Here is a 60,948-nt window from a genome sequence, read left to right on the forward strand (position 1 = left end):
TCCCCAAAAAAAACCTATTTCACTTTTTATTTAAGTTATAAATTTCCTTAACAATGAACTTCTTAAATATTGATTCAAATAAAACAATTTGAATATGAATATAAAGCAATAACAAATAAAGGAGTTTAAGGGAAGAGAAAGTGCAAACTCAGATTTATACTGGTTCGGCCACACCCTTGTGCCTACGTCCAGTCCCCAAGCAACCCGCTTGAGAGTTCCACTATCTTGTAAATTCCTTTTACAAGTTCTAAACACACAAGGGCAATCCTTCCTTTGTGTTTAGAATTCTTTTACAACAAGAGACCCTCGGTCTCTTAATCCCTTAGAGAATTAGAATGAGAAGAAGAATGAATCTCTCTAGAAAGAGATAGATTTTATAGATTGAGCACTCAAATAATTCCTTAATGAATTGCAATTGAATTGGCCAAGGAATTCTTAAGAGGATAAAATGATTTTGCTCTTTGAGAGGATAAACACTTGTTGTTCTGAAAAACTCTTAGCAAATTCGTGTTATAAGTCACATATATATAGACCATTGGTGGTCATGAAAAAACCCTTTGAGAAGTTGTGACTCTTAGAAAGATTTTTCTGAAAATCTTGTCTGGTAATCGATTACAAGTTTTGAGTAATCGATTACAGCTTCTTAAAATTTGAATTAAAATGTTTATTAACTGCTGGTAATCGATTACCAAAATTGTGTAATCGATTACACAGCCTAAAATTTAAATTCAAATTTTTAGTAGCTGTTGTAAAGCATATTTGGCCACTGGTAATCGATTACATCCTCTGGTAATCGATTACCAAAGAGTAAATTCTTTGAAAAACACTTTTTAATTTAAATTACTTGGCCAAACCTTTTGCTAATTCAATTAGGAATTCCCTTCCTAATATACTAGTGATCATCTTGATGTTGTGACTTGTATTCTTGAAGTACTGTCTTTAAGTTAAACTTGAAAAGCCCATTTGCATCAATTGCATCATATCATCATGATCATCATCAAAACACCAAAGGCATTTGCATCTACACCAACATCATCAACATCTCACCTCAATATCATTATCTACATCAACATTTCCTCATCTCATCTCAATGACATTATCAACAACAGCAACATCATATCATATTAACATAATCATCAATAATAGCATCAACTTATATCAACGTAATCATCAATGACAACATCATCTCACATCAACTAATATCCTCAATAATATTATCATTAGTAAGTCGCATTCTGCATATACATACATGTATAGTTCATGCCTGAGATTCACACTCCCCGGGTCTTCAGACCATACAAGTTTAATAGAAACAATAATGTTATTCATCAATAATAGATATATCGCATCCCATTAGTAAAAAAACATTGCTTTCTTGAAAACCAACATGCAACAGGGATAGGCATACATCCTCATAGTTAGGTTCCCTGACCCCCAACTATGGTATCAAAACTATAAATGATAATAAACTCCCTTCACCTATCGTGAGTTCTCCGCCAATTCCTCTTTGCGTTGCTCAGAGGTCTCTCTCGTTCACGCTCGTCAGTCCAAACGCAAGGTACTATATATCAAATTGAAGGCAATTTAGTATAGATTTCAAAAGCAAGGTTAATAACCATATTCGAAGTTAAATACCCCTGTCAAAACATAAAGGGTTGAGGGGTGTTTCGGATTCTAGTAAAAGAAGACGTCATTTTGAAATTCCACTCACGCCAATGTGATCGAGGTTCAGTGAAGGTCACGAAAACAACATCAATGTTATAAAAGGATAACTTTACAATGTCTCATTCTCAAGGGTTTTTCAAAGGAAGTGTAAAAACACCCTATTACAGTACCCAAAACACAAAAGACACTAAGACAAACTCAAACTAACTAAGAGAAAGGCTTAGAAGTCAAGATTACCTCAAAGAAGCAACAAAAGGAAGGATTGAGGGAGTTTTCTTCATCGAATCATTAAGGAGGATTCTGAGGATTTTGCTCCGATTACAATGTTCTTCTTGGTGTAGAGGTTCGACGGCAAGCAACAGTGGCTCGTGGTGGCCACCGATAATCGTGGGTGGTGGAGAAGGAGGTGTTAGGGTATGGGTGGCATTTGGAAAGGAGGAAAGGGGGGAAATCGTGCTTTTCATGCATAATGATGTATTCATAATCATTAGTCTTCATTTACGACTAACTTTTGTATAGAAAAGTTTTACAAAATGTATATATTTTCCCCAATTTATGGTTCTTTTTGTAGGATTATAAATATTGCTTGTTTAGTTCTTATCTTTGCTCAGTAGAGGCTCTCCGCATGGAATTAATGTAAATTTCACTTCATTTTTAGGTAAAAAGGAGAAAAAATTATGAAGGCTAGCTATTGGTGTCTCGCTAACCAAGGCTTATGCGCTTAGCGAGACACTCAGCCGCTTAGCGAGTAAGAAGAATTTGGAGGAGAATCTGAGAAGCATATGCGTGCTCAGCGCGTCCTGTCTCTTCCTGCGCTAAGCGTGCCTAGCTCGCTCAGTGAATATCCACTTACTCACGCTAAGCACACCTTCGAGGTCAAGGGAGAATTCAGAGTCTTAGCCTGAGAGAAGAGTGTGCTTACGTGAAAAAGGCAAGGGAGCACCAAAGACCCAAGCTTTTAGGAGAATTCTAGGTTTTAGGGTATTTTGTAGGTTCATAGAGGTGGAGGAGACATCCCTACAGCTTTGTAATCTGTATTGTGTTTTCTAAAACCTTTTTGTAGCTGAAAGGTGATATCTTGCCATGGAAGGCTAAGCCCCCACAGTTGGGGAATCCTGCTGAGAACTTGATGTAAATTCTTATCCTATCTATTTGAAGTTGTTTGTATGTGCTCAATGTTTCTATCTGTGCTTAATCTATGCATGCTTGTGGCTTGATCACCCATTTGAATGTAAAGTTAGGAGCCTTAGCATTGGAAAATGTATTGCATCCTTAGAACTTGATAGAACGGGCTAGGTTATCATATTTCTGGACATGAAGTGCAGTAATTTAGTTTTATTATGCTGTGACCTTAATGTTGTTCGGTTAAGCTAAGTTCGACGAGACATCCGAGAACGAAGTTTAATTAGAATTACCCCTTGCATACGAGACATTGATGTTTGGGAATGTTGTCCTTATCATAGAACACATGAACATCTTTAAATAGAGAAAAACCCATAATTACAGCAAGTAGCTCAGTAGGAGGACCCAATGCTTTTAATTATCTGTTTGAACACCCACTTGCTCACATTCTCTGTAATTAATCATTAGAATAGAATACTCCTTACTTTGATTCATGATTATTGATCTTTGTACAATTGTCTGCTTATTGAATGATATTTCACCAAATGAAACAAGTTCCCTGAGTTTGATACTCGGTTCTTACCATTTTATTATTACTTACACGACTCGGTACACTTGTCGGTTAGATTTACGCATCCATAATAACAAGTAACACCGGGGAGTAAACAAGTTTTTGGTGTCGTTGTCGGGGAACTTCTTTCCATTTGGGAAGTTGAGTTCAGTTTGTAGGCATTTAATTCTTTATTCTTGATTCATTGTTTTGTTTTTGTGAAAATTTAGTTGTGCATAATTTATTTTCCTCTTGGATTGGTTAATTCTTGCTAGTGTTGTGTATGCATGGAAAGTCCTCTGCAGGTAATTTGATTCCAATAGACTTGGAAATTGAAGCAACTTGTAGACAGAACAACACAGAGAGGAGAAGAAAATTTTTGCAGGACAGGACAGCAACATCAATTCTTGAAGAACCTCAATCTTCTGAGTCGTCTTCCAGTTTTCCAGAAACAAGGGAATCTGAAATTGCAGTGCCTGAAGCCGACATAATGGCTGAAAAGCAACCAAAAAGAGTAACCCTTGAAGACTACTCAAGTTTTACTGTGCCATAATTTTTCACTAGCATTGCGTGGCCAGAGGTTCAGGTACAGAACATTACCTATCCACACTCTCTAATTCAACTAATACAGGGCAACTTATTCCATGGTCTGCCCAATGAAGACCCGTATGCACATCTAGCCACTTATATTGAAATATGCAATACAGTCAGAATAGTTGGTGTGTTGGAGGATGTTGTTAGATTGAGTTTGTTTTCATTCTCATTGGCTGGAGAGGCAAAAAGATGGCTTCATTCATTTAAAGGCAACAGTCTGAAGACCTGGGACGAAGTTGTTGAAAAATTCTTGAAGAAATATTTCCCGGAGTCCAAGACTGCAGAAGGAAAGGCTGCCATCTCTTCCTTCCACCAATTTCCAGATGAATGGAAAGATTTCGTAGTCTGCTTCGGAAGACGCCTACTCATGGGTTCTCAGAACCGATTTAGCTCAACATATTCATTGACGGGTTGAGGCCATAATCAAAGCAGCTTTTAAATGCTTCTGCAGGGGGCAAAATAAAATTGAAAACCCCTAAAGAAGCCATGGAATTAATAGAGAACATGGCTGCTAGTGATCATGCTATTTTGTGTGATAGAACACATTATCCCACCAAGAAAAGTTTGCTAGAGCTGTCATCACAAGATGCTTTGTTGGCACAAAACAAGCTGGTGTCCAAGCAACTTGAGGCATTAACAGAGACATTAAGTTGCCAACTCAACTAAATGCTAGTCAACCTTCACCTTCTTCTGTTTTGCAGGTTGCGAATTTCACTATTTGTGGTAGAGCTCACGAGTCAGGCCGCTGTATTCCCATTGATGATTCTACTCAAGAAGTAAACTACATGGGAGGGAATTAGCCAAGGCAAGGATATAATGCAAACAGATATTCAAGGTTTTAGCACAGTTCAAATTTTAATCAGTAGCAAGGGCAATGGAGATCCCATCCTGGCAATCAATTTAACAAGGAGCAGGGTGGACCTTCTAATAGGCCTCAGCAACAGGGGCATAGCCTATATGAGAGAATCACAAAGTTGGAGGAGACACTGGCTCATTTTATGCAGGTTTCAATGTCCAATCCCAAAAGCACGAAGTCAACCATTAAAAATATGGAGATCCAGGTGGGGCAGTTAGCTAAGCAAATAGCTGACAATTCTTCCAACAAATTTAGAGCAAACACAGAAAATAATCCAAAGGAAGAATGTAAAGTTATTGTGACCCGTTGATGCAATCCTACCCCGCAAGGACATTAGATAGAAGACTCCAAGAAGATTGGGCCAGAGATGCAATTAGATTGGGCTTCTCCCAACTCAATTAAATTTATTTCCAACCACACACATCAAATATTCACTTAATGCATGTGAAATTACAAAACTACCCCTAATACAAAAAACTAGTCTAGGTTCCCTAAAATACAAGGACTGAAAAATCCTACATTTCTAGGGCACCTTACCTATATTATGGAGCCCTAAATACAAGGCCCAAAAATAATGAAACCTTAATCTAATATGTACAAAGATAAGCGGGCTCATACTTAGCCCATGGGCCCGAAATCTATCCTAAGGCTCATGAGAATCCTAGGGCCTTCTCTTGCATCTTTGGCCCAATCTTCTTGGAGTCTTCTATCCAATGCCCTTGCAGGATAGGATTGCATCACCCGTGGTAGGATGGCAACCATGAAAGAGGATGAGAAGAGGGTAGGTGAAGAAAAATAACAGCTGGTGATTGAGCCAGCAATTGAACCAGTAGTTGAACCTTTGTGTAAATTTGAGGAGGAAGAAGAAGTAGAGAATGACCAGAGGAAAGAGACACCAATAAGTGTGAATGAGAAAGAAATAAATAAAGAAGAAGAAAATTAAAATGAAAATGAAAAAAATGAAAAAGGAAAAGAGAGTGAGAGAGAAGAGAAGAGAAAAACCTATAGTGAGCTGGCTAGGGAGAAGAAAAAAGAGGCAACTCCAGCTGAAGGGAGAGAGGTGCCATATCCATTGGCACCTTCTAAGAAGGATAAGGAAAGACATCTTGCTCGGTTTCTTGACATTTTCAAGAAATTGGAGATCACTATGCCCTTCGGAGAAGCTTTACAATAGATGCCGCTCTACTCTAAATTTCTGAAGGATATGCTAACACGAAAGAGCAAGTACATACATAGTGACACCATTGTTATGGAAGGGAACTGTATTGTGGTGATTCAACGCATCCTTCCACCCCAAGCATAAAGATTCAAGAAGTGTCACTATTCCTTGCTCGATCGGTGCAGTTTCAGTTGGTAGGGCTCTTATTGACTTAAGAGCCAGCACTAATCTGATGCCACTCTCCATATGTCGGAGGATAGGAGAGCTGGAGATAATGCCAACACGAATGACTCTGCAATTAGTTGACCGCTCCATCACCAGGCCGTATGGAGTGATAGAAGATGTTTTGGTTCGAGTAAAGCACTTCACTTTCCTAGCAGACTTCCTTGTCATGGACATCGAAGAAGATGCAGAGATCCCCTTGATCTTAGGACTCCCATCCATACCGACAGCAAGCTGCGTCGTGGACATGGGAAAGAGGAAGTTAGAAATGGGAATAGAGGATCAAAAGATCAGCTTTGATCTATTTGATGAAGAGAAACATCTGCTTGATCAAAATGTGTGCTTGAAGGCAAATGAATGAAAGGCAGAAGTTCTGGAAGATGGAACAAAGTTTGATCCAGATCCACAACAATTGCTAAACCAGAATGTTTGTTTAAAGGTGAAGGAGTTTGCGGAAGAGGTTCTGAAGGTGGGAACCAAGTTTGATCCAGACCCATGAGGTACTATGCGTCAAGCTAATGACGTTAAACAAGCACTTCCTGGGAGGCAACCCAATTCTTTTTAATTTTCTTTTCATTGCAGTTAGCTATAGCTTGCTTGATTATGGTTGTATTAAGCAATTATCAGTTTGTTTTGCATTGCATAAAGGGTTTGAATAAGCTTCTTTGAAGCTGTGGACGAAAAATAACTTAGAAAATTTTTTTTTGTGGTCCACTCGCTAAGTGTGCCTTCCGTGCTAAACGAATCTTCCTTCATGCACTGAGCGAGTCTTCGCTTGCACTAAGTGCATCAACCCCTGTTTATTGGCTGATATGGGTCGCTAAGCGCGCGCCCTGTACGCTAAGCCCAAAAACACTCTATGATTTCAAATTCTAAAATTGGGCTAAGCGAGTCATCTCGCTAAATGCACAGCCTCATCTCGCTAAGCGCATTGATGCACTAAGCACTATTCCTTCTCTATTGGATCATTTATGAGAATTGGGCCTAGCGGGTCAGACCACTAAGCCCAAATAACTCTCGGGTTTGGAATTGCGCTCAGCGAAAGGGACACGCTAAGCGCGACCCACTACTGCATCAGGGAGCATGTTTATTCACTAAGCTAGTCATGCCCGCTAAGCGTGAGTTGCAGACCAATCAAAGCTGCTGAACTCGCTAAGCCCGATTCTTTGCGCTAAGCCCAATTCCTTCTCTGGAAATTTGAATTTTTTGCATTGGGCTAAGCGAGTCTGCCCGCTAAGCGCGTGAGTGTGAAAACTCAAACGTCATTATATCCTCGCTTAGTGAGTTGACGCATTAAGCGCGGTAGTCAAAACTGCCAAAAATAAGGCTTAACTGCCTTAGGCAATTACGTTTTGTGCTTTTAAAATCCATGTTGCATTTTGTTCTCGTACCATTTTCTGCACTGCGCTTTCAACTTTTCCTGCCTGTTCTCCTTGTTTCCCTCTTTTCTTTCATCTTCAGCAACCCAAGTAAGTTTGTTCTACCTTTTTCTATTTTCAAAGTTTTAAACTTTAGGTTAGATGACTTACTTTACTGTTTAAAGTTTTGATTTTTGTGTTGATGATTGACTGTTGTAGGTTAGTTTTTAGTAAGTATGTTGTTAGGGGTTTTGATTCGAATGTAATGTACATTGTTTTGGCATGATTTGGTTAGGATCTGAGGCCTAATAGGGGCCTATGTTGAGGGGCTGAAAAGCCCCAATTTTTTTTGGAAATCTCAATGATCTCGTTAAGCACACCTATGCGCTAAGCGAGTTCATCAGTTTTGTTAAATATCTGGATTTCCAGATGAACTCACTAAGTTGGCCCTCTCCCGCTAAGCGAGTTCATCATTTCTACTTGAATGTTTGAATGCTTGCATGAACTCGCTTAGCCATTGCACATAGGCTTAGCGAGTATTTAAATTTCCAGTTCTTATATGAGTTTGCATGAACTCACTAAGCCAGTATGTTTTGCTTAGCGAGTAAGTATGTTTAGTTTAGACTCAGAATATATTTTTTTTGTCTTCTGTTGGTGGCTAAGCGAGTGACTCTTGCTAAGCCACTCAGCCCTATTGGTTGAATAAGCCTGGGCTAAGCGAGCCTGTCTCACTAAGCCCAAGGCACTTGTGTTTTTATGAATGTTTTGTCATGGGCTAAGCGAGCCCTGCGCGCTAAGCGCAATTTCTTCTCTGTTTTTCTAATTTTTGGAATTGGGCTTAGCAAGCCTGCTTGCTAAGCCAATTATGTTCCAATAGTGTTGTTGTGCTAAGCGTGCCCTGCGCACTAAGCGCAATTATTTCTCTATTTTAATTAAGGCTTAGCGAACCCTGCTCGCTTAGCCACTGTGGTTTGTTAGGCTTTGCAAGGGGGTCTCGCTTAGCCAGAGTAATGTTTTTATGTTGATGCGCTAAGCGTGCACCTATCACGCTAAGCGCATGAGTTATTTTTCATAAGACGCGCTAAGCGACCTGTCTCGCTAAGCGCACAGTCTGTTTTTCAGTTTTATTTTTTTGCTTGAATAAACACATGTCTAACTTATTTTGTGGTTTCTATTGATGCATATGGCTTCTAGAAAGAGAAAGGCCTCAGCTTCCAAACCTCGGGAACCTTATGATACATCCAGATTTGTATCTGAGGCTACATGGGACAGGTATGCACAGAATGTTCACTCCCGGAACATCCTTCTGGAGAGCAACGTGAACTTATTTGTGACGGAGTTTGACGAGTTCCGGAGGGGGTTGATTAGGAGGAACTGGCATAAGGCCCTGACCCAGTACGAGGACGATCACATTGATGTGGCCTTGGTCAAGGAGTTCTATGCTAACCTCTATGACCCAGAAGACAAATCCCCTCGTCATGTTCGAGTTCGAGGGAAGCTGATAAGATTTGATGGGGAGACGCTCAATGCTTTCCTGGAGACACCACCAGTCATCCTGTCGAGAGAGCGGTATACTTCTTACTCCTTGTTTTGCAGGTCACGTCCTGATCCACAGGAGTTTGTAGCCCGATTGTGCATTCCAGGGTGAGGATTTATGCTAAACACTGAAGGAGCGCCCTAGAAGCTCCTAAGGAAGGATCTGACGACACTGGCTCAGGCCTGGAGCGTCCTCTCCTACTCCAACCTTGCCCCTACTTCTCATACCTATGATCTTAACATAGATCGGGCGAGGTTGGTGTATGGTTTGGTGATGAAGATGGACATGGATGTGGGCTCACTCATCTCAGGCCAGATTTCACAGATGGCCCAGTCCAACTCCTCGCAGCTTGGATTCCTAGCTCTTATCACAGCTCTATGCATCAACCGAGGAGTAGTCTCAGATTCCCTGACCTTCGAGTCGCTGAGCCTAGCCATTAACTTGGCTTATATAAAGAAGAATTTTTGGAATCTGGATGACCCTTCGGTCACTTTCCCAAGGACCCGCAAGGCCAGGGCCTGAGGATCTGAGGGACCATCTTCATTAGCTCCCCCTGCTTCTATTGCACCAGCTTCCTTACCCCTGTCAGCACTAGCTTATATCGGCACCTCCGCTCAGAGCCCAGACATCATTGTGCCAGTGCTGCAGAGCCTTTACCATGGGTTGTACCTGGTGATGCAGAGCATCCATGCTTTGGCTCAACATCGGCCCATCATGAGCATGGAGGAGTTTACTACTCAGGTGGCCAGGCCAGGAGTCCGGCCTTCTTCTTTTGGGGGAGGTGAGGCCTCCACAGCCCAGGAGCCTTAGCCAGAGCAAGAGGCTGCTCAGGAGGCTGATACAGATGCGGATCCAGAGGCTGACCTAGAGATTCCAGCGCTAGACATCCCAGAAACTGACCCGGCTACTCTAGAGACAACTCCACAGCCATCACCAGTGACCACACCAGTGCTAGAGTTGTCTTCTCTGTAGGCATCACCAGCAGGTACACCTATGCTAGAGCTCTCTAAGGATGAGGATGATGTCACAGCCATGGATTTTGCCCCTTCTGCACCACAGGACCCATGATAGGACTTCTAATTTCCTGTCTTTTGAACACTTTTATTATTATTATGCTTTTAGTACATTTTATAATTTAGGTTTATAGTTATGTTTCAGTTTTTAGTTTTTTATTTCAGTTTCTAGTTTGCATGTTAGCTTGTCCAAAGCTTGTTGAACAGTTTATATTTCCATCTTTTATGCAGTGGTTTGGTTGTTTGATTTTAAAAATCCTGTGTTTGTTGAATGGTTTGAAATGATCGATTGCATGATTTGAGTGAAGTGTAGTGAGTAAATCTTATGCTTTGAATGTGCATGCAGAGATTAGAAGAGAAAGAACATGGATTAGGATCATGACTGAAAATGTTAGTTAGTTTGACAGATTGATTTTGAAGGTACTCATTAGCCACAACCCGGTGAGTGTGTGATCTTTAATTGTGAGAGAACGACTAGCATTGAGTAATGATTTTTGTATGAATCTCTAATTATGGAATGAATGCATGAGTTTGAAGATGATGAAGGTCATGCTTGATTGAAACAGTCACTTAGCACAAAAGCTTACCTTATGAATGAATGATTTATCCTTTGCACACATGTTGAGCTGAAATTGATTGCTTGATTTGAACCTTGACCCTGTAAGATTATATCTCCATCTACCTTGCCGTAGGTTGTAGGAGAACATTGGTTCAAAGAAAATTTGTCCCAAATTTGGGGGATTTTATTGGGTGACAGTAATTGTGGTAAGAAAATGACAGCACACACAGAAAAATTCAATAAGTAGCAAGTAAAAAGCTGCTAAAATAAATATAAAAAAAGGAGAAAATCTCAAAATAAAAGCTAAGTGTGTGTTGTTATCTAAGAAAAAGAGAAGCTAAGTTCAAAAAGGAAAGTAATTGAATCTGGAAATAAGAATGAAAAGAGATGATCTATGGTTGAATGCTCTCCTAGAACTTAAGCTTTTGAATCATAGAAAAACCATGATTTTTTTGTAGCCCAGCCTTATTACAAGCCTAGAAAAGTCCTTCGGATTCAATTTGTATGTTTATGACTGTATGGCATGAGATGAATTGCAGAGATTGAGACTTGTGTTGGTTGTTGATTGATGAATAACGTAAACACTCGTGCTTGAGTGAAACGGTGACTGTGAGGCTTTGGTTGATGATCCTTCCTTGATATCTGTCTTGCTTACTAGCTTATTTCAGTTGTATTGCTTAATAGTCATGTTCATATCTTTGAAAAGTTGCATGTCTTGTGAGAAGCTGTTGATTGAAACATTGTATGTCACTCAAGTTATGTAATTGAACCCTTTGGAACAAACACCTTTGTGAATTACCACTATGCTTTTATCACTTGAGGACAAGTGAACTGTTCTTTCTTTACTTGAGGACGAGCAAAACTATAAATTTGGGGGAGTTTGTTAGTCGTCATTTACGACTAACTTTTATATAGAAAAGTTGTACAAAATGTATATATTTTCCCCAATTTATGGTTCTTTCTGTAGGATCGTAAATATTTCTTGTTTAGTTCTTATCTTTGCTCAGTAGAGGCTCTCTGCATGGAATTAATGTAAATTTCACTTCATTTTCAGGTAAAAAGGAGAAAAAATTATGAAGGCTAGCTGTTGGTGTCCCGCTAAGCGAGACTTTTGCGCTTAGTGAGGATCACACGCTAAGTGAGACACTCAGTCGCTAAGCAAGTAAGAAGAATCTGGAGGAGAATCTGAGAAGCATATGTGTGTTCAGCGCATCATCAGCTTGCTCAGCGAGTCACCTGTCTCTTCCTGCGCTAAGCGCACCTAGCTCGCTCAGCGGATATCCACTTACTCGTGCTAAGCGTGCCTTCGAAGTCAGAAAGCCCTTTTTAAGCCTGAAATGGAAAATCAAAAGAGAGCTTTTGGGGAGAATTTAGAGTCTTAGCTTGAGAGAAGAGTGAGCTTACATGAAAAAGGCAAGGGAGAACCAAAGACCCCATCTTTCAGGAGAATTCTAGGTTTTAGGATATTTTCTAGGTTCATAGAGGTGGAGGAGACATATCCATTGCTTTGTAATCTGTATTGTGCTTTCTAAAACCCTTTTGTAACTAAAAGATGATATCTTGCCATGGAAGGCTAAGCCCCCTCAGTTGGGGAATCCTGTTGAAAACTTGATGTAAATTCTTATCCTATCTATTTGAAGTTGTTTTTATGTGCCCAGTGTTTCTATCTGTGCTTAATTTATGCATGTTTGTGGCTTGATCACCGATTTGTATGTAAAGTTAGGAGCTTTAGCATTGGAAAATGTACTGCATCCTTAGAACTTGATAGAACGAACTAGGTTATCGTATGTTTGGATAGAAAGAGCAGTAATTTAGTTTTATTATATTGTGACCTTAATGTTTTTCGGTTAAGCTAAGTTCGACGAGACATCTGAGAACGAAGTTTAATTAGAATTACCCCTTGCATACGAGACATCGATGTTTGGGAATGTTGTCCTTTACATAGAACACATGAACATCTTTAAATAGAGAAAAACCCTTAATTACAGCAAGTAGCTCAGTAGGAGGACCAAACACTTTTAATTATCTATTTGGACACCCACTTGCTCACATTCTCTGTAATTTATCATTAGAATTGAATGCACCTTGCTTTGATTCATGATTATTGATTCTTTGTACAATTGTCCACTTATTGAATGATATTTCACCAAATGAAACAACTTCCCTAAGTTCGATACTCGGTTCTTACCGTTTTATTATTACTTGCACGACTCGGTACACTTGCCGGTTAGATTTACGCATCCATAATAACAAGTAACACCAGGGCATAAACAATAATCTGCAGATCTCACTTAGCGAGCTCGTCTCGCTAAGCGGGAGTCCACTTTTCGTGCTTAGCGTGACAATTCGTGCTTAATGCAACTCCCTCTGCACTAAGTCTCGCTTAGTGCGCTAATTCTCACTCAGCACAATTCCCTCTCGAGTTCGAATTGTGCTTAGCGCACCCTTTCTCACTCAGCGCAATTCCCTCTTTGGTTGGAACTATGCTTAGTGCACTTTTTGCGCTTAGTGAGACATCAAAAGTTTTTATTTTCAAAATTCCAATGGTGAGAGTGTGGGAATTTTATTAGAAACCTCCAGTCAAAATTTGAAGACGATCCAACGGTTGAAGAATCAAGAATCGCAATTTTGCTTAAATAGGTTTAGGTAAAATTTGAAATCTCATAATTTCAACTTAGTTCAACAAAACTCCACATAATTCAACATCCACATCAAGAAATTCACACATGTCTAATTCAAGTCATATCTCAACTCATTCAAGTCAACCATATAGTCAAATAACACGATAAATACAATTAAACATTAATTTATAATTAGTAATATTTCAGGGTGTTATACTGGATGACTAATGCTTCTACTTGGTTCATCACTACATTCGTCATCCTTAACTTTGTACCGTGATACCCCATTTGTGGGGTACTTACTCATTTCTGCAAATTCATTTTTGTACAAAAGGCAATCATTAGGACATGTGCTTGTCAGTAACTCAAGCAATTCGGTGAAGCTCTTGTCACTCCACCCAAATCGTGCCTCAAGTTGACCAAAGCTAACGCCGATGACAACCTTGTGAAACCTGTGCACCCCGAATACAAAGGCGCATGTGCTTGTTGAAAACTGTGTTGCCCAAGATCGCGAATCATGTCTTCTATACCATGTCCCATGTCTACATTAATCGGAGAACAAACTAAAATGCAATATACCAAAATTTTGTCAAATTTTATAAAAGACAATTAACCAATATGTAGGAATCAACAATAAAAAATAAGTTTTCCCAAACTGTCCAAACAGACAATTCAAGATTCAGTACATCAATTAATGCAAATTGTCAGTATTAATCATTGTATTGAATATCAAGCAAGAAACTAAGGTTCACTAGCAATGCACCATGATAACTAGTTAAATAAACAATAGTCATATATCAAGAAGCATGTATTAATGACAAGTGTCAGACAACGAAATGCATACCTGGAAAGATATTGACAAATGACAACAAATAGTGTAATTAGGGCAATATTCTTTGTACAAAAAACTATCCACTGCAGTACACTGGTTTTTAATGAAGACTTAACTTCCTAAGTCTAACTTTGAAAACTTCGACCTACAACCAAAACTAATTGTTAACAATTGAATACTAGAAATAAGGAAAAAAAAAAGTGTAAACATCAAAGTCTGTGGCAGTGTGGTTTGTAGAATAATATGGTGTCTTATAACAGAGCATTTAATCCTTTACAAAATATGCATATATAAATAAATTATCAAGTGCAGTCAAAACTAGTGATGTAATGGGCAATACAAAAGTCATAATGATAGACAAGTTAAGATTTTAGGATTTCAAGATTTCAACTAACAAACTTGAGATTTTACCACTAAGACTCAACAGATTTAAACTAAGTACATGAATTAAAGCACTATACATGAATCTAAAAAAAACATGAAGCTAAGCATCAAATTTTACAGCAAGTTCCAATAGGTTTTTTGCAGTTTCCAACACTTCCCCCAAGTTGTAGCATCTTTGAATGTTTAGAAGAAATACATTGAAATTGAGGTCCCCAAAGATTTTCAACATGCCTACAAGTTGATCATTACAATTAACAGATTCAATAATTATTTCGATCTTCACACAAAATTGAACACAATAACCTAAAATTTTCATGCAGTATCATGCTTTGGTCTATGTACATTTAACATCATCCACAACACGGGCACAACAATAGTGAGTCTCACAAAGTCATGAATAAAATGACATTAACATTGTCAGCTTAGTGACTGAATCTAAACAATTACTGATCATTGCCTAAAATTAAGATCATATAACTACTTACACAAGTCAACCATATCCATAAGCATTGCCTAAATAATGACAAATCTATAGGAAGTATAAATTCAAATTATTTTGTTGCACGATTTCCATTTTATCTTTCATTGAACCTAACATCAATTGCTTAGTCAAATGTGTGTATATGTCTCTTGTTTAATCATGCAACTAATCCAAAGGATGCACCTCTATTACTATGTCTATTAGAACACACACTGAACCATAGAGCATGGCAACATATAAACTACTAGACAAACACATTTACAAGGGAGATGTAACGAAATAAAAGATTCAATTATATGCTTCATAGTGTTTTAGTCCAACATTTTGAACAACGCAATTGAATGCTAGAGCCAACAAATAACTAAGACTACTTAATAGAGTATAAATGAAGTCTTAGTGAAGCACTATTATACTCCAACAAGAACAACAACACAGTGCTATCCAAATTCATAATGTTACCTGTCCAGCGAATGAATAGTAAGAGCTCCACTTTGAGAATGAATAGAGTATACACTGCAACACCAACTACACGTTTTGCAGACCTAGGGTTCAAATACCATCAATTAGTTCAAATTAAATATAAAATGGGAGTACATTAAACAAGCCCATTCAAATGGTGTATTCAACCCCCATCATTTCATAACCCATAGAACCCCATAAAGCTTTTAACTTAGACTCGATAAAAAGAGTACAAAAACAAACCTTCAATAGTCACGCTGAACCAAATGGCGGCACAAGATGTTGTTCGACAGCCTAATTTTGGAAGAAAGGTATATGACACAGAGTGAGTGATGCTAGAGACATATGGTAAGTTTCAGGAAGGAAGTTTTTGAATGTGTGTGTTACGGCGCGGCGATAAGGATGTTGTCTGATTGACTTAAGCTAGAGCTAGGCATATGCGCCATTCCATTAATTTAATTGGCTTTGAATTCCACGATGGTGTTAGTAGAAAACATCGTGGATTTATCATTTCTACGACGGTGCTAATAAGCGTTGTCATTGTATGTTCTATTTCACGACGGGTTTTGTTCCACCGTTGTTGTTTACAAAATAATAATTCATTACAAAAATGTCATGCCACCACCTATCATTTCTACGATGGTGCTAGTAAACATCGTCGTTGTATGTTCTATTTCATGATGGGTTTTGTTCCACTGTCATTTTTTACAAGACAATAATTACAAAAATGTCACTGTCTATCATTCTAAGGAGGTTTATAGCAACTAACATCATATATGCGTCATAGAAGCCTATTTTTCTAGTAGAGGATTTTACTGCATGATTTCGGGACGTGGAAATGGAGTTGGCATGGGAGGCATGGTCGATATGGGGTCGACTGGTGGCGGTGACTGCAGAAGGGAGGAAAATGGAAAGTGAGGAGTGGGATGGTGAAGGCTCAATCGCTGAATAAGGTCATCGATTGTGGTGGCCATGGTGTCTGTAGCAGCGACAAGTATGAGTTGATTGGGGGTGAGTTTCGCGATGGCTGCTTCGATGCGGTCAATAGCGGACTCCGCAACATCTATGTGGATATTACTTTCCATTTTCGGGGGTAAGATGGGAGATGATGGTGGAACAATTCCCTCGATACCAAACAAGCCTAACAAATGTTTGTGGGTGCTCTCAAAATCAAACCCAAGGGATTAAGCAGGATGTATAAAAGGATAAGGGGTGTACGGAAATAAAGGGGATGGGTCCTGCAAAAATGGTTGTTGGTGGGTGACTGTGTGGAAAGGATGTCATGGGAAAAGATGGTTTGGGCTGGCATGGAAGCCATGGAAGGCAGCCATTAGAGCTCAATGAAAGCACCAAATTGTTATGAGCAAAACTAGAAACAGTCACAGAGGCACTAGCATTCGAGGCCTAGTGCTACCTCCATAAGCAAGAAGGAAAAGAAGGTACATATTTCATAAACTTGTATGCCTTATTACAATACTTGGTAGTTATATATAGGGATGATTGAGGCACTCTGATCCTCAATTCCTAGCAACAGAATTATAACAAAATACTAACAAATAAAAGAATTGCAATGACAAGGGAAACAAATAACAGAAATTGCAATGACGGAGAAATCATGGCTGACAACTTTTCAAAATGCCCACTACTCTCAAGACAGCTCAGCACTTTCTCCTTCTTCCAATCAGTAACAGGGTCAAATCTGTTATGCTTCTCACTTTGAAAAGAGAATTTGAATTGATGAAGATGAAGGACAATGAACATGTCAAAGATTATTTTGTCAGGTTAATGGATGTTGTGAATCAAATGCAGCTTCTAGGTGAGACATCATTTATAGATCAAAAGGTTGTCAAAAAACTTATGGTTTTGGTGCCTGACAAATTTGAAGTCAAGATATTTTCAAATAAAGAGTCGTGTGATTTGCAAACTCTGGAAATTATAGAGTTAACTAGCAAGCTTGATGCACAAGAGCACATAGCAAAGGGTCTCCATGAGAAGTGATGAAACTATTGAAGGTGCCAATGGAAGATTTTCCAATAACATCAAAGGAAAAATTGAAGGTTATTTAAGAAAAGAAAAGTTTTCGCTTTTCTCTCATTGACAAAGTGTTAGTCAATGAATACGACTAACTTTTGTGTATAAAACCTATGTAAATTGTATAAAACTCTTCCAATTTATGGTTGTTTTGTAGTATTGTAATTACTTTTTGTTAAAGATAGGTAATAAATACTTAGTATTTCCATTTTGTGTGTTTAATAATCATTTTCTCTCAATTTCAAGTTAATTAGGCAAGTTTGTGAAGTGTTGATTTTCACCCTCTCGCTAAGCCAATATGTTGGCTTAGCGAACCATCCGCTAAGCGCAAGGAAGAATTTAGAAGAAGGATAAGCTGTGCATTTGCGCTAAGCGAAGGGTCATCCAGCGAAGTGCACCGCTTCAGTCCATCCGCTGAGCGAGAAAAGCACGCGCTAAGCCAAAATCCACTAATGAGCGCTAAGCGGTTCAAAATTGCACTAAGCGCGCAAGCACGAACAAAGTCACCTATTTAAGCCTGAAATCATATTTTGAAGGGGAGTTTGGGCCTTTTCTTGAAGCTTTTGCATGTCTAGGTTTTTCTAGAGAGAGAAAGGTCCAAGTTCCAGAGAGTTTGAGAGATTTTGCTATGTGAAGACCTACAGAGAACTGAGCTTGAGAGGAAGCTGTCCTGAGAACTTGAGATGAGTTTGTGAGTGATTGTGAGGTTCTAGAGATGGAGGAGACATCCCCACCACTTGTATTTCTTCAATCCTTCATCTTTCTCTTCTCTTTGGTGTAAAGGAAGCTTCCCAGTTATGGAAAGCTATATCCTCTATTGGTTCTTCCTAGTAGGTACTTGATGTAAATACCTGTATACTTATTTAATGATGTTTTGTGTGTTCACTGTGCTATCAGAACTTCATTCTACCATGTTTTTGCCTTGATCACGTAGATGCATGTGCTTTTACGATCATTCAACAGTGGAAACTGGTCTGATTCTTAGAACTTGATAGGACGGGGCTAGTTTATCGTATTATCACGAGGGATCAGGGTACGGTAATCTAGTTGTTATATATTTGTCTTAATGTGGTTTTGGTCGAGTTTAGTCGAACAAGAGGAATCTGCAAACGATGCCTAATGAGGATTAGGCTAGACTATCATGAGGAATCAAGGTTTAGCATTTCAGGAGACACCATAGAACACATGAGAATTGTTAAATAGAGAATATCCTTTTAACATCAGGCACCTATTAGGAAGACCAACGTGTTACCTACTTGTCTTTACGCATCATTACTCACGTGATTTTCCTTTTTCATAGTTAGTTTACACACCTGTTCATAGTAAACACATCACTTTTTATACTAGACACCTATTCACTGAAGTAGTTTTGCCAAGTAACACAAGTTCCCCGAGAGTTCGATACTCGGTTCTTACCGTTTTATACTACTTGAGCGATCCGGTGCACTTACCGAACTCGAACAAGTTTTTGGCACCATTGCCGGTGAACTTCTTTCTATTTGGAAAGTTAGTTCAGTCCTAGGTGTCTATTCTTTATTCTTTAATAAACTGTGAATAGTTACTTTCGATTCATATTTGTTTTCCTCCTGAACTAGATAACCGTTATTTCTGTTAGTGTTTTATATGCATAGATCTCCCACATGCAATTTAGTTCCTTTGGACTTGGAGATTAAAGCTACGTTGAGAAGGAACAGAGCTGAGAGGAGAAGAAAATTATTGCAAGATAGGACAATAGCGTCCATTCTTAAGGAAGAAACTCATTTTTTTTATTCTTCATCACCTGACTCACCATCATCAAGGGAATCTACAACCTATTTGCCAGAATTCATTTCCATGGTAGATGAGCATCAGCAAAGGGTTACCCTTGAGGACTATTCAAGCAGTTCAGTGCCGCAATTCTTTACTAGCATTGCACATCCTGAAGTGCAAGCTCACAACATAAACTACCCTCATTCTTTGATTAATTTAATACAGGGGAACTTATTCCAAGGATTACCAAATGAGGACCCCTATGCACATTTGGCAACTTTCATTGAAATTTGTAACACTATAAATATTGCAGGTGTGCCAGATGAAGAATATGTCAACCTTCATTGAAATTTGTAACACTATAAATATTGCAACTTTCATTGAAATTTGTAACACTATAAATATTGCAGGTGTGCCTCTCAAGAGGCAACTGAGCTAATTAAGAATATGTTAGCCAACGATCACGCCATTTTGCGCGACAGAGTTCATCAACCCACAAAGAAAAGCTTGTTAGAACTATCATCACATGACGCTTTATTGGAACAAAATAAGTTGCTTTCTAAGCAACTTGAGATTTTAATAGAAACACTTGGTAAGTTGCCAACTAAACTGTCTATTGGTCAACCTACGCATTCTTCTGTTTTGCAGGTTGCAGGTTGTACCATCTGTGGTGAGGTTCATGAAACAGGCCAATGTATTCCCAGTGAAGAACACACTCAAGAAGTTCACTATATGGGAAATCAATAGAGACAAGGATATACTCAAGGAGGATTTTCAGGCTTCCAGCAGGGTCCTTATAACTAGCAAGGACAGTGGAGATCACACCCTAGCAATCAATTCAACAAAGACCAAGGTGGACCTTCTAACAGGCCAATCCAACAAGGGCCAAATATCTTTCAGAGGACTACTAAGCTAGAGGAGACTTTGACTCAGTTTATGTAGGTAACAATGTCAAATCATAAAAGCACTGAGTCAGCACTGAAAAACCTTGAGGTCCAGGTGGGACAACTGGCAAAGCAGATAGCTGACAAGTCATCCAACAGTTTTGTGGCGAATACAGAAAAAAATCCCAAGGAGGAATGCAAAGTTGTGGTGACAAGGAGTAAGAGGTTTGTAGAGACGGAGGATGAGGACAGTGTTGTCGTGCCCAAGAAGAAAGTTGTTGAAAAGAAAGGTACTGATGATACGAAAGATGATGTGAGAGGTGAAAGCAATCAAGAAAAAGAAAAACTAATAATGGTCAAGAAAAATAAATTAAATGACCAAGAAAAAGAAAATGAAAATGAAAAAAAAAATAAGAGTGAAGAGAGGCTTTACAACAGATGCCACTCTACTCCAAATTTTTAAAGGATATGTTAACAAGGAAGCACAAGTATATTCACCAGGAAAACATTGTCGTGGAAGGAAATTGTAGTGCTGTGATTCAAAAGATCCTTCCACCCAAGCATAAAGACCCTGGGAGTGTAACCATTCCTTGTTCAATTGGAGAAGTCACTATGGAAAAGGGTCTTATTGACCTGGGAGCCAGTATTAACTTAATGCCACTCTCCATGTGCAGAAGGTTTGAAGAGTTGGAGATCATGCCCACTAGGATGACTTTACAACTTGCTGACCGCTCCATTACCAGACCATATGGAGTAATTAAAGATGTGCTGGTCAGAGTAAAACATTTTATCTTCCCGGCAGATTTTGTGGTAATGGATATCTGTGAAGATAATGACATTCTTGTAATATTGGGAAGGCCATTCATGCTAACTGCAAGTTGCATGGTGGATATAGGGAGAAAGAAGCTGGAGCTGGGCTTTGAAGATCAGAAAATTGATTTTGATTTATTTGTTGAAGACAAGTCTGCTCCAGAACAAAATGTTTGCTTACAGGTAATGGAAGTGAGTAAGGAGGTTCTGAAAGTAAGAACCAAAACGTGATTTCGCCCATTGAGGTAAAAGCGTCAAGCTAATGACATTAAAGAAGCACTTCCTGGGAGGCAACCCAGCTTTAATTTCTGTTATCTTTGTTTTTCATGCATTGTATCATGTGGAACTTGCTGTATAATCAGTACATTGGAGTATATCAACTTATCCTTGAATGATAGATATAAGGGTTTCAATTTCTTGAGGAAGTGACTGAAAAATAACAGAAATTTTTTTCTGAAAAACAGTCATTTCGCTAAGCGCAACCCCTCATGCTATGCGCATAGTTGATCATGCGCTAAGCCGAGAGTCTATAGCGCTTAGCGACCAACCCTTACATCTCAGGTTGATTGAGTCCGCTAAGCTGGATAAGGCTGAGCTAAGCTGACTTCAATTCGATATGAATTCGGCTAAGTTGCGGCCTAATCACTAAGCGGTCCATATTCTTTGGCTAAGCACGAATCGTTGCAGCTAAGCTCAAATCCTTGCGGTAATGGCAACGTTAAGCGATGCCCTTTCTGCTAAGCACATGCTTCTCTGTACTTAAGATGCATCATTTTAGCTAAGCCAGCTCATAGCCCGGCTTAGCGAGATTTGCAAGTTTATTGATATGCAGAACTCGCTAAGAGGCTTTATCCGCATGCTAAGCCAAGCCCTTGGTGCTAAAAAAAATTGATTTTGAATTTCAAACGTCAGCTAAGCGCACAGATCCGCTAAGCGAGCCTATTAGAGAAACCAAACATCTCTCTGGCTCGCTTAGCGCAGCGGTCCGCTAAGCGAGAAGGTCGAAAACTGCTTAAGTGAGTGTAACGGCAGTTACACTCACAATTGCTAGATTTTGCAAACTCTTTCCCTGCATTCTCTCTCTCCAAAAAAATTTGTGCACCTTGCATCTGTGCTTTCTTTTTGCATTGTCTACTTCCAATCACAAAGCATCAACGATACAAGTAAGTTCCTTACTTCCTTTTCTCTTTTACTTTGTTGAACTTTAGGGTAGAAAACCTTAGATTTAGCTTTAGATTTTTAGGGTTTTAACGTTTTTTAGAAGTAGTTAAAGATTAGGACTTTATATATGTTTGTACTGTAGAAGTCATTTTGGTTGGTTTGCATGTTTGATTTTCCTTTTAGAGGCTCAAAAAAATGCAAGAAAATGAACTGCGTTTTTTGCATTTTTTTTTTGGAAAACACGATGAACTCGCCAAGCGAGCATGCTATGCTAAGCGAGTTCATCAGTATTCATTGAATATACGCGTTCTCGGAAGAAATCGCTAAGCGCACCTACCGCGCTAAGCGAGTTCATCTTTTGAGGATGAACACTCATCCTCTTGCTGAGATGCCTGTGGCTAAAGGAGGCTGAATCGCTAAGCCCAGGTGACTTAGTCAAATTTTTTATTGGTAGCCGCGCGCTAAGCCAAACTTACCTGAGCTAAGTGCATTTCGTTGCGGCAAATCCCATACTTAGTGTATTTTCTGAACTGTAGGGTGTCGTTAAGCGCAGCCTATGAGGAGCTTAACGCAAATCCTTGCGGCAGTCGCTAGGCTTAGCGGGCTCTTGCCAGCTAAGCCGATTATGTAGAAGCTGAATTTTTGCAACTTCCGCTAAGCAACCCCACATGTCGCTAAGCGGTAGTGTGTTTTTTGTGAAGGCCAGCTAAGCGGACCATGTCTCACTAAGCCGCCAGTGCCTTTTTCAGTTTTATTTTTTAGTTTTTGAATTTGAATAACTTGTGTCCTGTTTAACTATTTGGTTCCTTTATTTGCAGATGGCTTCTAGGAAATGCAAGAATATTGGTTCAAGACCCACAGCATAATATGATACAAGGAGATTTCCCTCCTTAGATGCTTGGAACTGGTACATAGATAATGTCCTAGGGAGAAACATCTTGCCTGAGAGGAAGGTGGAGCTCTACCACACTGAGCTAGAGGATTTTAAGACTGAATTGGGAGGCGCAATTTCCATAAACGCCTCACCAATTTGGTTGATGGGAGCATAGACTTGGCTTTGGTGAAAGAGTTCTATGCAAACTTATATAGCTCTGAAGGCCCCTCGCCAAAGCAAGCCAGAGTCAAAGGCCATTTAGTGAAAATTGATGTTGACAGTCTCAACACATTCCTGGAGACACCTGTGGTATTGGCAGAGGGTGAGACTTTACCCATATACTCCAGATATTGTAGGCTGCCCACAGATTACAGAGAGATTGAGGCTGCCTTATGCATACCGGGCCAAGGGTTCATTTTGAATGTTGAGGGCCTCCTGGGAGGATTCTCAGGAAAGATTTGACTACTTTAGCTCAGGTGTGGAGTGTTCTCTCATACTCCAACATGGCCCCCACATCACATACCTCTGATCTGATAGTGGACAGAGCTAGGCTAATCTTTGGCCTAGTCTCTCGCATGGACATGAACATAGGAGCTCTTATTTCTGGCCAGATGACTTCTATAGCCCAGTCTAACACTTCTAGACTTGGGTTTCCTGCTCTGATCACCGCCCTATGTAGAGCCAGAGGGGTTGTCTCTAACAGCCTTACTTTTGAGCGCCTGAGCCCGGTCATTAACTTGGCCTACATCAGGAAGAACTGTTGGAATCCCGAGGACCTAACAGTTTCTATCAGAGGGGATATGAGCACGAGGGCGAGGCCAGCTGAGCTTCCTTCCACATCTACAGCTCCTACTCCAGCACCCACTTCAACAACTCCTTCTATCCCACCTTAGACAGATTCTCAGCGCTTTGAAGCCATGCTTCAGAGCATTCATCAAGAACAAATCATTTTATTGCAGAGTTTATAGGTGGTGGCGCCTCCAGGATCCATTCCTTCAGTTGAGCAATTTTGGGAAATGGTAGCCTGGCCTGGGGCCCAACCTTCTCTTCACAGGGAAGATGAAGGTCCCACAGCCCAGGTACCACAACATATGGAGGATGAGTCATCTGAGGCCACCATTCCAGAGCCATTCATTGTAAGGGAGGAGGCAGGTGAGACACCGGTGAGACAGGTAGCTGCTGCCACTCCTGAGAGATCTCTTGAGGCCACTTCAGAGCCTCATGCACTAGTGGTGGACCTACCCTCGCCTCAGCATGCAGCAGACCCCTCCACTCCTATCCTAGAGATACCAGAGGACCCGACCACACCAGTCCTGACTATGGACACTTCTCCTCCAGCTACTCCAGTGCATCATCTGACAGATGAGGAGGATGTTCAGACATAGGATACTCAGGACCAATCACAGGAATTCTAAATTCCTGATGATGCTTTTGCTTTTTGGATTATTATTATTATGATTATAGTTTCAGTACAGTGTTTTTAGTGATTTTAGTTAATGTTTATACACACTGCTAGTTTTTGTTTATGGTTAGTTGGTTTGCTCATTCTGAAGCATTTAGAACAGTTTGACTTGATTTTGATGATTATGCAGTGAAACACTTTTATCCTTTTGTGAAAATTGGTGTATGAATTTATTTTGGTTTGAATGCATGATTATGATGGAGTTTATGTTTCTTTTCATGAGTTTGAGCAAGTATGTATGTTAGACAAAGAAAGAACAAGACTATGAACTTACAATTAGAATTGTTAGTCAGTAGACAGATTGATTGAGAAAGAAAAGCTTGAACCATAACCGGTGAGAGTGTGATCTTAAACTGTGAGTGAACAACTAGCTGTGAGTAATAATCTTTGCATCAATCTCTAAAATCTAGAAAGAAATATATGAATGAGGACATGATGAAGGCCATGATTGTCTATATACAAGCCAATTGACCAAAAAGCTTACCTTGAATTATAATTATATCCTTTACACCCTTTGTGAGCTAAATTACATTTTCAAATTGAACCCTGAACTTGAATGAATATCTCCAGTTACCTATTGTAATTCTAGGAGAGCATGTGGTTCAAGGAAATTTGCCCCAAATTTGGGGGAGTTAGTTGGGATGTGAAGTAAAAGGGTAAGACACCTCAGCACACACACAAAAAAAGGGTAAAATGCCAACAAAGAGAGTGTGTGTTGTGGTAATAAGGTCAAATGCAAGGCAAGTGAGTAAGCTAAATAAATTGAAAGGAAATACATTGGTTGAGTCTAGGATCCGTGCTCTCTTAGAATTTAAGCCTTTAAATCCTAGAAAAACCAATAATCTTTGAAGCCAAGCCTCACTACAAGCCTATGAAAGTCCTTCTGATTCTATTTGTGCATTTCTGACTTGATGACATGAGATGAAATTCAAAGATTGGATCTCTTGCTAGTTGTTAATTATGAATAACCTAAACACCCGTGCCTGAGTGAAACAGAAGCTGTGAGACTGTGGTTTAAGCTACTTTCTTTGATATCTATCTTATGCCTAACTGCATCTAATTGTACAGGTTACATTATATTCTTCTCTTTGAATGACTGCATGCTTTATGAAAGACAAATGAGGGGAGCATTTTGCTTCATTCTCGTATCATGCATTTAATAATTTTTTTGCATACACCTTTGTACATAGTCACTACATGTTATTGTCACTTGGGGACCAGTGAGTTGTTCTATATTTGCTTGAGGACAAGCAAAACTATAAATTTGGGGGAGTTGTTAGTCGATGAATACGACTAACTTTTGTGTATAAAACCTGTGTAAATTGTATAAAACTCCTCCAATTTATGGTTTTTTTGTAGTATTGTAATTAATTTTTGTTAAAGATAGGTAATAAATACTTAGTATGTCCATTTTGTGTGTTTAATAATCATTTTCTCTCAATTTCAGGTTAATTAGGCAAGTTTGTGAAGTGTTGATTTTCACCCTCTCGCTAAGCCAATATGCTGGCTTAGCGAGCCATCCGCTGAGCGCAACACTCCTCGACTAAGCACAAGGAAGAATCTGGAAGAAGGATGAGTTATGCATTTGCGCTAAGTGAAAGGTCATCCAGCAAAGCGCACTGCTTCAGTCCATCCACTGAGTGAGAAAAGCACGCGCTAAGCCGAAATCCACTAATGAGCGCTAAGCGGTTCAAAATTGCGCTAAGCATGCAAGCACGAACAAAGCCACCTATTTAAGCCTGAAATCAGATTTTGAAGGGGAGTTTGGGCCTTTTCTTGAAGCTTTTGCATGTCTAGGGTTTTCTAGAGAGAGAAAGGTTCAAGTTCCAAAGAGTTTGAGAGATTTTGCTGTGTGAAGACCTGCAGAGAACCGAGCTTGAAGAGGAAGCTATCCTGAGAACTTGAGATGAGTTTGTGAGTGATTGTGAGGTTCTAGAGGTGGAGGAGACATCTCCACCATTTGTATTTCTTCAATCCTTCATCTTTTTCTTCTCTATGGTGTAAAGGAAGCTTCCCAGTTATGGAAAGCTAAATCCTCTATTGGTTCTTCCTCGTAGGTACTTGATGTAAATACCTGTATATTTATTTAATGATGTTTTGTGTGTTCACTGTGCTATAAGAACTTCATTCTACCATGCTTTTGCCTTGATCACGTAGATGCATGTGTTTTTAGGATCATTCAACAGTGGAAACTGGTTTGATTCTTAGAACTTGATAGGACGGAGCTAGTTTATCGTATTATCATGAGGGATCGAGGTACAGTAATCTAGTTGTTATATGTTTGTCTTAATGTGGTTCTAGTCGAGTTTAGTCCAACAAGAGAAATCTACGGATGATGCCTGATCAGGATTAGGCTAGACTATCATGAGGAATCCGGGTTTAGCATTTCAGGAGACACCATAGAACACATGAGCATTGTTAAGTAGAGAATATCCTTTTAACATCAGGCACCTATTAAGAAGACCAATGTGTTACCTATTTGTCTTTAAGCATCATTACTCACGTGATTTTCCTTTTTCATAGTTAGTTTACACACCTGTTCATAGTAAACACATCACTTTTTATACTAGACACCTATTCACTGAAGTAGTTTTGCCTAGTAACACAAGTTTCCCAAGAGTTCGATACTCGGTTCTTACCGTTTTATACTACTTGCGCGATCCGGTGCACTTGCTGGACTCGAACACAAAGAACCAACCATGTTTAAGAAGATTGTTGGTATAAAGATAAATCTCTTTTTAATTGTAATTTTTGCAATAAAAGGGGTCACGGTGAAAAGTATTGCAACCTTGAAGAAAAATCAGTCTAAACAACTAGAAAAATTGATTGAAGTAGATAACATTGAAGATGAGCCTTTATTATGGCATCACACAATTTTAGTTCACATGGATTGAATAGTTGGCTCATTGATAGTGGCTGCACTAGTCACATGACCAATTTCCTTTCAATTTTTTCCTCCATTGACAAATCAATCCAACCAAAAGTCAAGTTGCGTAATGGTGATATTGTTCAAGCCCTAGGAAAAGGGGAAATTTCTATATCAACCAAGAAAGATATGATGATTGTTAAAGATGTTCTTTACATTCCATAATTGGATCAAAATTTGCTTAGTGTTTCACAAATGCTAAGACATGGATATGAAGTTTCTTTCAAAGAAAAAAATTATTTTATCATGGATGAGCATGGAATTGAGATCATAAAGATTAAAATGATTAGAAACAGTTCTTATTAAAAGGTATGATTTAATTGAAGATCATGATTCTGCCGCCAAAATTCATGATGAGATTGATGTTTGGTGTGAAAAGATTTGGTTGTGTCAATTTGAAGCCATTAAAGTTCAAGCAAGATGATTTTGAGACAACAAATCCTGGCATGTGGTGCTTGTAGATAGTAGAGTTAAACGGATTTGATGTGCTTCCGAAATCAAGTTTGAAGTTCATGGAGTCAAAGCTTGGAATTTTCATAGCAAATCTCAATGTTAGGCTGAAGTTGAGTACACACAAAGAAAAAAAAAAAAAAACAATCTGATTTCCAGGCTGAACTAAATTACAAACAAAATATTTTCCCCTAAGAGCTTCCTCCTTCAACTGACCAGAATAACAATCTAACGCCTCAATTCCTTTTTATAATTTTTTAATGTTCTAATCTCTCTCGTACGGGCATTCAAACTTTCCTTTGGTTACAATTTTCACTCAACCTCAAAGAGTGACAAAATTAGTTAAAAAGTTATTTGAAAATTAAAAATTGGTAATTAAAAGTTGAAAAATTAAATTATTATAATATAAGTGTTTAGTAAAATTAGATATTGAAGTAGTTAAAAAATATAAAATTATTAAAAAAATAATAAAATTATTATTTATTTAAAAAAGGTAAACAGAAAATTTAATAAATATATTAAGAATAAAAAGAAAAATAGATATGAAAAGTAAAAAGATAGTGTTTTAAAAAGCATTACTTTAAGTAATATTTTAAAAAAAATACTAGAAATTACTAAACAAAATTGGTCTACCGAATAATTAAATGAGTTTTTTACCTAATAAAAAAAATTAAAAATTAACTAAAATATTTTATCAAATATAACCTAAAAATGTCTGTCATTCTTAAGTGTGTGACACATAATTTATATATACGAGTATAGTATAATACTTATAGGCCAAATTATAGATTTCGTTCTATCTTATATTAGTAGTAGAGGTGAGAATAGGTCAGACCGGCCTATAGGGACTTACGACTTGATCTACATAAAGTCTGGTCTGGACTAACCTATTTAATTAAAATATTAAGCTCAAACTTTTTTAAAAGCCTATTAAATTAAATAGATCAAGCCTTATAAGCCTGATAGACCGACCTATATAAATATATATATATACTTATATTATTTTTTGGGTACAATTAATTTTTTTTTAAAACTAGTAGACTTTGATTACACATTAGTGTTCCATAACTTTCATTCATATAATCAAGACTTTAATTACAATTTAGGTGTGAGTCATGTGTCTCTTTATGTTCCTCATTATTTTTATTGACTTTACTATTCTTGTTAACATTTCATTTTACTTTAACTTTCCTACTAGGTTCTTACTTCTGGCCTAACCTATTCTCACCCCTAATTAGTAGTTAAAAAACTTAATTTAACCTTTTATCTTTTGAATTTGGTTTATGACTCTTCCGTGAATTTAGAATTAACGTTAATAATTTCAATATGATGGGAATTAAAAATTGCTAGAAAACAATACTTAGCATCTGGACATGTTTTCACGCATGTAACTAACAAAATGACAGTTTTTAGTAACCACAATTATATTTAAAATTTTAAAATTCAATTTGCAAAAAAAATGTTAACATTTCCATGCTCAGTTTCTCTTATGACTATTCCATGAATCTTAAAAATTGATTCAGCGATTCTATTATCCTTTGAGTTTGGATAAATATAGTAAAAAAATGATTTCGTTTAACCATGTATGTGAATCAAATATTTTCATGTCACAAATTTTACATATTCTAATTTGTTTCAATTTATGCATTGAGTTCACCTTTTATGTGATTGAATGATTGAGGGATTCAAGTCACCTCTTTCATACAAGCAACATGTTAAAAAATTACTTCGTTCCATTCAAGATCAAAAGAGAATGAATTGGTTCAAGTTTCCAGGTTACAGAAACTCATTTTTTCTAAACGGATTTAACATGACTTGCTCAATTTTTTCCATCTAGGTATTCATTTGTTGCAAATTATAGGTTTTTTTTTATTGAAATGCTTTTAATCTATAAAATTCCTCAATCAATTTTAAAATTCATCGAATCATATGAGAGAAATTGAGCACAAATTTTAACATTCTTCACAAAAAGATTTTTAAATTTTATAATTTTTAAATATTATTATGACAGTTAAAAATTGTCAATTTATTAATTATGTGCTGATATGCAAGTATTATTTTATGGCAGTTTTTAATCATAATTATGTTAAAATTAATAGCAACTTTAATTCTAAACTAATGAAAAAATTAAATTTTAAATATAAAGGACTAAATTATTTTTTAAAGTAAAGAAACAAACTAAATCTAAAAAATAAGATAAATGATTAAGTAATTTAACCATTATTATATCATAACCTGTAACTTCCTAATCCAAAATTAATATTATATAAAAACAACTTCCTAATACAAAATTATAATTGCTGTAAAAAAATACAAAATTATAACTACCAAAATCATGACCCAAATTAGATTTTAGCCCAAAAATGCCTACTAATACAGAATGGAAATACGAACATTATCTGTGGCATATCAGCATTTGAATTTACTTCCATCAATTCAAGCCATCTGAATTCTCCTTCTCCTCATCATTATCTTCCCCAAAATAGTTAAGCACTCATAAGGCCATGTCTTACGGGAAGTGCCTATTTTCTTTTTCCTGGTTAATTAAGAACCCTGCTTAATTTACATATTTCAAATGGATTTTAAATAAAATATGATTTTTTTGTGGTATATTTCAATTAAAGTTGAGAGAAAATATTTGTATTCAATTTTATTAATCTACTAAAAACTTAGTTTAAAAGTTATGCATGAATTTGTAATGAAATTCTATTAATTACATACTTCACTCTTATAAAAATTGACATAAAATAAAATAATTTTTTAAATTCTATTTCACTTATATATGGAAAATATACTTTATGGGGGTAAAACAAGATGAAGGTGACAAAATAAGTTCATTATGCTATGTTAAGTTTGGATTTTAATAGTATGTTCATTATAGAAATTATTTGTTAAACAACTACACACTAAATAAAATTTAAATGAACATGGAGAGATTTAACTTATTTAGTTTATAAACTAAAATTTCCAAAATAATAAATGAACTGAGTCTACAAGTTTAATTTCATTTTTTTCTGACATAATAATTTTTCTAGACATGATGAATAGGATTGAAAATGAATTGAATCAATTTAAAATTAGTAAATAAAAAGTTAATTTCAATTGATTTTCAACCCTATTCACCATGTCTAGATTGTGAAGGTGGAATCTAAATCATTTTCTTCATTTGTATATTTTTTTTTCTCTTTCAATTTAAAAGAATATGCTAAAACAGTTTTTCTAATTGCATACAATAAGAGTAATTAATTATTTAGTATTATCTAATTTAGATTAATACTTATTTTTAATAATTTTCAAATTATATATTATCATTTTCTTATTTAGATTAATAAATTCACTTTCATTTAAAATAATAAATATCCTCTCTCATTTATTAAATAGATTTATTTCTTATAATATTTTTCTCTAAAAAATAATTTCTCTTTCTAAAAAAGATATTTAAATGACATAATAAACCAAATTATCCCACGCAAACCTTGATTTAGAAGGAAAAAGTCAAAAGAAAGTATATATATATATATATATATATATATATATATATATATATATATTAATTCGAGTTGATTTGAGTTTGAAAAGTGTAAATTTGATACCTAAAACAATCAAATATGGATTTCAACTTATTTGGTTTAGGTCCAATCCAAAGAGAAGAAAAAAAATCTAAACCAATCTAATTGGCTCATTTGGGATTGTCCAAGACCAATGAGCGTTCCTAATAATTGTATCTTCAAACTCCTTAGCGAAGTGACAAGACATTGGATTCTCAACGTTGCCGTGTATGTTATTATTTGACACTAGGATAAATTGTTAACAAAGAAAAAGTATAAGCACCAAAAATGTCAAAAAAAATTGTTTAGGGACTAAAGTTAAAAATCTAAAAAAGTTTAAGGAATAAACAAATATTAAATCCATATTTTTATATAAAAGAAAAATACCATAGTTACATGATTGAACTATTTTCTTTTCATGACTCAACTATATTGTCAAAACAAGCATAGTACGTATGATCCAATATGTTATACTTACCTTGTCTCTTTTTTTGGCTGAATGAGCTATACTTACCTAATAGATAAAAGTAAGAATATAATTCATTTAATAAAATATATTCTATTAATAATAAAAGTAAATTAAAATATAAAACGCACTAGCATTTTAAAATATTATTTTGGAAATTCATTTAGTTTTATTGGTACTTTTTAGACATTTTATTTATGCCTATTTTTTTGCTGAATTTTATTTATGCCTTATATTGATTGAATAAATTAAAAAATTAAAAAATTCTTTTAAATACATTATTAATTAAAAATGTTAATTTACTTTAATAGCAAAGCTTTAAAAATAATAAAACGCATTTTAGTTTTGAAGATTAAGTTTCTAGGGAATTCAAGTCCAATGAGAATACCACTAAAAAAAAGTCTAATGAGAATATGAGATGCGTTTTCTTAACTTTTGGACCATCTATTTGAGCACATAAGCTCATGTACCTGGACAACTATAGGGAAATATTGTCAAAATGTTCATGGAGCATGTATAACAATAATAATAATTTAATACAAATTTAACAATTTTAAATAAGATAGGACTTCATCGTATGTAAGATTTTTTATATATAAATTAGTGTGAAATGGCTAGAAGACAAAAACATCTCAACTATGTTGATACCCCTATGCAAACCAACAAGAAACACATCAAATACAATTAAGAAAAAGGAAGGAAAACACAAAACAAAATAGGAGAACTATACCAAAACTCATTTACAAAATCAAAAGAACCCCTATAAGAAGGAAGAACAACTCTATAACGAAAAGATGGGCCCCTGACAAAACTTGGGGTACCGTCCCACCAAAAAAAAACCTAACTGAAAAACAGCCCCATAGTTGGCTAAGAGGTTTGCACATGAGTTTTCTTCTGTATATACATGGGAATAAATGAAAACATATTTTTACAAGCAAAAAGACAGTTCCCCCATATCTCCTACCGAGGCACAAGGAATCAAAGATGAATCAGAAAAAGCATGAATAACAAGAAGCTGGGAGTCAAATTCAAGCCAAATATTGGACAAATTTCTTTGCACCTCATTCTCTAAAGCAATGACAGCCAAGTACTCAACATACAGAGAGTTTTGGATACAAGAATGGGCTGAAAATACCCCAGTACAGCACTGGAGTGATGTCTAAAGATACTCCCACTACCAGCAACTCAGCTAGGCCCAGAGAGCCCTAAGTGGCCTCATCCATGATTGCACTGGATGGTGTCGGGGAGAGGGGGAGACCAGACAACCTCACAGTTAAGCACCGGTTTAGGCAGGTGAAGATCCACTAAAAAAGATTTGAGAAGAGAGAACTCCTCCATAGAGTGCCTCATCCGACCATTCTAGCACATGGCACCAAGGGTCATGGCAGCAGAAACCATCTGAGTGGCTTCATGGAAAGTGTGGGAACATTTTCGAATCTCAATTATTGCAGCAACACCAAATAGCCCAAACTGAATTAATAATTAGGGACAGCACCACACCTCTTGCTTGGCTGCCCCAATTCAAGTTCAAAACATTAAGAATTGAAAGGAAATCATCCAAGAGAAGATAACTTTGTTAAAACTACAAGAAAGAAATAAGTGACAGGAACTTTCTTCATCGTATGTAAGATAAAATGGACACGTATCAAATATACAATTAATAGGCCACAGAACATAAGTGCCAATAGGCAAGAGATAAAGAAAAACAAAAAAATCATTATTCCATTTCCAATTGCTTATCAAAAGTTCCTATGGGATAAAAAAAATCCAGTAATAAAAAAAGAAATCCAAAATAACTTAACCAGATATGCAAAAATGAAGAATGCAGTATTGCAGTACTTCCTCTTAGCTCCAAAACTATTCTATCTCATCCTACTCCTCATCATCATCATCCTCTACCAATATCCTCTTGCATGCTTCATAGCACATGAAAGAAATTCCTGCAGCTGGCACCAACTTCATGCAGCTAGGTCCCAACCCTTTATATAATCCTTGGATCCCTTCTTGCTCAAGAATGCTTGCAAGGGCATGAATCACATTTTTGTAAACTTGCCTTCCACTGAGGGCTCCCACTTGCATGTGTTTGCGAGCCACTTCAAGTGGAAAGGTAGCACTACTTGAAAATGCACCAGCTGCTGATCCTATCAAAAGGGTTTCAATGTTGCCAATCTTCTCTTTTTTGAAAATTTTTCTGTATGCTTTCCTCAAGGTGTCATAGGCAAAGTAATTGGTGGCAGAATATGGAATTACTCCAATCAGACTCGGAGTAAGACCTCTGTAAAGTTCTCCTGCACCCTCTTCTCTAACTATTTTCAGGAATGCATCTAGTAGACCATCATAAACACCCCTCTGCAAAATTACTAATTCAACTTAAATTTTGCTTTTATTTTTGGTATGATGATACAAGATACATAGGGGAAGAGTAACAGAGTCTACGCACCGACACTATAAAGAGTTTTTAGATTGTCAACTAATCAGAAATCATCATGCATAGTATGTTCGTTGACTTTTAAAATAACTCTTTAAAAGTCATAGCTAACATGATTTTTTCTTGATTAATAATGTAAAAACTTTTATACTGACAATAATAGAAATTAAACTCATGTGGGAAACATGAGCCTGTTTGGTTTTATATGTACACACCTGGATAGTTAGTCGAGTCTTTAGCAACTCTAGAGGATATGTGCATATAGTTGAACAAACTCCAGCACAAGCACCTGCTATCAATGATGCTGGAATAGGGAGTTTGGAATGCTCCCCTGGCTTTGGTGAGAGGTTCTTGTTAACAGTTTCATAAGCTAATAGCTGCAGAAGCAAGTGAATGTATTCAGATGCATATAAAACATATCACTTAAGACTACACTAGATCACTGTCTTACAGTTAGCTTAGCTCAATTCAAAATTTGAAGTATGAATTTCCAACAAAACATTAATAAGAACAAAAGCGTGCTGTTGTCTATCATTGCAAAATTAAATTGCATCCATGACTGTATCATCTTTGCATAAAAAGGGATCAGAGAAGAAAATGCAAGGCAAACAAGTGCAATTTTTTTTGCTTGAAAGTTATAAGTTTTGAGAGAGATTTTATGCTTATCTTGTCTGAAAACCACTAATGCTCTCTTCAGTGAGAATAAAAGGGCTACAAGATATCATACATATGCTTTAATATTATATCACTAAATACAATTAAGGATGCTCATCACATTAGGTTAGGTTAGATACAGTTGAATTGCCTTAAAGTCAAAATTTCCACAAGACAACAGTAACAGTTACCAAAAACCATGCCCACAACAAGCAATATTGGCTGCGTGACTTAAAAACTGTTTAAACATCTCAACTGATGTCTTACAAGGAAAGGTAACCTAATGAAAAGACATCAATCTAGAAATCAAGGCACTTCAGTGAGAAGACAAATGAAGTCCAACTGATTGCATTTTGTCTTGTCACATTAGGACTTAACATTAGAAGCAAGTTGCATATAGAACAAATCTGAAGGATCATTTTATATATATTTAACAACTACTGGTTGACCACCCAATACGATAAACAGGAACAACCACACAAAAGCTCTTGATCAACATAAAGAAAACAAAATTAAACACAAAAAACTGCTACAGAATTTAAAAAACACTTTAGCAGACGTAACAGAAGTACAGAACAAATTCTGTCAGCAATTAAGCTAACTAGATACCAAACAGGATACTTCCATTGTAGTAGAAAAGGTGAAACACTATAGAAAAATTCAACAGTCTAGGTGATTAAATCTAGACTCAAATCTCTCAATGTATAAATGGTCCTCTTAAAAACCAACCCTGCCAATGGTAGCAAATCCCCTGGACATAATGAAGCACACGAACCAACAAAGAATCCAATAGAATAAAACCAAAAACCAAAAAACTTAAAGTCCAAACAACAAATACACAGGCAATCAAATCAACCAAACAAAATGATGTACACACATACACAAAATGATGTACACATACATATAATTAGGCTTAAATATGTTTTTGATTCCTTAAATTTGGAGTTTGAACAATTTTTGGCAGTTTGGATGCACAATTTGTGGCAGCATTTGATGGACTAAAAAAAGCATTTTACCAATTTGAGAGACTAAAAAATGCAACGTTTAATTCCTGAGGGATTAAAAAAGACAAACTCACAAATTCGAGGCACTGAAAACATATTTAAGCCAATATAATTACCTCAATGACCTTGCTATGTGCACAAGCCCAATCACATCAACGAAATTACCCCTAAACAAACCATACAACATTATGTGCACACATATACAAAACCAGTGTTGTTAAATAGCCACTATTGCCCCGCCATGGCAGAATGGCGTGCCAGATTTTTTTGCCAACCACCATAGGCAATTTGTGAAGGGAGGCCCACCATGGCGCAATGGAGTGTTTATATGGCAGAATTTCGGCCATCTTCCCCCATCCGCCATTGATAACACTGTGCAAAATGATGTACACACACACATGTCTATATAATTACCTCAATGGCCTTGCTAGGAGCAACTCGAATCACATTGACGAAATTACCCCTAAACAAGCCCTTCCATCCATCAGTCTCCATGATGTTCCTGAAGACCTCCCCAGTGGAACTGCCACTACTTCCGACCATCAAATGAGTCCTTATGGTCTCCAAAGGTGCCACAGTGGTCCGTGAAACCGCCCCAGCAAAGGCACCACTAACCAACCTCCTAAGAGAAGAGTTCTTCACCTTAATCCTCAACCCTCTAAAGACACCCCCTTTTTTCTTTTTCTTCACCCCCTTCACCACCTCTTCCTCCTCCTCCTCAGGAACCCCCAGAATCTTCACCTTCCCCTCGGATTGCACGTACCGAACGTACAACTCGGTGCACGGAATCCTCATTCTCATGCTCATGCCACCGTTGTGTTGGGAATTATCACCATCAGAAGAAGAAGAAGAAGGGTTTGGTTCTTGAACACCAAACCCCATTCCCATTTGACTAATGCTTGCATACACAGCCAAATTCACAGGGTCTTGAACACCATCACCTCTAACACCACCCCATTGAGACCCAAAATTGGAAATTGAAAAAAGACCGTTCCTTTCTTCATCGAATAGCTTGATTCCTCTCCTACCCATCAACCAGAACCTTCTAAAGACCCCTTTTTTATTGGGTTTTTTTGGGATGTATAAGAAGATTCAAATGAATAATGGATTGGTTTGGTTCAGAGAAGGAGCATGCGAGAGGAAGAAGAAGAGGCGGCGAGAGAGAGAAGGGTAGGAACGGTAGGTGAATGAATCTGTGTTCGCGTTCCTCTCGGCACACTCAATAGAAACTGCACTTGGGAGATAATATATACTATATATTTTGCACATGTGAGGGAAAAAGTTGATCCTGTTGCAATTTTTTTTACCCTAATGTGGCATCAAATTCATAGGAAATTGACTACTAGTTCGGAGAATAATATATATTAGAAAAAAAAACACTACTAGTATTTTAAGTTTTTAACGGTTGCAAAAATTAAAATTTATATTAAATAAATATTTTTAAATACATATATTTTATTCAAATTAAAATTTATAATGGATAATTATTTTAGAACATATAAATTATATTTTAGATTTAGGATAATTATTTTATTTTGTGATATGATATTATTTTTAATGGTTGATAATTTTTAAAAAAATATTAAAATTATAGTTAAAATTAAAGATATTGAAAAGAATAGATTGCATTTGATAATAGATTAAGAAAATTCTTAAAAAATGTTCTCTGTTGAATTATATTAATAAAAAATACTCCCGTTTAATATATTTATTCTAGTTTGTATACGTTTAAATATATTTTTATTTTTTAAAATTTGAAATAAATTTGTTTTTATTCTTCCTTAATTTATGTAACTTGAAAAAATTATTTTAATCCATTTGTCCCAATGTCCTCAATCTAAATGTTTTCATGATAAAAATGTAAAATCAAAGTGTAGGTTGTGATGTAAAGACTACTAATTTATTATCACCCAATAAAATTTTTAGGTTATGTATGACAAAATTAATTGAAAAGTTAGTTGGTAAAATTAGTTAGTAAAAATAATTGATAGGTTTAAAATTATTAAAATATAATAAAATTATGATTTATTTAAAGAGAATAATTAAAAAATTTGTTAAATATATTAAGAATAAAAGGAAAACAAAATTCTAATTGAGAGCTGGCATACGTAGCGTTAAACATACATTTAAAACTACTACTATTAAAAAAAAATATTTACCAAAGAGTCAAGTGATTTTGTTTAAAATATCTCACCAATCTTAATGGTTTCTTGGTGTTTGGATATAGGTACTAAAATATTTTTTTTTCAAATTTAAGAGTTTAAATATATATATATAATCTTTATATTTACTGGGGTGAGAGCCAATTATATATATAGTATAGATAAATATTTGTATTTGTATATAACTTAAATTAGATTAAATTAGGTATATACATAATTTTAAAATAGATATTAATAATTAAATACATAATGTAATTATTGACTTTTAAAAAAAGGTAAAATTAATTTGTTGGCAATGTATTCTTACTAAATTTTTAGTTAATTAGATCTTAAAAAAAAAATTTCTTTAAATTGGATCCTGAAACTTCTTCTTTTTTTCATTTGGGTTCTCTCATCTAATTATCAACACGGAAATATAACCACAAACATATAACTGGATATGCAAACAATGGACTAGTGATTCTAAAGTATGTTGTAAGTATAACTGACTTAATCCTAAGAGAGTTTTCTGCAAAGTTTTAGCCTTCTGCATAGCCAAGCAATTGTACAAGGCTTGCCAAAGAATCATTTAAGTTGAATTCACCTACACAACTTGAAACTTTGCAAAAAAAAATCTGATAATTGGCTCAACTACACTAACAACACACCCTAAAAGTACTAGTCCAATTAAAAGAAGAGGAAAATTCAAAAACAAGAGGACCCAATTGAAAGAAGAAGAAAAAAAGTTCAGGATCCAATTGTGAAAGAATCTAATTGTCTGTTTACAGATCATTTTTAATACCAACGATTAAACAAGAGGACCCAATTAAAAGAAGAAGAAAATTCAAAATTCTAATTGAAAATTTGATAAAAGTAGAAGGACTCTAGAATAATTAAACCTAAAAAATGTTTTCATCGATACTATTATTTTGTAAATTAATAAACTACTTTTAATAATAAACTTTCATTAGGGGAGTTATAACTTATAATATTGGTTGGATGGTTGAAAAGAAAAGGAAAAAGAGAGATATTGGGTTCAAATTCTTTCTAGTAACAAAAACTAACACATTAATAACTAACATGGATCTTTTTTTAAAGATCTATTAAGCTAAAAAAATATATATTTAGATTAATAGAAGTTCATGTTATATTTTATTATTTACTTTATATAAAAAAAATTTACTACTATTTTATTAGAATAAAAAATTTATTATATTTCTTAATTTCAACGTAACAACTTTAAAGGAATGAAGAAAGTATTAACACTAATCGACGGCTGAATTCGCGCACATTAATTTATATTTATTAATTTCCTCTTTTATGTCACTATAATCGAATCTAATAAATGCACACTAATGTGTTAAAAGCTACATTAATTTTTTTTCTCAATAATTCTAAGTACATATATGCATACATGCATTTGAATGTCATCTCACGCATGAATCAACTTGTATGAGATTAATTTTTCCTGCTTAATTAGATATTTCAAATTTAAGTTTGGAGTATGTAAAATTATATTAAATAACCAAAAAAGTTTTGTATATAATAATCTTATGTGATTAAGTGACATGGTAAGGGTTTTGCTGTCTATTATAGTGATAATTGGCTGTATTTCATTGAAAAATAATTGAGATCCATAAAAAATTTAAAAAAACTATCAAATCAGATTTCATATGGAATCAAATATTGTGCAAATTGCGTGAATATTTCACTTTTCAATAGAATAAGAAAAAAATGGAAAGACGCCAAAAAATTCCAAAGACAGCCCACTAAATACTAATCAATGAATGGAATAAAAACCTAAGAAGATGACGTATTTACTATTTAGTGAGAGTGGTTTTTAAAAGGAGAGAGAAAGAAGTGAATTTGAATCCTACATATAATTAATAAAAATTTAATATTATATGATATCTAAATTAATTATTTCATTTCAAAAATATCCAAATTAATTATTATTATTCTATTGAGAAAAAAAATAATTATTATATAAAAATGTTGAAACTAACATAATTATTTATTTTCTACAAATATTTTAAAAAATAAAAATGAATATGATAATAATAACTTTCATAAATATTTATTTTTGGTATAAAACACTCGTATCTTTATTAGAGATTATTTTATATTCTTAGTATTTAACCTAATTGTATATATGATATTCGTAAAAAAAAAATACTTGAATTGGATACCATTAAATTTATATTAGCACAATCTTATATCAATTGACATATACCATCTTAAAAAATATGATTTATTAACTCTCAAAGTAACAATATTGATTCATAATCTATAAACTGAGAAAAAATACGATACCATTAAATTTATATTCTTCTTCTTCTTCTTGTAATAATTTATATCCTTAATTATTAATTAAAATAAAATATTTGAGTTATTTTAAATTTAACCTCAAAATTTTTAAATCATTACTTTTAGTTATTCTTTTTTCATGAAGTATATTTTAAAGTAACTAATTTAAAAATAACCAAGTCTGATTAGATGAATATAATAAATTTAATTCATTTCAAATTTGACTTAAATCATTCAATATATATATATATATCAAAGTGCTTAGGATTCTTCTTAGTGCATCCGTGATGCTTCTTGGCAACGATGTTGTTTCTTTATAATATGTTATTTATGTTTTTTACTATACTAATAAAAACAATTATTAAAACATTTTTTCAATATTAATGATTACAAATGAATTATGATGTAAAAAATAAATTATTAGTTTGAAGAATAATTTGTTTTAACAATTGCTTTCATTTGTAATCATTAATAAACATTGAAAAAGAACAACCAAAATGTATAAACATAAGAAAACACTTGAGTAGAAAAATAAATCGTGTTAGGAAAATTGTATAAAATATTATAATAAAGAAGAATATAAAAGAATAAGAAGTAAAGTTGTAGTAATAATATGCTCTCTTTACATCTTGTTAAAGAAAAATATTTGAAGTTAAATATATAAAATAAAATAAAAAATACTATTTGAAGTTACACAAAATAAATATTACGTATAGCTACATACATATTTGATTTTTTTGGTTAAAATTGGAACAATGTAAAGAATAAAATATATACATTATTTATAAAACAATTATATTAAAAGGAAAAATAGTAATTATGTTTCTGTACTGAGAAAAAATAAATTACCGCCATTGAGGTTCATTTCGATCAGATTGAAGGTATTACAGGTGTTTAACTAATAGAAATCAAAACAAAATAGACCAAATTTTTTATCAAAAGATAAATAAAAAGAGAGAGCGATAAGTAATGGGTATAATATCAATTAAACTAATAAAAATCAAAATAAAGGAGAAAAAAATGCTTGCCAAAAGAGAAATAGAAATAGATAGCGAAAAGTAATAGTTATAATATAAAATAATCAAAAATTTAATAGAAATTAGAATATAGTAAATTACCGAAACATAAAATTAAGAAAATCTCCTAAACTTGGAATAAACATAAGAAAAAAGCAAAAATTAGCATAAATTGAATCTGAAAAAAATCATGAAGGCATGAATTGAATATAAAAAGATATACAAAGAAAAGACAAAAAGTTAAAAGCAAAAATAAAACTCTTACTAATTGAAGCAACAATATAATAAGAGCATAGAATGAAATAATACGAAGGTAATAAAGCAAAAGAATAAGACTTACAAATGGCTCTGAAAAGAAGAAAGGTAGAAGAAAGCTACGTAACAAAAGTTTGAGTGGAGATTAAAATGGTTATTCTTTCGGGATCTAGTATTTAGTTCAATTAATTGTTTATATAGAGAAGGTAGTCCACCGATTTAGTGGCCAACGATAATAAATATCAATCAATATTAATCAAAAACAAATATATATATATATATATTGAATTTAAAAATATTAATTAATAGAGAATAATAAAAAGTAAAAGAAAATATTATTATATACGTGTGTATTAATAATCTTATGAACCAAGTAGGATTAACTATTTATGAATATATATTTTTCTTGTAAAAAAATAATATATATTGTTTTAACTATAAAAAAAAAAAAAAAGAAAAAACTCTTGCTATGAGTACTAATGATTTATTAAAAAATTACACATTTGGTATCACAGTATAATTATTAGTGCATTAAAGTCTTCTTAAGATTTTTTTAATCATAACATAATAATTTCAAAATTACATGTTTGGCATCACACATGTAATTAATATGTAGTATAGCTATTAACTTGATTGTTACAAAAATAATTCTTGAGTTAATATATTCCTCATAAAACGTGAGTCATGACAGAGAGGGAGTATACTAACAACGTATGTGTAGTAACTGATCTCTTTCAATGATAAAATCTTTAATGTAATAAAATGAATTGATGAAGACATTTGATGAAGAAAAAAAAAACTTACCACTAACATAAAGTGATAACGCAGTATAACCATGTCGAAACTTTTTTTTAAGAGAATCTCAAAAGGTTTAAAAAATATTAATTAATGTGAACTTTAAATATTTTTAAAGGTTTTAAAAAATATTAATTAATGTGAACTTTAAATATTTTTAAAGGGTTTTAATTTTATTTTAAATTATACTTTAAATATATTTAAACAAAGAACCATTGTTTTTCTAAAAGATTACATTAACCTTGACCACTAACACCTAATAACATAATAATTACATTTCTAGACATTGAGGTTAAAAAAATGTAATATCATTATTTTATAAAGTAATCATAGGAAAATAAAGGTAAACTATTATTTTATAAATATTTTTTTAGTGTTATGAATATTTATGTGCAGTAATTTTTAATAACCTCTTAATTTGTTTAATGATAATTATACTTTAAATAATAGTTTGAAATATAATTTTGAAAATAATTATCACTTTATGGATATATATATATATATATATATATATATATATATATATATATATATATATATATATATATATATATATATATATATATATATTTCACTAACCTTGATAACTAACACCTCATAAATAATAATTGCATTTCCAGAAACCAGGTTTAAAAAATATAATATCATTATTTTTAAAAATTACACCACAAACATTTTACAAATTAATCATAAAAAAGTAAAATGAAAATATCATTGTTTTAAATATTTTTTAGGATTTTTTTCATTTAATGATAATTATATTTTTATATTTTTTAAATTGATACTACATTATTTATTATTTTATTAGTTTTCTCTATTTTTATTTAATAAATATATAAAAGATTATAATAGTAAATCATTTTTTTAAATGAATAATTTTTCATTCATGTTATTAATGTTATATCACATTAAATCATATCAACAGCTGTTGTTGTGAAATTGAAGTTTCAATCTAACTAAAAAATGTTAAAGTAAAAGTTAAATGAGATCAACTATTATTATTATGTTAAAGTTTCGATCTTACAACTCGAAAAATTTGAAGTAAAGTTTATATAGATAGATAGATAAATGGATTTCTTAGTAACTATAAAAAAAAGACAAAAATGAAATAATTATATGAATTTTTTATTATTTATTACTAAAAATTTATTTTAAACAACAAAATGAATGATTGTCACTAATTTGTTATTAGAGAATTTTCATTAGCAAAATGCATTCTAATGAAATCCATCATATGTATAAAAGTTTTAGGTTGTTACTTTGGTGTGACTTAAAAATAAGTCATAACGACTTATGTATTATTCAATCATATAATGTTACATTAGAAAATTTGGTTTTAATTTTTTTTTAATTAAAGTCCAAGGATCTTTTTGCAAATATGATATTTTATTTTTATTTTTAATTTAATATTTTATTAAAAGACATTTTCATCCCTAATTAATTCATATTCTTCTTTATTCTAAACCTACTTTTTTCTTTACAGTATATAATATTTCCTGTGCATAACCTAGTTAATTAAATACATTTTTTCTTTCCTGTGTGTCACTTCGTGTGTTGCGTCTCCTACTAGCCACTAACCATGGTTGCAAAAGAGCTCTTGTCTCTGCATTTCCTGTGAAAAAACTGAGTGTTATTGATATATTTTTTCTTTGCCTTTTAAAAAATAAAACGCTCTAATTATATATAATAAATTGATTTTGTAATTATTGGATGTGGAAATGTAAGTAACATGACATTAAATGATTGGATAATACATAAGTAACATTGGTGTGACCTAAGAAGTCGCACTAAAGTAACATCCAAAGTGTTAATATAAGACTTCCTTTTGTAGATTTTGTCTTGAAAAATAATACTTAACATAATTTTTAATATATGCAAGAATTACATTTTCTCAAAATATGATATTTTTAATTGATATATTATTGCTTGCTATGAAATTAGAGTTGAATTTCTTAAACAACGTATCGAGTACCAGTTTTATTAAAAGTGAAACCTTACCAAAGGGGTTGATCAATCAAATTTTTTGGAAAAGATTTTTTTTTGTACAAAAATTTCCTAACAGAGATTAAATAGATACTTTACATTAATAATACTCTTAAAATGTGATTTTGATTTAATTCAATCTTATAAAAATGGCTTGTGAGTTAAGGATTGCTCCCTACTTATATATTTTACTTTATCTCGACACTATGTCTAACTAATGTAGGATTCAACATACTTTTCTTCTACCCATGGCTACCTGCCACAACTAAAGTGAGTTAGAGATGACCACAATTAAAGTGACTTTCAAACAAATACAATCACTCAGAAAAAGTATAATATGTTTTTGTTAGGAAAGGAATTCGCTGGACCATTATTATCTTCCTAAAACCAATTGTTCTGTTGTATGTATATTTATTTCCTATTATAAATTAGGAATAGTATTCATCCTATTAATTAGATATATTTAGGATTCCTCATTTAGGTTGTACAAATCAGGAATTAGGATCAATTGTCATTAAAGTAGTTATAAATGCTATGTATTATTTATAGAGATGAAGGAGAGAAGAAAAGGGCAGAAAAACCAAATTTCTAACATGGTATCAGAGTCTATAGCCCATCTTAGTTCTTGTCTATTCTAGTAGGCTCGCCTGTATTGGCAGACGTCTGTGGAGAGTGGTGTTAGGAAGTCTCATGTCATCTGCCTCAATTCTTGGGGTGCAACTTATATATCTGTTGGACAACATTACTTAATGTCAATTGGTTTTAAGTTGAAATCCAACAAGGTATCACGAGTCTCCTTGACAACAACGTGAGTCTTTCCAGTTTTGTGTTCGCACTTGATTCGTGATTCTGTTTATGTTCTTTGTCTTGGTCCTTGCTTGGTCGCATGCACGACACCAGTGCTCGTTTGTTTGTGTGTGCTCCTAGTTCGTTCTTGTAACTCTCTCGTTCGTGTTTCAATTCCTGGTTCTTGTCCCCTTTTATTTTTGGGCACAAGCTCTTGGCCTTTTTTTTTCATGACTATGGAGAATCTTTGTGTTCACTTTAACGACAAGAACTATGTTGCTTAGGAGTTTCAGTTCAAGATGTTCGTGAAAGGGAAAGGCATGTGGGGACATATTGATGGGTCCTCCTCTAAACCCACAGCCATGGCTGAGTTGGCTGCATGGGAGACGCAGGATGCCCAAATTATTTCTTGGCTTTTGGGGTCCATTGAGCCTCTAATGGTGAATAACCTGTGTTCATTTTCTACTGCCAAAGACATATGGGATTATCTCAACCACATTTTCAATCAGGATCATTCGGCCAAACGCTTTTAGTTGGAATTGGACATAGCCAATTACGGTCAGGCTAATTTCTCTATTCAAGAATATTATTTTGGTTTCCTGAACTTATGGGCTAAACACTCTGCTATACTTCATGTTGTACGTGGACCAATTCCACATGAAACTTAGACCTGAATTTGAAGTTGTACATGTTGCTCTCTTAAATTGGCACCCACTTCCCTCTTTGGATGTATGTGTTGGTGAACTGCTTCGGGAAGAACAATGTTTTCTCACTCAAGCAGCTCTGTCCCGTGACTCTTCTGTTTCGGAAGCTATTGTTGTTGCCTATATTGCCCAGGATGAAGGCAAAGGTCGTGATGCATGACAGGTTCAATGTTATTCGTGCAAAAAATTTGGTCATATTGCTCGTCATTGCACGAAGAAGTTTTGCAACTATTGTAAGCAACGTGGCCATATCATCATGGACTATCCCACTAGACCACCACGGCGTCAGGTGCAAGCTTTTCATGCAGTTAATTCTATGACTGAGACACCCACTTCTGTCCCAACCAATGTTGATGCCTTAACTCCAGAGAAGGTGCAACAAATGGTGCTTTCTGCATTATCTGCCTTAGGCATCCAGGGTAAGTCTAATGATATATCTTCACCATGGTTTGTTGATTTTGGAGCCTCCAATCATATGACTGGTACCTTGGAACATTTAAACAATGTTCGCACTTATAATGGCACTCAAAACATTCAGATTGTTAATGGTAATACTCTTTCAATCACTATTGTTGGTGATATTACTCCTTCCTTTGGTGATGTATTTGTCTCTCATGGACTTGTTTCTAATTTAATTTTGGTTGGACAATTAGTGGATAACAATTGCAATATTAATTTCTCTCGAGCTGGTTATGTTGTGCAGAATCAGGTGTCGGGGAAGGTGATCGTGACGGGGCCTAAAGTGGACAGATTATTTCCACTCCAGTTTACTCTACCTAGACTTTTGTCTTTTAATTGTATTGGTGTCCCAAATAAGTATGAGGATTGGCACAAAAAGTTGGGTCACCCAAATTCAATTGTTTTGTCTCATTTACTGAAAAATGGATTCTTAAGCAATAAAATTACCATTCCTGGTTCATCCTTTAACTGTTCTGTATGCAAACTTGCTAAAAGCAAAACCCTTCTGTTTCCTTCTATTGCTCATCATGCTGACAAATGTTTTGACATTATTCACATTGATGTTTGGGGTATATCACCTATCTTATCACATGCCAAGTACAAGTATTTTGTGACATCTATTGATGATTATAGCCGCTTTACTTGGATATATTTTCTCCATTCTAAAGATCAAGTTTTCTCCATGTTTAAGACATTTTTGGCCTACATTGCAAATCAATTCCACACCAGCATTAAGATTTTGCTCACTAATTCTGGTGGGGAATATATTTCTGCTGAGTTTCAGACATACTTGCAGCAACAAGGCATTATTTCTCAACGTTCATGTCCATACACACCTTAATAGAATGGCATTGCAAAGTGAAAGAATAGGCATTTGCTTGATGTCACACAAGCATTACTTCTTTAGGCTTCGGTTCCTTCTCATTTCTGGGTTGAGGCATTGACCATTGTTGTCTACTTGATCAATCACCTTCCCTCCCAGGTTCTTGGCTTCGATTCTCCTTTCTTTCAACTTTATAACATACAACCGAGTTATGATGATCTTCACCCTTTTGGTTGTGTATGTTTTGTACATCTTCCACCTTTGGAACGTCACAAACTTGGGGCTCAGTCTGTTCAATGTGCATTTATGGGTTATGGTACCACTCAGAAGGGTTTTTTGTGTTATGATGTTGTTGCCCAACATTTCCGTATCTCTCAGAATGTGGTTTTCTTTTATCATCAAGATTTCTTTCCATTTGTTTCTCTTGACGCTAATGGTTTTGCTACTCTTCCTTCTTTTCCTAAGGTTTCTCATGCTACAAAATGGTTTAAACCAGGCTATGTATATGCTAGGCGCCCTCTTGCCCCGCCCTTTCCTGACTCTGAACTGTCACCTAAACGTACACCAATAGCACCTCGTAGATCCAGCTGTATTTCTCGTACACCAGATAGGTATGGTTATTCCCCTACTTCTCTTACTGCCACTTTATCTAGCATTCCTATTCCTACATGTTATTCATAGGCTTTTAAGGATATGTGTTAGGTCAAAGCTATGCAAGAGGAGTTGCAGGCACTTCAGGAGAATTATAATTGGGATATCGTTCCATGCCCCCCTAATGTCAAACCCCTTGGCTGTAAATGAGTGTATTCTATCAAACTTAATTATGATGGTTTTTTTCATCGTTACAAGGCTTGATTGGTTGCTTTGGGAAACAAACAGGAATATGGAGTGGATTATGATGAGACATTTGCACCTGTGGCCAAAATGACTACTATTAGAACTGTGCTATCTATTGCTGCCTCCAAGGGCTGGTCTCTCCATCAAATGGATGTGAAGAATGTCTTTCTTCATGGTGACCTAGCTGAAGATATTTATATGACCCCTCCACAAGGTTTGTTTTCTTCTTCTGTTGGTGTATGCAAGCTCAAACATTCTTCATATGGTCTAAGGCAGGCACCACGGGCATGGTTTGAAAAATTTCGAACTATTCTCCTTGCCTTTTCTTTTACTCAAAGTCGATATGATTCTTCTTTATTTATTCAAACCACTGCAGCTGGTATTGTTCGTCTTCTTATTTATGTTGATGATATGGTCATTACTAGTTCTAATCATGTGTCATTACAGCACCTCAAACGGTAACTTCAAGCTTCTTTTCATATGAAGGATCTAGGCAATCTTAACTATTTTTTGGGTCTTGAGGTTAATTCTAATCCCAAAGGTCTCTTTCTTCATCAAGTATACCGACGATTTGATCTCTTTGGCAGGTCTCCAATCTGCTGCTCCCGTGGATACTATTCTCGAAGTTAATGTCAAATATCTTCGTGATGAGGGTGACATTCTACCTAATCCTTTGTTGTATCATCAGTTAGTGGGTAGTCTTAATTATCTGACTATTACACGTCCTGACATCTCCTTTGCAGTCCAACAGGTTAGCCAATTTATGCACACTCCTTGCCACCTTCACCTAGATGTTGTCTGACGTCTCATTCGTTACTTGAAAGGTACTTCTCATAGGGGGCTGGTAAAGAAATTTAACCTTTTAAAGAGACATATTTTATGTCTCTTTATGAAAAGTCACATCTAATTACTCTAAGGAAGAATCACATTTTTTATTCATACTTTCACTTTGACATAAATAAACACATAACTAGATGAAAGAATACAATATTTTATTTATTTAAAGGTTATGTTTCAAGAGTTATTTAAGCTAGTTTTAATTTTTTTTTACTAGCTGAAAAACTTTTTTTATATTTTTTAAGTAGCTTTTAGTGTTTTTTTTAATAGTTTCTACCATTTTTGAAATATTACTTTAAATGATATTTTTTAAAACGATAACTTCCAATTTTTTATATTTTATTCTCTTTTTATTAAAATATTTGTTCAGTTTTTTTTTTTTTTTTAAATATGTCATTTATATCATACATGATTCTAACTCGAAACTAGCCTCTTCAAAAAGGATTAACTACAAAGATTTTGATTGTTCTTTTAAAAAAAACAATTTACATCCAACATTAAAAGAATGGCGAGATAATAGCAATTAAACACTCTTAATTTTGGGGAGTAATTAATGTTTCGTGTATCTTTCTTAAGAAAAAAAAAACGTTTCGTGTATTTACTCGACTGAAACGATCAAGTAGTTAAACATTTGTAATTTTTTCTTTTCGCCACAGACAATGAAAAGGAGTGTAAGAAATTTTCAGCTGAAATGTCGGTTTACGAACTAACATCTGTTAGAGACCTTATAGCAGCAGTTCTGTGTTCCTATGGCGGCAATTATTTTATTTTTATTCCATGTGGATTAATGATTTAACTGTAATAAACATTGAATGCTAACAACATTCTCTTTTGAATGTTTTCTATGTGATTGATTATGATTTATTAAAAATTATCAATTTTAGTAATTTTTGTTTTTCAATTAATACTTTTCTTTCTCGATTTATATTAAATTGAAAAACAAAATCTATTAAAATTAATGATTTTTAATAAATTCTAACCGCCACTGTCTAAAAAAGAAAGTGTCACCAGTCTTCCTCAAATAAATAAATAAAAAATCAATCCTGTTACTAATTGATCACTCGTCAAAGCTATGGTGTTTATTATTGACATGAATGTTGGCCGATTATCCACAAATAGTATATAAAGTTAATTTGGCATCAGATGACAATTTTATTACAAGTAAATTAAAAAAAAAAACTCAGGTTAATGACTTAGAATATAAGCTGTCACAATTGTTGTAACTTTTTATGTTGCCTCTGAAAATAAGGGTGGAAATTACTGACTCCATCCAAGTATAATGGCGTTTGCATTTCAATCAGGCGTGATACCTACAAAAGAAGACTCAATGTTATTATGTTCAAGAGCTGTACAAATAATTTAGAAGATACCCCCATTCCATTTATTTGACTTTTAAGATCTTAGCACAAGAATCAAGAAATATAATTAATATTATAGACTTCGTAAAATTATTGTGACTTCTTAATATATACCTTCCCTTTTATATTGTTAAATTCTTTCTTATCTATATTTTTTTTATTTTCTCACTCCATAATAAATGGTTAAGGATATATTACAAAAAAAATATTTAACAATGATTTGTTGATATTATAAAATGAGAATTAAAACAGAACAACAAAATTTTGCTAAAACTTAAAAAAAAATTGGGATGTCACAAGTCTAGAGTTTCAAGTCAAAAGATAAGGTATTGGGAATTGAATTTTTATTACTAAGGTTTAAGCAACTTAAATGCAAAGTAAAAGATTACATTTTACTAGATAAACCTTAGTTAAATGAATGTATTGAAAGTTGTCTTTCTTTCAACTTTTAAGAAAACTTATTTATTATAGTTGGTGGTAATCTTCATTATAAATAGAGAAGAGATTTTGTGGAGAAACAACATATGAAAAGAGAGTGTGTTCAACTTCTCTCCCTCTTTTCTTCCTTTAATTTCGTGCTCCCTCTCTCTCTTTTCTTCCATTGAAGTATTCTCTCTAAGCTTCTTATCCAAGACACATTCTTGGTGGCGAAACTCCTTCTTTCATGACTTATTCCCTAGTAGATGAAGTCTCCTCTCACCTCTTCTCTTTTATCTTTCGCTGCATCTCCATGATAGAAAATCACCATTGAAGGACCTCATTGAAGCTCAAAGATCCCGCCTCCATAGAAACTTAACAAACAAGCTTTGAAAGAAAAGTGTCTTTGTGTGAGAGTGTTATCATTTCTTGTAATCATTGAGTGAGGTACTCGAGTTTGTAGAGTGATATACTATTTGGAGTGAGTTACAATCTTGTAATCATTTTTGTGATAGTGAAATATTTTTTTGAGACGGTTCTATGAACGTAGGCAAGAGGTGCCGAACCACGTTAAATTCTCTTGTTTGTTATTATTTTTTTCTATGGTGTAATCTTTGTTGTGTTCACACGATGCTTGTGAGTGTGGGTAATTTTATCTGTGAGAGCATTGATTATCTAACAGAAATTAACTAAATGGTTGTATGAAAACACAAAAGAATCTGAGTAAAGTATGCTGACAAGTTATGCAGCTGCATATGTTCGAAAACTGTAATGGTATCTGAAAAAAAAAATTATCCCCGCAAATCCTCTTATAAACTCTCGAGCAAGCCATGGGATAACACCTCAGTAACTCTTTTCTAGAAAGAGAATAGAGTCTTCAAGGTCTGTGACTCTGAGGATGAAGTTTGTACAAGCATCATTACTCTATATTTGACAGGGTAGATGGTGGTCAGGATGACAATTTCAAATATGTCTGAAACATCCTCAAAGAAGATAATTCTTTTGCAAATCCTAAAGGAGGCAGATCATACCTTGAAAGCGAACTTGTGACCGCAAATGATTCTAATTACAAAAGCATTTAAAGTTTATACTTTATGGTCAGCTTGCAAAGTAACAATTCTTTACCTTTCTTCTAATTGCAAGACTTCACCTATTAAGACAAATCATGGTTCACTATTTAGCTACTCTGTTGGCTGTGAATGAGTATAAACTGCCTGTCAACTATGTTAACTACATTTTTTTTTAACATTTTCAGATTTCTATAAGAAACCAAATAAAAGTGGTTAGTATTTCACGAGTAACTTCCATGTTTCCTTGAATTACTTACAAAACCGCTCTATAATTTAGCACCCTTATAAAAAAATATGAGAAACTAGTATAAGTTACACTCACCAGCTGGTAGCAAACATGAACGGGAAAAAAGAAAGAACTTCATTATGTATGAAATGTCACTACAACACTTGAAGTCAGGAACAAGAAATGCTAGAGGGAAACCATTTTGAGCATAGTGCTAAATTATGATTATGTCACAACTTGCAACTAAAAGAAGGGAAGAGTCACAACTTACAGCTCTTTGAAAAGCAAAAATTTCCTCTTGACCAGATAGTATGGATGTGATACCAGAAGGGGCACCTCCTGAGCTGACCCTACCTTCTGCCAAGACATTGCGGCGAAGTCTCCCACCTTCAGTCTCAGTTTCAAACTGGAAACTGGAACCAAAACAGGAGTGAGAAGGTTCAGTTAACAATGCATCATTTAATTAGGAGCTCTATTACTATCAAAAGCAAAGCTGATGAGCCTCATGTCAGTATTGCTTTATTCAAAAGGAATGAAGACCCCAAGAACAGAACGAGTGTAAATAGAGGAGGAATTTGAAAATTTCATGATTTTTAAGTCTGCCTGCCTTCTATGCCATGTTTGGAAATACATGGGAAGTGAACCTTGGATATCAGGATAGATGGTGGTCAACATAAGATTGTTTTAGAAGTTATAATCTGATTGACACCAAAAAGCTGTTGGTGTTACTATCACAATGTGCTTAGTAATTTGGATTATAATCAAAGATCATTAACAGGAAAATGATTTGGGAATTTAACAGGAATGTTTGCCACACATAACCCTTTTTTTCCGGCTACAAGGCATAACAAGCATCAGAATCAATTACTATGTAATGTATTGAAGGTGGAATGACCAAAAAGGTAAATAAAATTATCACTCACTGAGGGCGAGCCCTAGCACAACAGCAAAGTTGCACCTTGGTGATCAATTGGTCATGAGTTTGAATCCAAAAAAATGTCTCTTTGCATATGCAAGGAGAAGACTGCATATAATGACCTTCCCCATACTTTTGCAAATCAAGGAGCCTCTGGCTCAGCAGGGTTCATTAGTTTGGTTTTTTTATTAGGGCAGGTCTAAAACAATTATACTTTGTAATACATAGCTCTTCATGCATCATATATCTCATAAAACAGACAAAATAACCTTTCCAAGTCAAAAAGTGTGCCCTCCTCAGTTCCTTGAAATAATTCATCAATTGAAGAGGATGCCAAACAACACAGGCAGCAATGATGATTGTATAACTCGTCAATAAGGGTGATAAATCTCCGTGCCTGAAATGTAGAAAATGTTTTACTCAAAACAGGATAGGGAAAGTAGAAACAAGTGTACTATATAGAAATGCCAAGGTTAATGCATAAAAATATTAAGCATTGCGTTTGAGGAATATCTGAAAAAATCATACAGATACACACTTACAGAGTAAGAAAGCAAGTTTCTGATATATTTTGCAACAAAAAATTAGGCAGTTATCACTACATATGGGGCAAACTGAACTTATTTGTACTGATAAATACCTTGTCACGGATGCGCATACTCATTACTGGAATGTCAGATATGAAAACCGTGTGAAAGTTTTCAGCTACTGCAATATAATCTGCTGCACCCAACTGAAAATCAAAACAATTAGAGAGAGGGAGAGCATATCAAGTACAACTGCTTGCATGTGAACAATCACAGAAGAAAATTTAAAATCATGATTATTTAAATGCAAGCCAAATAATGATGAAAGAACAAGGAATAATAACAAAGCATAGTTAAGGTCTCACAACCAACCACCTAAACATGAACCCATGGTGGTCTTCTGGGTACTCTTTCCCTTACCAGATTTTTACTCAACCTGGCCTTGTCCCTCCCTTCCTACTTCAGCTTAAACATTCTTAAACTCAAACTTAGAAGCTCAATTTTTTTCTTATTATAAAATTATAGAATAATTCCTATCATTTATTGCTGTAAATATCACTTATTGTATGCTGTAATCAGAGTAGAAATATGCTGTAAATACATGTATTTCTATAGTTTAAGAAATACCTAAAATTGTGGGATTTGATTTTGAAATATTTTCAACATAATCAATGAGGGTTGAGAGGATTCTTTTCAAGCACTTCTAAATACTTTTGGCCTTTATGTCCTACATTATTAGCATAATAAGTCTTACATTATTCTAGATCTGTACTCCAAGACTTTCATTCCCTCTACCTCAAGGCAATAATAGTTGCTACAAGGTCGCCAAAAAAAGAATAAACCACAGAATGCAAAGAGTTTAATCATCAAATGTACCATCATATCTATGAAGTATGAACTAACTCTTGAAAGTTGTTCATACCCATTTGAGCCGTGAAGAGTTTAATGAAACACACAATATCAACTTGCCATTTAAGTAAAAAATAAAAGTAAACCAAACAATAAGGTTTAATAATTATATTGGCTGGAAAAATAATTTAGACAATAACCAAACTAAAAGAAATAATGTACCGGACGACCGCAGAGATACTCAAATGTGAAGCGTGCAACTCCATCAAAGCTTTGAGGAACCTCAAGTGTCCTGGCACAGAAAGAAATTATATTGTCCATGCTTATTATGCATACTTGTTTAGTAGAATTAAATATAAATAGGATACCTTCCAAACATCACTGAGATGGTGTTTGAGATTATTCTTCCTCCAAATCTGCCTGTAACATCATGCCACTTTTTCTCAAATTCATTCATTGCTTCCTTTTCAATAGGCCAGAAATAGTGCACCTACATATCTATACCCATTGATATTCCAATATATTCCAATTTCAAAAATGCATAATAAGATGCCTTGTTAGCATGTAACTCTAAGAATACACCTTGGGTGGACAGAAAGGATGACTGTTAGCACAAGTTTCATGAAATGAATATTGTTCAAAAACAAAAAATTATACATGAGTTTCTTGGTGACGTCAAACATGGAAGCATCCTTAGTTGGTTACTTTCCTCCTTATAATATGTTTCTGAGACTAGAAAAGCAAAGTTTGTAAGGTCGGCATCCCAGTTTTGTAGTTGACGAAGAAAACACATTAACAATGAAATTTCATTAAATTCATAAAGTTATATGCATTATTTTGGTTAACTAAACCGTTAATGTGAAGTTAACTGTTAATGATAATCTTTTCATTGAGGTGCCTAGCTAGAGTAACACATTTCCATTTGTAGTTCATCAACCATCATGGCCTATGTTTTCATAAAAACAACAGAAGTCTTATCTCATGAGGTGAGGTCTGATACATAGATCACATGATGCCATTGGGCTTGGTTAAAGACCAAATCCTTAGAGATATTATTTACTATGAGATCCCTCTTAACAACTTCCTTCAACATCCTTCTTGGTCTTTCTCTCCCTCGTTTCACAAGACTAAAAACCAAGCAATCTATTGTTCTTACAGGTGTTTCCAATGGCTTTCTTGTTCGTATCCAAATCACCTAAATTGATTGATTTATTGTCATCTTTTCTTCAATCAATGCCACACCAATATCCTCTTGCATACAATCATTTTGCATTTTGTCCTTTCTTGTGTGGCCATACATCCATATTAACATTCTCATTTTTGTTACACCCACATTTTTTCTCATGTTTCTTTAAAGCCCAACATTCACTACCATAGGGTATAGTCAAACATATATGATAAAACTTCTTTTTGAACTTGGTAGGTAATTTGCAATCACAAACAACCATCGATGTTTTTCTCCATTTTAACCATTCAGCTTGTATTCTATGTGTAACATTCTCATTAATTTCCCCATCTTTTTGTAATATTGATCTTAGATATTTAAACTTAGGAACTTCTGGTATGACATCTCCCAATTTTACTTCCAAGTCATTTTCCTCTTATTTCTTGTTATGATTGCAAAGCATACACCCTTACTCCTACTTATGCGATACTCTTTGGTTCCAAAGTCTATATTAAAAGCTCATGTATAGAATTGACCACATTCCCTAAGGATAATCTTTTGTATGCCCATAGTGACCACAAGTAAGGACTCAAGGTTGAACCTTGATGTCATCTTATCCTTATAGAGAAGTTCTTAGTCTCACTTCATAAATTTCTCATAGTAACCACAAGTAAGGATAATCTTTTGTATGCCCATAGTAACCACAAGTAAGGACTCAAGGTTGAACCTTGATGTCATCTTATCCTTATAGAGAAGTTCTTAGTCTCACTTCATAAATTTCTCATACTAGTAGTTACCCCATCATACGTGTCTTGTCCATGAACCCTAAAACACTAACCGTATTGATACTAGATTACTAGTCATAATCCTAACTAATTAGGAAAAGGCTTGGTTGTTGCTATTGTTGGATTACTACTCCTCTACTATGAAGGAAGTTGACATCATATTTGCATATAGTTATTTTTTTATCGCTGAGACAAGGATTCGGAAAATAACAAATATCTTAAATTCTCACCTGGTTTTCTGATTTTTGTGCTATAAAACGACGGTAGTCAATTTCACTCCCTATCAATACTTTCTCACAATGTTCTTCCAATTTGGAGACAAGTTTCTGGAATATTTCCTTTTGCATACCAGCCTGCACAAAAAGACAAGTATGAGGCCTTGTTTCCAATTGGTCTAGGTTGAGAGGGGATCTGATTCCTCCAAAACAGAAAATTATCAGGGATGCCAACGGTGTAATTATTGACCCGTAACACAACTGAAGAATGGGTAAAAATGACAATACATACTATGAAAGATTGACTAGTAAAGAACACACCTCATTTAAGTCCTTTGGTGCTCGATTACTGGTAGCCACAATTATAGTTCCACTACTCAGCAATCTGCTTAGAATTCCAGATAAAGCCACAATAGCAAATACATCAACAGTCTGAAATTGAGAGTACCAAAACAGTCATATTCTATACTACAAGATGTAGAATGAAAAAAAGAAGTGATGTAGTACAGACGTAGCTCACCAATCATGCTAGCAACAAGTCAAGGAGGAATGAAAAAACAGGTCCAACTCAATCTAAAAACAGTGGTGCTTCAATGCCTTCATAGGAGTTTTAACTAGAATACTAGATAGTAGGTACTATGATCTGGAATTGAAGTATACATATGATTTGGGGAAATATTTGTAGCCGAGTAACCCAAACAGATTACACATGAGAAAATAGACCAGGGAAGTAGAAAACTACATAAACTTCCCACTGCCACAAAATCCTTTCAGATGGATCATGAAAAACTACTCCATGAAGGAAGGACATTCCCAGTATTCACCAAAAATCCCAAATTTATTATTAAATAAGAACATAATCCATTATACTCTCCCCAAGTGATCAAATCAATATTAATGGATAGTGGTATGGAAACTATTATTTGGGATAAAAATATGGGGAATTCATCATAACAATGTACAAATTTTCCCTTACCTGTATCTCATCAAAGCACAAAATGCTAGCTCCCTTTTCATTCTCTTCTCCATCCAGGAAAAACATATCTGCAACAGCAGGAAGAATGTTTTTCATCTGTACCTCTTGCTTGTATCTTTCTTCAGCAGCCAACCACTCCTTAGCTTTCGTGTCAAAAGGAAGACTCATAATCCAACCAGCAATGGTCGATTGCAAAGGCTTCTCTTCTATTTGGTTCTTCCATATCTTGTGCATTTGTTCATTAATTCTAAGCATGGCCTGCATATTAGTGGAGGAATTGCTTTCAGCACAGGTTCATAATAATTATCAATGGCCAGACTAAAGTAAGATGGTGCATTCCAGAAAAAAAAACCATAGATGAAATCTACATCAATATGACCAAAAGCTCAAAAGCATAGTAAAAGACTCACCTCATGAAAGTGATACCTTCTTCGATGTTTTACAATTCCTTTGGTGGCACTATAAAACATGTCCATCAGCATTGTCTTCCCTTCAGCATTAGAAATGCATCCAGATAGTTAGAGAAGTGTTAGATATTGTACATATCTTTATTTATGATAATTAGGCAATTGTTGGTTGTTGCTAGATACCCTTAATTATGGTAATTGGGAAATTCTAGGATTTACATAATTATTGTAATTTGGTAATATTTCCTCTATAATTATTACCCACACTATATAATACTATACTCCATTCTGTGTGCATTGATACACAAATTCGGTCATGTCTCTTGCATTCTTTTCTTCTCAACATGATATCTAGAGCCTCACAGAGACAACCCTATTTCGTGCTTTCCCAGAGGACCCATTTTCCATTGGTGCTTTTTTTTGTGGAAATCGTGTCTCTCTGATTTAGTGTCATTGTCCTACTCTTGTTTTGGCACTTTTTTCCTCCATTTTGGTCCAACCACTGTTGCTGCATCATCATTCACCTCTCTTTCCAGTTGCCATCAATATCATTGTGCCTGCAATGGTTTGCTCTACCCTGTTTTATGCTTTCACTTCCCATTCCGGAACCCCTTACCTTCTGTTTTTCCTTTTTTCTTACTTTACTGTTTGTTTCTCTTTCTTCCAGGCTGACCCATGGCTTGGGGTGTAATGAACTAAGCTATTCGTGAACTATTTGAGCTCGATTTGTTAAATGCTCGATCAAGCTTGTTTGTTTAATCAAACAACCTCAAGCTTGAGATTAGGCTCGATTAATTAAATGAGTCAAACCTTAGCTTTACAAGCTCAACATTAACAGCTCGTGAAGATATATGTGAGTTTATAGTGGCATGATGTCCTATATTTTAGACATAGGCATACCCTAATGTCTGTATAAAAGTCCACATTTCATATTTAGAAATCAAATCAGGCTAATATAATTTTGCATTATAGGAGAGCATAAACATCCAAAAAAAAAAAGTAAGGTAAATACCACTGCCAACATTGCCATATATGTAAAGCCCTTTAGGAGCTGGAGGAGCAGTTGGACGGTGACCAACTAGTGAATCCAACTTCTTCTCTCGTTTGAGATATGATACCCATTTCCCTACCCCTGACTCCATATTTTTTGGTCTTTTCCTGAATCACAAAAAAGGACATGTAGCTTCAACACATCCTAACCAAGACAGAGAAATGGAAGAAAATTTGCAATAAGCAAACAGAAGCTGGATTTTAAGTTGTTAGGGTCAGTGAAATCACATTGGTTTAAGCCTTCAGCTGAATCAAAACCATATCAAATTAACTCAAACCTTACCGGGATTCCCACCTTTCGGTAAGCTTATTGTTCAACCGCTTCCACCAGTACTCGTCCTTCTGGTGCAGCTCAACTTCCTCCATGAGAAGCCTCCGACGCTCATTCTCCCGCTGCTTCTCCCAATTAGCTAGATTCACCTACCAAGAGTGAGGACAAATTCAAAAAACACATACACAAACACAAAAACAAAACAATTCAAGCAGTGCAATCACAGCTAGAAAAAGCACACATGCTAGTTAGTGCAACAAATAAAAAATTAAAAAACTAATAGAATATTCCAATTCCAAATATACATGATACTCTTCCATATCTTTCTCGTACTGCTCCAACCTTGCAAGCAAATTCTCAAGCTCCGATGCAACACTCTCTTGGAAAGGATCGTGCCGCAACTTCCCTTGATCAACTAGACTCCTGTACTGCACAAGCGGCCCTGAAACATAACACACCAATTCCCGCACAGAAATAAACGAAACTTCGATTCAAATTTGAAATATTAAGACAATTAACGATTAATTGATAACAATTAAGCTACAGAACGTGGAGGATTATGATCCCGAAATGAAATTGAAATTGGAAAAAACTGTGAACGGGAATGAACCTGGACGGTTTTGGCGGCGAAGGTGCGATTGATCGCAGTAAGAGCGAAGCGCATTGGCGCGAAGTTTGGTTTCTAGGCTTGCGAATGCAGCGAGTTGTTTCGATTTAGAGAGAAGATTCGAGATTCTTCTCATATTTTTTTTTGTTCTGTGCCTCTTCAAAACGCAATGAACTTCTTCACTCGCATTTTCATGGCTGGTAAGAATGCTTGCAATATAAGAGAGGGGAATTGAGAAGAAAGAAAGAAAGGTAGATGGGGAGTGACGTGGCTGCTTCCATGACCACCAGAACAAACGAAACTGAAAAGTGAAAACGGATGTTAATGTTGTACTTACTATGTAATATTGATTAATCCGAAATACAATTAAAAAATAAATAAAATTTAATTAAGAGTTGTTTTTCTCACGTAATTAAGTTATGATAATATTGCTTGAAGGATGTAATTTTAATTTTAGCGTATTAATTACTTGATTGTTACAAAAAAATTAATCAAGTTCTTTAATTATTTAAAAATGTTATATAATTCTATTATTTCGTTATGATTGATAATTTGATTGACAAAAATTATGTAAAGAGCATTTTAACACCGATTGTATTAGAATGTTTATTTACAGGGATCACATATCTTTATTATGTCAATAAAATTAACTGAAAAGCTATCTTGTAAATGAGAGCTAGCTAAAATTGAAAAATTATTTTATTACTTTGATAAAACTATCTATTAGAATAGTCAGAAAATTTAAAATTACATAAATAATACAAATAATAAAATTTTACCTTAAAAATAAAAGATTATAAAGGAAATATAATAAATGTTCAAGAACAATAAAAAAATAAATATAAAAAATTGAAAGTTAGAAACTAGCATGTAAAAAAATATTAATTTAAGTAACATCTAAAAAAACGCTAAAAACTATTAAAAAAATATTTTATTAAAGAGAAATAATTTTTCAACTAGTAAAAATATTTAAAAATTAACTAAAATGTTTTGTCAAACACACTCAACAAAGACATCATTTTTATATCAATTGATGTAAAAATTTCTTGTTTAACATAGGTTGTATTGGTAAAACGTTTGTTTTTGTGATAGAAAGAGTACGATTGTAATACTTTTAAATAATTAGAGGGTCACATTGAAATTTTTAATAACTAATAGGTGTGTTGGATAAGGATGACTTGTTATGAAAAGTACTTTTTTAAATTATTTATTATAATATTTTAAAATATGATATAATTATGTTATTATCATATTGTCAACATGAATTCATATTTCTTAAAAAACATGAATTCATATTAATGAACATG

General features: G+C 34.5%; 2 protein-coding genes across 6 annotated transcripts; both read right to left on the reverse strand.

Moving 5' to 3' along the window:
* Positions 1 to 32,500: 32,500 nt before the first annotated feature.
* LOC100816041 (adenine nucleotide transporter BT1, chloroplastic/mitochondrial) lies at positions 32,501 to 37,086 on the reverse strand. Of its 2 annotated transcripts, none has more exons than XM_041010992.1 (3): positions 36,274 to 37,086; positions 34,417 to 34,578; positions 32,501 to 33,284 (listed from the first exon to the last, which is right to left on the reverse strand). In XM_041010992.1, the coding sequence occupies exons 1-3, from the start codon at positions 36,889 to 36,891 to the stop codon at positions 33,249 to 33,251; spliced, it is 816 nt and encodes a 271-aa protein (XP_040866926.1). In that variant the 5' UTR covers positions 36,892 to 37,086; the 3' UTR covers positions 32,501 to 33,248. The 2 variants fall into 2 exon arrangements, with proteins under 2 accessions (XP_040866926.1, XP_003550175.1); XM_003550127.5 differs by lacking the exon at positions 32,501 to 33,284 and adding an exon at positions 33,470 to 34,122.
* A 12,773-nt stretch (positions 37,087 to 49,859) lies between these two features.
* On the reverse strand, positions 49,860 to 59,945 carry LOC100816565 (AFG1-like ATPase family protein). Of its 4 annotated transcripts, none has more exons than XM_006600166.4 (14): positions 59,645 to 59,945; positions 59,340 to 59,476; positions 59,059 to 59,183; positions 58,726 to 58,871; positions 57,717 to 57,796; positions 57,307 to 57,564; positions 56,652 to 56,762; positions 56,346 to 56,468; positions 54,534 to 54,655; positions 54,388 to 54,457; positions 53,430 to 53,522; positions 53,059 to 53,186; positions 52,145 to 52,286; positions 49,860 to 50,112 (listed from the first exon to the last, which is right to left on the reverse strand). In XM_006600166.4, the coding sequence occupies exons 1-14, from the start codon at positions 59,775 to 59,777 to the stop codon at positions 50,011 to 50,013; spliced, it is 1,770 nt and encodes a 589-aa protein (XP_006600229.1). In that variant the 5' UTR covers positions 59,778 to 59,945; the 3' UTR covers positions 49,860 to 50,010. The 4 variants fall into 4 exon arrangements, with proteins under 4 accessions (XP_006600229.1, XP_006600228.1, NP_001242617.2 ...); XM_006600165.4 differs by having other exon boundaries at positions 59,047 to 59,183; NM_001255688.2 differs by having other exon boundaries at positions 59,340 to 59,457; positions 59,645 to 59,834.
* Positions 59,946 to 60,948: the final 1,003 nt, after the last annotated feature.

This window comes from Glycine max, chromosome 17, assembly GCF_000004515.6.
Source record: "Glycine max cultivar Williams 82 chromosome 17, Glycine_max_v4.0, whole genome shotgun sequence".
In the NCBI taxonomy this organism is placed as follows: domain Eukaryota; kingdom Viridiplantae; phylum Streptophyta; class Magnoliopsida; order Fabales; family Fabaceae; genus Glycine; species Glycine max.

Excerpts from the sequence above, each read along its gene's own strand:
- LOC100816041 (XM_003550127.5), bottom strand. The coding sequence starts at position 36,891 with ATGGGTAGGAGAGGAATCAAGCTATTCGATGAAGAAAGGAACGGTCTT. Across the intron at positions 34,579-36,273 it reads CTCCTAGCAAGGCCATTGAG|CTATTAGCTTATGAAACTGT; the intron begins GTAATTATATAG and ends TTGCTTCTGCAG. Across the intron at positions 34,123-34,416 it reads AGACTCGACTAACTATCCAG|AGGGGTGTTTATGATGGTCT; the intron begins GTGTGTACATAT and ends GTAATTTTGCAG.
- LOC100816565 (XM_006600165.4), bottom strand. The coding sequence starts at position 59,777 with ATGAGAAGAATCTCGAATCTTCTCTCTAAATCGAAACAACTCGCTGCA. Across the intron at positions 54,656-56,345 it reads CACAAAAATCAGAAAACCAG|GTGCACTATTTCTGGCCTAT; the intron begins GTGAGAATTTAA and ends ATAGATATGTAG. Across the intron at positions 53,187-53,429 it reads GTATGCGCATCCGTGACAAG|GCACGGAGATTTATCACCCT; the intron begins GTATTTATCAGT and ends TCTACATTTCAG.